General features: G+C 43.3%; 1 protein-coding gene and 1 long non-coding RNA gene across 6 annotated transcripts; one reads left to right on the top strand and one right to left on the bottom strand.

The window, feature by feature from the left end:
- Nucleotides 1–22,639: 22,639 nt before the first annotated feature.
- On the top strand, nt 22,640–58,432 carry lrrc3b (leucine rich repeat containing 3B). 5 transcript variants are annotated; one of them, XM_040002689.1, is made up of 3 exons: nt 22,640–22,849; nt 51,995–52,060; nt 53,133–58,432. In XM_040002689.1, the coding sequence occupies exon 3, from the start codon at nt 53,279–53,281 to the stop codon at nt 54,014–54,016; it is 738 nt and encodes a 245-aa protein (XP_039858623.1). In that variant the 5' UTR covers nt 22,640–22,849; nt 51,995–52,060; nt 53,133–53,278; the 3' UTR covers nt 54,017–58,432. The 5 variants fall into 5 exon arrangements, with proteins under 5 accessions (XP_039858623.1, XP_039858625.1, XP_039858622.1 ...); XM_040002691.1 differs by lacking the exon at nt 51,995–52,060 and adding an exon at nt 28,035–28,216; XM_040002688.1 differs by lacking the exon at nt 51,995–52,060.
- On the bottom strand, nt 48,822–53,977 carry LOC120715619. The gene is made up of 3 exons (XR_005691687.1): nt 53,966–53,977; nt 53,154–53,155; nt 48,822–48,972 (listed from the first exon to the last, which is right to left on the bottom strand). It is a non-coding gene; the product is annotated as an uncharacterized LOC120715619 (long non-coding RNA).
- Nucleotides 58,433–67,375: the final 8,943 nt, after the last annotated feature.

Below are 67,375 nucleotides of genomic sequence, written 5' to 3'. Positions count from 1 at the left end.
CAGTTCTCGGTTCTCATCTTTTACTCAAATGGACTCAGCAGCATCTAAAATTCCTGCACCTGATGAGGAGAGCACACCTCACCCCTCCCATCCTCACCACTTTCTACCGAGGCACCAGTGAGAGCGTGCTGAGCAGCTGTATCTCCGTCTGGTTTGGCAGCTCCAGGGCCTCGGAGAAGAAATCGCTGCAGAGTGGTGAGGACTGCAGAGAAGATCACAGGGACTTCTCTTCCATCCTTCCATGACGTTGTTCACAGACGCTGTCACGGCAGAGCCAGCATCATCATCACAGACTCCACCCACCTCCACCATGCGCTGTTCTCCTGCTGCCAGGTCCAGGATTGCCAGGTTCTGCAACAGTTTAGTTTCCCATCCAATTAGACTCTTGTATATTAATAAAACAGCGTCTTCTCCAAACTGCAGCCCCCAACTCCATAAATATGCACACGGCACATTATGACTGTATATGTAGGGCAGTGAAGTTTCATACATGGACTGGTGATTGTGCACTTTTCTTCTGCTGCTATTTCTGCTGTGCAGCATATTTAGATTTCCTAAAATTCTGTGGACAAATTTCCCTCATAATCTTACGGGTACACATCCTTTTTTATTCAGATTTACATTTATTTAATTGTACAGTCCAACGATGAGTAAATGCACTAAAATTTCGTTCTGTTTTTCCGAATGACAAAAAGTAGTTATTCTGTTTTACGTATCAGAAAGTTATGTGGTAACATTTGCACTGGTGTGTTTACAGACAGCAGTTTAATCTTGATTTTCATGGGTGTAGGGTGCAGTCATTGTTATAACACTGTGTGTAAATGTAAAAGGACCCATTTACAGTCTGAGGTGCTTCAAGCTTTATTTCTGAAGAGCACATTAGCATATTAAAAACAGTAGCTAGCTAGTACTGCTGGGAAGCTAAGATGATCTTCAAAGAGCGGGGCTACATGCACTGACCAGTGACTGACACACGTTACCTAACAGGTGGTCAGGCTGTAAACAGGTGGTCAGGCTGTAAACAGGTGCACACCCAGAGTGTAAATACTGAGGCTGAAAGCCCTTTGGACGAGCACACACACTTCTTAGTGGTTGGGATGGAGAAGAGCTTTTCTTTTAGACTCTGGAGACAATGGAATCTACCATTAGCTCCTGGTTAAATCCAGCATAGGGAAAAAACAAGCAGTGCCTAACTGGTCCAGGACAGCCTGGGATAAGTGTCAAATTGTGGGTCCTTGTTCACCTTGCGGTAGTCAACACAGAACAGTATAGACCCATCCTTCTTCACCACAAGAACTACGGGGCTACACCACGCACTGTGTGACTCTATTACACCTATCTTCAGCATTTCCATCAGTTCCCATTAAATAATTTGTCTTTGTGTTCAGGTAGCCGATAGGGCTGTGAGTGCACCATCACACCTGGGCATGTTTTGAACTAGAGCTCTTTGAGAGTGGTATGATTGGGCAGAGGAGAGAACACATCTGCAAATCCTCGACCAGTGTTTGTAGCTTTGCCCTCAGCTCCAGAATGTATTGAATTTGATTCTTAGCCGGACTTTCCTCCCAGTTTTCTTTAATCAGGTTCAACACCCCTGTTGCTTCGGGCCAAACAGTAATTCAAAGGAGAAAATGGCCGTAGAGGCCGGGGTCACTTCCCACACTGCAAACAACAGAGGATCTGATCCCAATTGCGTCCTTCCACCTAAACTTTCAAGTCTTATTCACTTGGATCGAAGGGTGGTAAAACAGATTTAGTAATTCATCACCAAGGGCGTAGATTTGGCATGGACGACAGGGACACGTCCCCACCAATATCCAGCGATTATTGAATTGTCCCCACCAATAATTTGATCTCTTCGAGTAAAGAAAAACAAACCCGATAGAAAGAAAAAAACGATCTGTCAACGACTCCAGAAAGAGTTAAATTACGTTCTCTACTGGAGTCCTACGTCATGTGACAAATATGGCCAATGTGATTGGCTGAGCCTTTCAGGGAGCTCTGTTTAGTTTTAGCAGCAGCAAACCTGTGCTGCGAGGAGGAGAGGAGGACGGCAGCAAAAAGAAGAACCTGGATATAAGAAAGTATTTTTCAAAGAAACCTGTAAGTCACTTAAAGCCAAGTTCACTCATAAAATGTGTCCGTCACAATAACGTTACAGGCTATGCTAGAGGAGCAGGCATGTGTTTGGCTGCTTCACATAGTGGAAATTGAGTTGAAACTGAGACATTTTAATGTTTTATGAAAAACATTAGCTGCATTTGGATTTGAATACTTTGTGCAGCTTTGTAACTTTGAGAGAGCGGGAAGAAAACCTTGATACCGACTTATTTTATACAGTTACAAAAATATCAGATTGCAGAAAAGCTAACTATTAATATTATTATTGGATTAATGCTGTGCCTGGCCTGTGGTAGCTAGTATAGGCTCAAGCCCTCTAACAGAAGAGGCTGGATGGAGATTTCATGCTATGAGATCTAAATAGTCACAACTGAATGTCTGTTACAGGCCAATATTCATCTGCAGTACATCAATCAGCATTAAACTGCTGTTTAGTCCTCCTGCATTCTGTCATCACAGCTACATCACTTCCTCTTTTATTATTATTTGCAGTTTTTTAGTTTTAAATTTTTTTAATGATCATTTTCCTTCCAGCTTCCTCCCACAGTCCAAACACATGCACTTTGTGGGGATGGGTTAATTGAAAAATCTAAATTGCCCACAGGTGTGAATGTGAGTGTGAATGGTTGTCTGTCCCTGTGTGTTGGCCCTGCGACAGACTGGCGACCTGTGCAGGGTGGACCCCGCCTCTCGCCCTATGACAGCTGGGATAGGCTCCAGCAACACCCGCGACCCTGAAAAGGATAAGCAGATGTGAATGGATGGATGGATTTTCCTTCCATAGTTTTTTTGTGCACTATATTTGTCACCATTTGTGTCATTTCATGCAAACAATTCTCTGTATTGTCTCTAAATGTCCTCTAGTTTATCCTCAGTGAACATGGAACATAATATTTTTACATTAACGTCTATCTATCATCTTTGTGTTACATTTTGAATAAGCAGATGTGCATATCTTTAAAATGAACAATAAAATGTAAATAGGGGAAATTACACAAGATGAACTCGCATCACAGACAGCCACAGTTTCCTTTACAGTGACTGTTGAAAAGAAGAAGTCAGTATTATTGTTGCTACAACAGAAATAAACACTGTCTACATATACAGTACATGTTACCAGGTTTTAGGATTGTAGTGCGTTCTTGGTTTCACATGGACGTGTTAACCTGAGAGCTTTTATTGTCTTCAGAGCGATAGGCACAGAACAATCCCTTGTTGCCATGGTTACTCACTGTGACGCATGCCTGTGCGCACAGTTTGAGAGGAGAAAGGCCGACACTGTGCATACCTCCAACAAATAATTCAAGACATGAGCACCTGGCAGCCGAGAGGAGACAGTCACACTGAAATCTCAGTGGATAAAAACGATAATATAGCTGAGCGGGTGAGACCAACGCGAGCTTAAGGACAAATCATTTGATATGAGAAAAATAAACCAGAGACGAGTTGTGTTAGTGGAATTCAGCGACCTCCAAATCTGTCCGTGTACTATTTAAACCACCTGATGGAATAGGTTCAGAGTACACTGACTTAGACTGTCCCACAGCTGGAAACTGAGACGTTCATCTGCAAGATCCCTTTGTTTGCATTACATTGTGAAATTGCCTTTGGCAGCCTTACCTGGACTAACCTACCTCTCCTCTTTCTCAATGAGCTCGAGCAAGTTTTTTTTCTTAATGGATTGGATTTATATAGCACTTTTCAAGGCACCCAAAGCGCTTTACAATGCCACTATTCATTCACTCTCACATTCACACACTGGTGGAGGCAAACCACAGTTGTAGCCACAGCTGCCCTGGGGCAGACTGACAGAAGCGAGGCTGCCATATCGCGCCATCGGCCCCTCTGGCCAACACCAGTAGGCGGTAGGTGAAGTGTCTTGCCCAAGGACACAACGACCAGGACACAGAGCCCAGGGATCGAACCAGCGACCTTCCGGTTACAGATACGCTTCCCAACCCCCTGAGCCACGGTCTTGTGTTTAAAGAAAAAAATGTGAAACTACCTCAAAAACTACCGCTTTTGTTTCAGAGTCAGAACTAAGAATAAATGTTCAAGACGATTCACGCCATTAATTAGAGACTATCCTTCCTCCACAGGAGGAAAAATGCCTCTACGCAGGAACCTGGATGAACAATCAAGAGGGAGATTCCTGCAGAGAGCTGATTCTGTGTGTCTGTGTTTGAGCTTTGGGTCTTTTTCCTTAACCTTTCCCTTGACTTTTTTGTAAATAAACATATTAACTTTTCTTATCTGCACCACCAATTATGACAGAAAAATCAGGCCAAAGATCAGTGACTTGCTGACTTTATTGCCACATTCACGCAGCTGTTCCCAAAGAAGATGTATGTTGGAGAAAAAGTGTGATGCAAATGAAGATAAGCCATTGGAACAGCTAAGCATGTCCATCTCCACTAGAGAGATGCCAAAGAATTTCTGTGGGTGAGTGTTTATACTGTGGACAGAAGGGAAAATTGAAACCTGCCCAAAGCTGCCAAGAAACGATGCCCAACAGTATAGGTTGGGATACTGGCAGGCAAAGTAAATAATACAGTAATTCCCTACCAAGATTTTTGCTTCCACCCAAGACAACATGTCTATCTGTAACCCATTCTCTCCGAACTCTTGACTCGGATCACAGCCTGGCTGTAAAACTGGACATCCCAGAGTTACCCAAACCTTTGCAGGTGTCAGCTTTGGATGGGAGTCATCCTCCGGACATCACCCACAGAAGCCAGCCTGCCACTCTCTCCCTATATGGTAACCACCCACTCTGAGCAAATTCAGTTGTACCTGTTGAAACTCCTGGGTCATCCCTGTAAGCACAATCACCGTATGTGGACTGATAACATTATTTCTCATTGGAGTTGTTGTCATCAGCACTGTCTAAGATCTGTTTCAGTCTCTTCCCCTGTGCCATCAGATGCACTTAATTTGTTATAAATGGCCTTCAGTGTCCACTTAGAATATTTGGTTATTTTTATGTCCTCCATGATTACTTGAACCATTTGGTTTTTGTGTTCTTTGATGATAGTCTAATTTTTTCCAGGAACTTATCTGAACACCAGACCCACAGCCACAATGTGCTGCACCACCTGTGAAAAAACAAACTCTATGTCAAAGGTGAGAAATGTGAATTTCATGTTGACGCAGTGTCGTTCCAGGGAGCTTTATCACACAGAAAGGCTGAAGCAGCAAGAGTCCAGGTAGTATTGGATTAGTCCAAACAAACAACCCTGAAGCACCTCCAGCATTTCCTTGGCTGTGGTGCAGCGGGTTCAGAGGGCAGTGCTAGGAGTGTCTGGATGGCACAGCTGACAGCGAGTAAACTAATCAGATCTCTTCTGTCGTTGATGCACTGGGACAGGGAGTCAGTGGAGAGACAGCAATCAGTGCTACAGCCTTGTAATTAACCGCTCTCACTTCTCCAAAGCTTCAGAACCCAAATTCAACCTGATCCATCACAACGGTTTATTGTTGTGCCTTGCGGCGACTGTCATTTTGATTTGGCACTATATAAATACTTTTTTTGAATTGTGGGAGTCACAGCAAAGAGAAGGTAAAATACATCCTTGTGCCGCCTTCTCCCATCTCTCGGGTACAACTGACACCTCAGACAGCGGTTAAGGTCAAAGGTTGCACAACTTCAGTTCATGCCAGCCATTGCAAGACGATTCCAGAACCACAATAATAATCCAAAGGGTTAAACAGATTTCCACACTGAAGCTGAGGAAGACAACAAGTGTACAGTGTGCCCGTTCAGCATGTTGTTTTGTAGTTACAGTAGCTATTGGTGTGATAAACACTCACATGATTTAGAGAGGTTTTAAAGGAAAACAGCGATCCATAGTGTTCTCATCATGGTCACAGAAACAGGAAGTGATAACGGTTTTAAAAATAAAACTTCACTATTCTCCCTTATGAAGGGCTTCTTTGTAGCTTTGGTCCTCCTAACACTGTGTGGATGCTGTGTTATCCTCTCTGTTAGACGCCTCATTGTTATAACATTTGATAAATCTAGCTCACAGGAAACGACGACTGAACAATAACTTCTGATGAAAAAAAACAACCTGATTTCAATTAGTTAAAAATAATAACAATGTTTTATAAACCTTTAAATCTCTTTATAATTTGTAACCACTGACATGTTCTACTGATCAGCGATGGCTACTTCATGAGTTACTTAAACATCAGATGTGTAAAACACTGTTTTTTAATTACTACTACGTTTTAGATTCAAATGTGATGTTATGAGTGATTACATATAATTAAAAGGATTGTAGTGGAGAATTTGTATTTCACATCATTTAAATGTTCTGTGCTTTTGGTGTGTGACTGATTTTTGATTGCTGTATTGCTCCCTTTGCAAACCAAAAAACCCAAAACAAACAAACAAAAATCCTCAATAGTGACAAGTGCTATTCTACCATTTCAAACACCGTGGTTTTTAATTAATTAATTAAGTTCTTGCCTTTTCCTTCAGGAACCATGTGTCCCCGTTCTACCTCTCTATATCAGCAGTGTGTCAGCAGGGCAGACTGTGATGATGATGACTTTAGCTCCTCATATGTCTTCTATTTCTTTACCATCCATGCTCTCTTAATTAGAAGACATCCAATTGTGGTTGCCATGGAAACAGTTAGCATGCATTCCTTTTGATATCACCGTGTCTAACGGGGAGCACAGCTCATCACTAGTTTCTAAAATTAGAAGTCTCTCACTCTGTGGCACATGCTGGATGTTCACCATTTCTCTACCACGAGCATTTTTTGTCTGACTGTAAAATGACTGAATTTTAACAATTTCTGATTTGGTAAAGTTGCCAGAGTTGGAAGCTCACATTTTGGAAGTTTTAACTCTCAAACGACTGATGCTGATGTGCTGGTCTGTTAATATGCTTTTTGACTCTTTAAAAATTAATAATAATCATAATTTTGATTTTGGTCATTTATTGTTAGATTTGGTTTTGTTTGTTTGTTTGTTTGTTTGTTTTCAGAAAAAAAACAACAGAAAGCAAACAATACACAAAAAATAGTAATTGAAAGACAGCAAATAATTAATTGAGAAAAAAAACAAAACCAAATCACTGACCAAAAAGTGAAGACTGAAGCTTTTGGTTAATTATTTATACTCTTCACACAGCACCTTCAGTCACATTCTGTAAATTTTACCAAAACAAAGACCAAAGAAATTTGGAATTTAAAAAAATAGTGACGTACACACTATTAAATTGCTCTACACTTATGTGGTACATTTTTGACTTTTGCTGCCATGATGCTAGGTGTCTCTTGGAAATGAGATTTATTTTTAATCTCAAGGAGATTTTTTCCTGGATAAATAAAGGACTAATAATTAAATTTACCTCTGTCACAGATCTGTGACTTAAAAAAAGTCTGAGCCTTTAACTGCATAAGTGATGGTTAAGGGTAATCTGGTTCAGCTATAAATTAAATAAATCGTCAAATCAAAACAATAGCTGCCTCGAGGTGTCTTAATATTGTAGTTTAAAAATAACAACAACAATAAGAGAAACCTCTGGCAAAACCAGGCTCAGGGATGGGCGGCCCTCTGTCGCGAATGGTGGGAGTGGGGAGAAGAGGACAAAGACACACTGTGGAACACAGCCAGAGATTAACAATAACTAAGTGAGTTACAAAACAAAAAAAGGTAAGTTAGGTAGAAACACTCACACGGTGAATCACTGGGAGCCCCCAGCAGCCTAGGCAGGAAGGATTCAGGGTCACCTGATCCAGCCCTCACCATAATCTTTTTCAACATCATTCCAACTGGTTTGCTCAACCCTGACACAAAGTTTGAAAGGTGTACTGGTAATGTACAACAAAAGCAAGCTAAAGCCACTGGGAAAATGTTAAATAAAGCTAAGAAACCCAGGAAACTACAGACTGTACCAACTGGAGCTCCAGGTGGTAGACAAGGAGGGTGTTGTGCCGATAATGGGCAAACAAGCCAGTGAGACTGTGAAACTGATAAAGGTGCACTACGAAAACATTCTGGCAATAGGCTGTTTTACTACCTCAGAAAATCCCACAAATGGACAGTGGACACTGGAACAAATAAAAGCAGAATGTGCACTGGTGATGGATGTCCTGAGGAGGGGAATACAAGACAGAGGTAGACAATACAGTGAAGCATGTTCAGCTGCCAAAAAGACGTGTTCCAGTGAAGCTGCTGAAGGAGGAATTATAGGACCTCCAGCACAGACGAATCATCACTCCGGTTGAATGCAGGACAGATTGAATCAGTGGTTTTGGTGATGAAATAGAATGGCAGACCAAAGGTTAGCATTGCAGCACAGTACCTGTAATACCTACAGCATGTTCTAATCGCTCTAATAGGATATTATGGTCGACAGTATCGAATGCTGCACTGAGGTCTAGCAGGACAAGCACAGAGATGAGTCCACTGTCAGAGGCCATAAGAAGATCATTTGTAACCTTCACTAAAGCTGTTTCTGTGCTGTGATGAGCTCTGAAACCTGACTGAAACTCTTCAAATAAACCTCTGCAGATGATCTGTTAGCTGTTTGACAACTACTCTTTCAAGGATGTTTGATATGAAAGGAAGGTTGGAGATTGGCCTACAATTAGCTAAGACTGCTGGGTCTAGAGATGCTTCTTGAGTAAAGGTTTAACTACAGCCAGCTTGAAGGCCTGTGGTACATAGCTGATTATTAGAGACAGGTTGATCATATTGAAGATTGAAGCATTAATTAATGGCAGGACTTCTTTGAGCAGTTTTGTAGGAATGGGGTCTAAAAGACACGTTGATGGTTTGGAGGAAGTAATTATTGACGTTAACTCAGAAAGATCAATTGGAGAAAAAGAGTCTAATGTCTGAGAACAGAATCACCAATTACCAGAGTTTGACCCCCGGCAGGTGTGTCGCCAAGTGGGGAAAAACGGTTAGACACATGAACAGTTTGGTAGTGTACCTGGGGCTTCTGTTTAAGACAATGCTTCCTCCTCACCGTCACCCAGCCGCCCTCTTTCCCCAGCTGCTTGGGGTCTGCCGGGGAACAGCTAGCGGGGCCTACGCTATCTTCGGCTGCACCAGCTACAGGGGCCTGGCTAGCTACGGGTGAATGAAGGGTGCAAAGCCAAGTCCCCAGTTCAGTAATCCTGGCATCCAGAGCTGCAAATATACTACATTTATTATAAGTATCATTACTGCTAAAGGAAGTCGAGGAGTAGCTAAACATCTGACACACTGAGCAGGAAAGTGCAGGAGGAACAAGTAAAGAGGCCATGCTACTAGTGAGTCAGCTACAAACTAAGCTAAGCTAGCAAAACAGTAAAGACACAGTGAGTGAATACTTTGGCTATAAATTAGGGAGTGAGTACACAGAAAGTGTGCTTCAGATGAAGCACGTGAAGATTATGCTATGAAGAAAGAAGGTATCTAAAACTTTTTAAATAAATCGCTAAGCAGATAAGCTACTCAAAAACACCCCTGTGTTTGAGCAGGAACAGGAAGTAATACTCTACTGCAGAGAGAGCGAACACCAACTGACAGCGCCACTCTAAAAGGCAGTCACTTCCTATGACCAACCAAACTAACACAAGAATTATTTCAGATGATGTGTTGATTAGGGGACGAGGAGACACACGAGGAAGCGAAAAGAACATCAAACTAAATGCAGACAGGTTTAATCTGAGGCAAAAGAAGGCTGCGTACACAGGACACCTCCTAACAGCAGATGGACTAAAAATAGAATCTGAAACAGTGTGTGCCATAAGAAAGACGCCGAAACTAACAGATGTGAAAGCGGTTCAGAGGCTGTTGGGTATGAAAATTACCTAACATTTTGCCCACACCTCTCTGATCACTGTGAGGCACTGAGGCAATTAACACAAGAAGACTGTGAATGAAATGGACATCACAAGATTAGGATGCATTCCTCAAACTAAAGGAGACTACTGCAAATGCTCCAGTTCTGAAATATTACAACCCAGAGGTGGAAGTGACAGTGCAGTGTGATGCCTCAGACACAGGCTTGGCTGCAGCACTTCTGCAGGAGGTAGACCCATTGCTTTTGCAAGCAGAGGACTCACACAAATGCTCAAAGTAGAAAAAGAGTTCTTGGCTATTCAGCATGGATATGTTCCACAAGTACACATATGGCTGCAAAGTGACCACGAGCCACTGGAGACCATAGTGAGAAAACCACTGTTGACTTCTCCTAAGCGACTTCAGAGAATAATGTTATGCATTCAAAAGTATGATCTGGATGTGGCGTATGTGCATGGAAGGGAGCTTACAGACACTCTAAGCAGATCAGAACTTCTTGAATGTCCATCTTTCAGCTCTGTCGAAGCTGATATTGACTCTAACACACCTGCTAATCTCCAAGAACAGGCTCTGTGCAATACACCCTGCTACAAAACAGGATAACACCCTGCAGATCCTCATTTGAATCATGCAGGCTGATGAGTTAAGGTATCAAGATGGAATAGTATTCATGGGAGAACGTGCTGTCATCCCTGATAATCTGAGGAGCGAGATCACTCATTACACTTTCCACATCTTGGTGTAGAAGGATGCTTTCAGAGGGCTGATGATGTGTCTACTGGTATGGCAGGAATGTCCAGATCAAGACACACAGCCAAGGGTGACATCTGCAGGGCAGTAGACAACAAAAATCTTATTACTGGAGACTATTACTCAAACCTTTGGGGCCATTGCCTATTGTGTGCCAAAGTTTAATAAACGATTCTCCTGTTTGAATAAGAATCGCCAGTGCTGTATTTATTTTGTCTAGAAGAGGACGAAATACAACAATCTAGATTCACTTACCCCAGCATTGGCTGTCAGGATAAATGGTTACACGCTGGTTATCAACTGGCTAAGGTAACCTCGGGTGTCCCCTGCCTGTGCCCTTTTCCATTACAACCAGGTACTACCTAATGTGCGTGGTTGTCGTCATAGCAACACAACCGAGCATTCCGCGACATAATTAATAAGTGACATGAACGCTAAAAAAGGTGGACATCGAGGCGACGATATACCTGCTCCTCGGTCTGTGGCTTTTCGGCAGACTCTGGGATCACAGCGTTGTCTTTTGTAACCATTTCCCTGAGCAAGACATCGCCAGGCAGGAATGGCGGTTTTAATTTTCATGATCGAGACATGCTCATGACTCACTGAGTGACGCTACTGACCAGCCAATTGGTGGCATGCAGTCTGACAACCTCACATTGCAGTACCTGCTTGGATCGCTTGGAGCCCCGGGCGAGCAGGTACTAAAAAACTACCTGGTACCAGGTACTGTGACCTAATGGAAAACCCTGGAAACTGTGGCGAACCGTGCCGAGTTGATCCCAGTAGGTACTAATGGAAAAGGGGCAACTGTGTCTTTGTACTTTTCCTCCTGTCACCCCCAACCAGCGCTGGCAGATGGCAGACCCTCCTTGAGCCTGTTTCTGCCAGAGGTTTCATCCTGTTAAAAAAGAGCTTCATCTAACCTCTGTGCACTATTGATATGTAACTATAACTTTCTTAAACAAAGAATGAGTTTGAAGATTTAAAAACAGCTAATTGTAAACTGTGTTTAAGGTCATGACACATTCTATGCGTCTTCACTATCACCCCAGGGCCTACATGAATTTGGGAATTGACCTCTCAACAGCTGAATAGAGGAAGATTGTGTTCACATTCCGAGGGAGACTGGGGACATTGAGTCAGAATGGACCATGTTCAGCGTCTCCATTGCCGAAGCTGCTGCATTGAGCTGCGGCCGCAAGGTGGTTGGTGCCTGCCGTGGTGGTAATCCCCGAACCAAATGGTGGACACCAGAGGTGAAGGGAGCCACCAGGCTGAAGAAGGAGTCCTATCGGGCTTGGTTAGCCTCTGGGACTCCGGAGGCAGCCGACAGGTATCGACAGGCCAAGCGGAATGCGGCTCGGGCAGTGGCTGAAGCAAAAACTCGGGTGTGGGAGGAGTTCGGAGAGGCCATGGAAAAAGACTTTCGGACTGCCTCGAAGAGATTCTGGCAAACCGTCAGGGGTCTCAGGAGGGGAAAGCGGTGCTCTACCTGCACTGTGTATAGTGCTGGCGGTGGAAGGAATACTTCGAGGACCTCCTTAATCCCACTGACACGTCTTCTGAGGAGGAAGCAGAGTCTGGGGATGAGGGGAATGACCCGCCAATTTCCGGGGGCGAGGTCACCGAGGCAGTTAAACAACTCCTTGGTGGCAGAGCCCCTGGTGTTGATGAGGTCCGCCCCGAGTTCAAATTCAAATTCAAATTTTTATTTGTCACACACACACACAACCATACACAGTATGACATGGGGGTGAAATGCTTGTAGCTGTACAATGCCCGACCATTAAATGACAGAAGAAAAGTTTTACAATATTTACAATTTACTACAAAAATTTGCAAATTAACTTAGGAATTTACAGTAAAGAATGTGCAAATAGCAGAAGAGATTATAAAGATAAGGATTATAAATTATAGGAATTATAGGATTATAGGAAATGTGTGGTGGTGCGTGTGGTGACGTGTGTGAGAGTCCAGTCTTATAGTGACGTGTTTGGGAGAGTCCAGTCCTACACCTGGTTCAGGCCCCGAATAGCCTGGGGGAAGAAGCTCCTCTTCATTCTCTCTGTTTTGGCCTTAAGGGAGCGGAAGCGCTTCCCAGACCTCAACAGTGAGAAGAGTCCATTGTTGGGATGGGAGAGGTCCATCATAATTGGTGTAGATGGACAGCAGGTCAGGGAGCTCTGATTGAATGATGCGTTCTGCCAAGCGCACCACCCTTTGCAGATCTCGTCTGTCCTGCTTGGTGCTGTTCCCAAACCAGGTGCAGATGTTTGCCGTCAGGACGCTCTCTATGGTGCAGGAGTAGAAGTTCTTGAGCACCTTCAGTGGCAGATGGAAGTCTCTAAGTCTTCTGAGGAAGAAGAGACGCTGACGGGCTTTCTTAACCAGGGTGTTGATGTGACAGGACCATGACAGGTCCTGAGTGATGTGGACACCCAGGTATCGGAAACTGTCCACTCTCTCCACTGGCGTGCCACTGATGATGAGGGGTTTGTAATTCCTCGCCTGCTTTGTAGTGAAGTCCACGATCAGCTCCTTAGTCTTGCTGATGTTTAGGAGGAGGTTATTCTCCTGGCACCAGGTCTCCAGGTTCCTAATCTCCTCCAGGTAGGCTGTCTCGATGTTGTCGGAGATCAGGCCCACAACAGCAGTGTCGTCAGCAAACTTGACAATGGAGGTGGTGTCTGATGTGGCTACACAGTCATAAGTGTACAGTGAGTACAGCAGGGGGCTTAAAACACAGCCCTGAGGCACCCCAGTGCTGAGTGAGATGGAGGGGGAGACTTGTTTTCCTACCCTCACTGATTGGGGTCTGTCTGTGAGGAAGTTGAGGATCCACTGACACAGTGATGAGCTGAGTCCTAGATCCGTCAACTTGGTGAAAAGCTTAGAGGGAATTATTGTGTTGAATGCTGAACTGTAGTCCACGAACAGCATCCTAACATAATTCCCTCTGCCAGTGTCCAGGTGACTCAGGGATGTGTGGAGCAGGTGAGATATGGCATCGTCTGTGGAACGATTAGTCCAGTAAGCAAACTGAAGTGAGTCGATGGTGGGAGGAAGTGAAGAAGTGATGTGATCTCTCATCAGTCTTTCAAAACACTTCATCACAATTGAAGTCAGTGCTACTGGACGGTAGTCATTGTGGCAAGCGGGCTGTTGTTTCTTTGGAACAGGGACAATAATGGACTGTTTGAAGCACGTGGGAACCACAGCTTGGGCCAGGGAGAGGTTGAAGATCTCCATGAACACCGGTGCTAGTTGATCAGCGCAGGCTCTAAGGACCCGGCCAGGGATTGCATCTGGTCCTGCTGCCTTCCTGGTGTTCACCCTCCTGAAGGTGTTCCTCACGGCATGCTCTGTGATGACGAATGCATTTTCTTCACTGGTGCACTCCGAGCACGCGCAGCCGTTTGTTGTTTTAATTGCTGCGGCGTCGAAGCGAGCATAAAACGTGTTCAGCTCATCAGCCAGTGAAGCATCTGCATTCATCATTGAAGAAGCTGGTCGTTTATAGGCCGTTATAGTCCGCAGTCCTTTCCACAGGCTCCTAGAGTCGCACTGTCGTAGCTGTGACTCTAGTTTTTCCCTGTAGCTCCGCTTTGCCTTTCGGACCGCGCTGCGCACGTTGTAGGACGCAGCCTTGTATAGGTCCATATTACCGGAGACAAGCCCTTCATTGTAGGCAGCGGTGCGTGATCTCAGAGCATCGCGGATGTTTTTATCCACCCACGGCTTCTGGTTGGGAAACGTTCGGATGATAGTTCTTTCTGCTGTGTCGTCCGCTAGTTTCCCGATAAATCCCACAACCGCTTCCGTAAACATGTTGATGTCATCAGAGCTGCGCCGAAACATGTCCCAGTCTGCGTCATCCAGTGCGTCCTGCAGCGCGGCCACCGATTGATCCGTCCAGCGAGCGACCTCCTTCCTGATTGGTGGTTGCTGCTTTAGCCTTTGTTTGTAAGCAGGTATGAGGAAGATGGCGGAATGGTCCGATTTTCCAAATGCCGGCAGGGGCTGAGCCTTGTAACAGTTCTTGAACGGGGTGTAGCAGTGGTCTAATGTCCTCGTGCCCCGGGTGGGGCAGTTGATGTGCTGGTGAAGGTTGTGAAATGTCCGTTTGAGATTCACTCTGTTAAAATCTCCCATAACAATGAGTGCGGCATCTTGGTGAAGTGTTTGTTGATGTGTGAGAGCCTCATGTAGCTCACATAAGGCAGTGTCCGAGTCCGCGTGAGGCGGAATGTAAACATTGCAGGCAATGACCGCAGTGAATTCCCGAGGGAGATACAAAGGGCGACACTTAACGATCAAAAGCTCCAGATTGGGCGAGCAAGAGCGTGTGAGTGGGGAGATGTTTGTGCTGTCGCACCATCTGTTGTTCACCATCAAACATACTCCACCACCTCTTTTCTTCCCCGACTCCTTTGTCCTGTCCATGCGGTAAACCGAAAAGAACCCCGTCGGCTGCACGGCGTGGTCTGGTATCGCTGGGTTCAGCCAAGTCTCGGTGAAGCAGAGGAGGTTGCAGTCCCGAATGTCTCTCTGGAACTTGATTCTGGCTCTTAGGTCATCAAGCTTGTTCTCGATGGATTGAACATTGGCTAGCAGGATACTGGGCATGGGTGCGCGGTGTGCGCGAGCCCGTAGCCTGTTCCTGATGCCGGCTCTTTTACCTCGAGGCCGTCACTTAGGGTCGCGTCCTTTGTTCTCTCTCAGGATCTCCTTTGGCCAGGTTGGGTCCGGAGTTAAACATGGTGAAATGTTCGTGTATTGCAGACCAATAGAAACCAAAGTGTCTCTACTGTAGCGGATTTGTGTGTTTTGCATGATGCCCATGCAAGATTATCGCAGATATAGCAAAAAGTGACGAAAAACTGCAAAAAGTGGAGAAGTTAGGGCAGAGCATCCAGCACGGCAGCCGACCTCACCGGCGCCATTTTAGTTTAGGAGTTCCTGAAGGCTCTGGACGTTGTAGGGCTGTCCTGGTTGACACGCCTCTGCAGTGTTGCGTGGAGATCAGGGGCAGTACCTGTGGACTGGCAGACCGGGGTGGTGGTCCCCATCTTTAAGAAGGGGGACCGGAGGGTGTGTTCCAACTACAGGGGGATCACACTTCTCAGCCTCCCTGGGAAAGTCTATACCAGGGTGCTGGAAAGGAGAGTTCGTCTGCTAGTCGAACCTCGGATACAGGAGGAACAATGCGGTTTTCGTCCTGGTCGCGGAACACTGGACCAGCTCTTTATCCTCTCGAGGATACTTGAGGGTGCATGGGAGTTTGCCCAACCAGTCTACATGTGTTTTGTGGACTTGGAGAAGGCATTCGACCGTGTCCCTCGGGGTGTCCTGTGGGAGGTGTTGCGGGAGTATGGGGTGTCTGGCCCATTGCTACGGGCCATTCGATCCCTATACAACTGTTGCAAGAGGTTGGTTTGCATTGCCGGCAATAAGTCGGACTCGTTCCCGGTGGGTGATGGGCTCCGCCAGGGCTGCCCTTTGTCTCCGGTTCTGTTCATAATTTTTATGGACAGGATTTCTAGGCGCAGCCAAGTGGCGGAGGGCTTTCGCTTTGGTGGCCTCAGAATCTCATCTCTGATTTTTGCGGATGATGTGGTTCTGTTGGCTTCATCGGGTGAGGGCCTCCAGCTCGCACTGGAACGGTTCGCAGCCGAGTGTGAAGCAGTGGGAATGAGGATCAGCACCTCCAAATCTGAGGCCATGGTTCTCAGCCGGAAAAGGGTGGAGTGCCCACTCCGGGTCGGGGATGAGTTCCTGCCCCAAGTGGAGGAGTTCAAGTATCTCGGGGTCTTGTTCGCGAGTGATGGGAGAAGGGAGCTGGAGATCGACAGACGGATTGGGGCTGCAGCTGCAGTAATGCGGACGCTGCACCGGTCCGTCGTGGTGAAGAGGGAGCTGAGTGTAAAAGCGAAGCTCTCACTTTACCGGTCGATCTACGTCCCTACCCTCACCTATGGCCACGAGCTGTGGGTAGTGACCGAAAGAACGAGATCGCGGATACAAGCGGCAGAAATGAGCTTCCTCCGAAGGGTGGCTGGCCTCTCCCTTAGAGATAGGGTGAGAAGTTCGGCCATCCGGTAGGGGCTCAGAGTAGAGCAGCTGCTGCTCCACATCGAAAGGAGCCAGCTGAGGTGGTTCGGGCATCTGACAAGGATGCCCCCTGGGCACCTCCTGGGTGAGGTGTTCCAGGCATGTCCCACCGGGAGGAAGCCCCGGCGCAGACCCAGGACACGCTGGAGAGATTATATCTCTTGGCTGGCCTGGGAACGCCTTGGTATTCCCCCGGATAAGCTGGAGGAGGTGGCTGGGGAGAGAGAGGTCTGGGCCTCTTTGCTTAGGCTGCTGCCCCCGCGACCCGGTCTCGGATAAAGCGGATGAAGATGGATGGATGGATGGATGTGTTCACACAATGGGTATAAAGGAACTGTTATTATTTTGCCTATTAGTCAGTGCTGGTACAAATCCTTTATTCATGGGACATGCCCGAATTACCTCACCCAGGAGGCGCCCAGGAGGCATCCTTGTCAGGTGCCCGAACTACCTTAACTGGCTCCTTTCGATGTGGAAGAGCAGCAGCTCTACTCTGAGCCCCTCCCGGATGGCTGAACCTCTCTTTCATGGTCTGGGTGGGTGCCAGTGTTTCTCCTTCCGAGCCGGCATCTCCACCCGTGGGAGGAGCCACTGTGTTCTGCTTATTACTCGCACCTGTGGGTAATTAAGCCGGGGTCTCATAAGGCCAGCGCACTCGACCTCTCTTCGCCAGATTCTCAGCAAACCCTAGTTAGTGCAGGCCACCGCTGTGATTTTGAACACGAGTTGCAAACTACCTTGTCTCATCCTGTATCTCTCTTCCATAGCCACGCACCAAGTTGCCAGAATCTCCGCTGTAGAACACCCATCCGGACGCTGGACCTCCTGACAGTCTCATGGGTTTCTCGCCCCATGCACCTGCCTGCCTCCCTGCCTCAACGCCAGGGATTTCGGACCACTCACCCGGACCACTCACCCCTCCACGCCACTACTGACCACCCGCGGCAAGTAAGCAGTGCAAAGGAAAATTCAGAACAGACAGCTTGCCCGTATTCCTCCCGAACCATACCTGAACGTCTGTACTCTGATTTCAGTGACTCTGACCCTTTCCCTGGACCCAGCCAACCAGTGTGACTCTCCCTTCAGCCCAATCCACAGAACTGCAGTTTCCACTGACGAGCGATCAGATTGTTTACTTAGCTCAGGCTGCATCGACCCCTTAGGTTTAGGTGTTGTTTCTAGTACTTGTTAAACTCACGTTTCAGTTTTCTAATTGTGTGCACTTGCTGAGAATATAAACGTTGTCACTGAAACTTTCTATGTGCTGTTCTGCGCCCAGCATTTGAGTCCTTTCTCTTTTGAGGCGGCCTCGGCCGTGACACTCTCACCTTATCTCTGAGGGAGAGTCCAGCCACCCTTTGGAGGAAGTTCATTTCCTCTGCTTGTATCTGTGATCTTGTTCTTCAGTCTCTACCCACAGCTCGTGACCATAGGTGAGGGTAGGGACGTAGATCGACCGGTAAATTGAAAGCTTCACTTTTACACTCAGTTGTCTCTCAGTGTAAAAACGTCCTGCAGCCGCAGCACCAATCCATCTGTCAATCTCCCGCTCCCTTCTCCTGTCACTCGTGAACAAGACCCTGACATACAAACTCCTCCACTTGGGTAAGGAACTTGTCCCTGACCCGAAGTGGGCACTCCACCCTTTTCCGGCTGAGGACCATGGCCTTAGATTTGGAGGTGCAGATCCTCGTTCCCACCGCTTCACACTCGACCTCGAACCATTCCAGTGTGCGCTGGAGGCCATCACCCGATGAAGCCCACAGAACCACTGCGAAAAGCAGAGATGAGATTCTGAGACCACCCAAGTGAAAGCCTTCAGTCACTTGGCTGCGCCTAGAAATTCTGTCCATAAAAATTATGACCAGAATCCTGTTCATGCTATATTGATTTTAACTTTCCTTCAATAAATCTCATAAAATCACTTTGCTTTCGATGCACAATTTGTTTTTCAACAATAAATTAAAAACAAACAAACAACAAAAAGCAGAGCATCAAGTATTCTTGGGCAATACACTGTACCCTCATCCTCATCATAGTGCAATTGTGTGTGAATGTCAGATAAATGTGTGGTGTTGAAGTACATGCACAAAAGGCTACCTTTGTGCTTACATGGTGCTGCTGGAGAGAGAATAATGCTGCTGTAACTGCAAAAGACTTAGACGAGAATCCTCCTTATTGGCCAGATGTTCCTGACAGATCTGACAGATCTGGATAAGTTAATACATTTTGTGTGGTCCACTCTGGTCTGCCATGAAATGTTCTTACCTTCTTCTTTCTAGAAAATTTGACTAACAGATTATAGTGAGTAGCAGGACTGATAAGAAGCTGGCCTCATGAGATCCTGTTTGCTATATGTCAGCTGTCTTATTCATTTTGTTCCCACGAGATTTCTATTTTCTCAGGAAGGTTTTTATCACAATAGCAAAAGTAAACTAATTAGGATGGAAACAGGCTTTTTAAAGTGTTGATATTTATAAGGCTGTGTTCTTTTGGAACAGCACCATTGTGGTGTTTTCACAGCCTCTACAAGCTGTGAGAAATTCGACAGACGCTTCTCACATAGCACAGATGGAAATATTTCTCAAAGCACAGTGCCACAAGCCAGAATCCCCAACACATGTGCAGTGTATTTAAAGCAGACCTTGTTTGCTCTCAATACGCAGCACTGTCTCTGTGTTTCATTAGTATCTGATCTCAGTTACCATCATTATCTTACAGATTAGTATATCAGTGATTCAAAACTGATAAATCTAAAATGTTTGGAAGTCATTGCAGTCATGAATAATTCAGGCTTCAGGCTTTGTTCAAACTGCATCAGATTTGCTTTTAAGAAGTGATTATATTTGAGTCTGTGAACTAATGGACCATCATCTGATAAATGCCAACAAGAGTGTGGAGCAGGCGCTGTTTTAAGTCATCTCTCGAGTCAGTATCCCAAAGAGAGACTTACTGACCAGGCACCTCGTTCACACACACTAAAAGAACTGTACAAATGGATATGAAGTCATGAACTTTAGGACCTGACAGCAAACCTACACATGCTGGGGAGGTTGTCACGAGAGAATTTATTCCAGGCCCAAGAACGTCAGTGATGCCTTTACAACAGCAGGGCTAAACTCAGACAATTTACACAAGGATAAGGCATTTACATTGCTTCCTCTGTCCATCTCAGACCTCCTGACCAAATTACAAGAACCCTTTGTGGTTACACGGTGAGTGGGAGGGGTACCGCTAGACAGGTGTGGAGCCACACAGATACACCTCAACCTCCTAAAAAATGGAGAAAAGCAGAATCCGTTTGTCTGGTGAGTGTGGTGAAGGTTAGAGATGAACTGGGGCTGCAGGTACCTCTCATTGGGATAACCATGTCACACCAGCCCAGTGAGCGGATGTTGCTGCATTCCAACATGTGTTTTGCACACGTGTTCTCTCCCCTGCTTGGTCACTACATACTTGAAGATCACCATGTTGAAATGCACCCAGGCATCACAGTGAGTTCCTATAGATAACCTGAACATAAAAGGCAAACAGTTCAGAAGGAACTGGTTGCTAGAGATGCCTTTGGGGGCTGGCTGGTTACTGCTGGAGGTTTGTACTGGGCTTTGTATAACAGGGCGATAGATCTTGTACAATGGACAGAGTACTACCAGGCGACTGCCCAGTCGTGTGCCTCAACAGGAAGCTATTAGAGTGTAAGACCCGCTACAACACTCAGGAAAACGTGTGGTGGGTGGTTGACTCTCTTCATTATTACCTCCTGAGATGCCCATTCACCTTCTGACAATGGCTGAACTCATTGTGCAAATGTCCTGTTTATAAGATGGGGGAAACCTGCAGTCAGCTGAGATTGAAGGAGTCACTTGGATGAGTGATGAAATGTTTCTCCCACTGAAAACGTCCAGATGAACAGAATCAACCTTTCTGGGATTTACTTACCTGGATGATCAAACATGCACCAAGGTCATTTGGTTCTCCCCACTATATTTGCAGTATCAGATTTTTTTTAAATCTCAAGATAATCAAGCAAACTAGGAAAGGCACAAAAGATGCAACAAATTAACATAATCAGTGGAACTTTAGTTCTGTAAGTTGTAACAGTTGCTATCGTAATGCAGTGTATCACCACATGGCGGCGCCTCCTGTCTCACGACTGGTGTCACCCCCTTTTTTGTTCTTCTTTGCACTCCTCCTGTAATGGATGCTCCCGTGTGTACGCGGACTAGTGTGCTCTTTAGTAATGTGTGGTAGAGGTAGCACTTTTATTTTTGATATTGTAAATAAATGAGTACTTTTTGGAAAGTCAGAAGCTGTTGCTCATTCGCTATCCACCTGCACACCTCCGCGGCTGGCTTCACCTCCACTGCACGTTACAAAGTCACCATCTTGATTTTAAAAGAATGCAGTCAAATGGACAGAAAATGTGCAGATGTGCTCCAGTCTGTGTGCCAAATGATCCTTGGCCGAGATACCTCAAGTTGTTCCTGATGTGTTCATTGGAATGTGAATGTTAGAAAGCACTTGCATGTAAACATGTGTGCATGAATGACGTGTTAAAGCGAGTGCTCCAGAAGAACAGTGCTACATACCATATTCCATAAATCAAAACGAAATTTGTACCTGGTGTTGATACAGACTATGGTTTAACTGCATAGATGCAGATATAGAAAAAATATCTGTAGTCTGTGCAAGATCCTTTACCTGTCTGCAAAATCACGACTTTCTATTCATTTCATTTGGCCTTTACATGGTGAACATTTCAGCTGCATCAAGTTGCTGCTGTTAACCATATCAGTGCCAGGAAAGCAGCTACGTCTGCCATCAAAATAATAGCTCATCATCAGACATCAAACACACGTGAGCCCAAACCTCTCAGGTTTAAGGAAACCTTTCTGTCTTCATGCTTTCCCCTCAATCAGTTGGAATGCTTTTGTCACTTTTTTTCAAGTCAAATGTGAAAGTCAAAGTGAATACAATTCTTTCCTCCTCACTCTCATCTCTCTATATTTATTGGAAATGGTGTGAACTGACTGAAATTGTAGGACGACGGCTGCGATGGTTCAATGTTATAATACTTAGGTTAGCTTAGCTGTTGCAATGCTTAAAGTGTTTGACAAAGGCAGCTGATAAGCACTTATCTCCTGGGAACCTTTAATGCCTGGAGAAGTCCTGGCAGTCAGTTTAATAGTCATTAAAGTGTCTGGATCAAGAGGTGGACCTCTAGACTGACAATATTCACTTCAGAGAAAAACCCAACAATGTAATAACCCCCAATGAGCAAGCACTTTGGCGACAGTGGGAAGGAAAAACCAGGAAAAAGCAGGAACACAAGCTTTCACTAATCACAGGGTTGTTTTCCTGCTGAGTTTCTGACTTTCAGACTCGCACCCATTTCCCCTTCACCCGACAGAGCCTGTCCATCTTTTATATACAGTTTTTTTCTGACTTCCTCATGGTGCCATTGTTTCACTGTTACTGTGAAGACGTGACAGAAAAATCATGGCATAGTACCTGGGATTACTGTACTTGTGAAATACTTTCTGGAACTGAAGCTACTGATAAAAGTGCAACTGGAACATCAAAATGAAAAACAAACACAATAACAAATAGGACATAATCTCCAAATGTGACACAGTCCAAACAATAGTAATCTTGAATATAGCAGCCTGCTCAAATAAATGAATTTTGTAAAGACAAAACATTTAAGAATGTAAAAATATGGCAATGAAAACATTCAATGGGTTACAGACAAAGTGATTTTAATATATGGTTCATCTGTCTCCTGTAGTGCCTGGTCATCAACATTTTATACTGAAAGGTGAGACCGGTAGTGGGACCGCCTTTGTCACCCTGTAGCTTCACACAGCAGCCCCTCCCTTTACCCCATTCATTCCTGTGCAGTGTTTTATACTGAAAGGTATAAGATGCTAATTCACACAGCGATTTGTACACGCGTGAGCGGGCAGCAGAGCAGAGACTGCGCTCTCAGCCTGTAATCAGCTTCATGCGATCCGGACTTTCCGCTCCAGCAGTTTCTACAGCCGATGACTGACTGCAGGTGAGCAGACTTGTGTCGCCTGTTGCTCCTGTGTCCATCTCCGCTGTGTTACGTGCGGACTACCCGTCCTCAGTCAAGGCCGCTGCTTTCATCAATGTTTGCATGGAAAAGAAATGTTTCTTTTTTTAATGTATGATTACTGATGTGATGTTATATAAAACCGCCTGTGTGCTTGTAGTCTTATCTTACAATTCGATTATGAAAGCTTTGAATTGGTGTAGGCAGTTCAGGTAGGGTGATGCGTGATATTTTCACAAGGAACGTCGTGCCAGACGCCATTAAAAAAAATAGACTTTAATGTTTATTCTTGTAATTATCTGGGCAGCTTTGCGCATTAAAGTTCATTCGCACGCCGTTCAACAGCAGCGACACCACACATTCATTCGGCTTTCGAGAAAATAGCGAGAAGCTGTTTATTTTTTTGCATAATTTCAACTTTATTCCGGCTAAACCCGCAATTTGCTGCGATCTTTTCTGGGTACACGCACCTCGGATGGCGGTAGCTGTCGTCTATCAGTATTAAAGTTCAAATAATTAGTAAATAACCGCTGCTGAGTCTGGTGTGCGTCGACTTATGCTAATATCTCGCTGATGGATCTATTGCACGGTTATTCGGTTGCAAAAACCAGGCAGCGTAAAGTTGGGTAAAGATGGGTTTGGAATATTCAGTTAAATCAAACGGGAGAAACGACAAGCTGAGAGCTTTCAATGTATGCAGCAGTTCAAGCGTTTTTAAGCGCATGGCAACAGCTGGATCTTACTGGGATTGTGTATCTCAGACTGCAGGTATATATATTAAATATATATATATATGTGTGTGTGTGTGTGTGTGTGTGTGTGTGTGTGTGTGTATTACTCATATCTGGGTAGTCCCCTAATCATTAATAGAGACACAATCTCATATCATAATGTCAGCTGCAAGCTTTAGACATGTGACATGAGTAACTTTAAAGTAGTCACTTTTGCATTGCCTCTGTGGGGTGTGCCCCCTCTGTGGGGTGCACTGGGTTGGTTATCACGTGGGTTGTTAATGAATCATTACAGTGCAGTGAGGAATTTTGTTGATATTAAACATCTGAGATGTTCGTTTAGCTTTGGTCAATATATGGAAATGTTAGTGCGGTGAAGGATGTCCCAAAATACGTACACAGAGAGGCAGGTGGAGTTGAACAGGGGAACCCTTTATTGGGCTGTATGACAGAGACAGTATGGCAATAACATCTCACTCTGACAACAGAAGGATATCACTTTAAAGGAAACGCCTGGCAACAAAATGAGACACAGATGAACAGAATGTAACTGATGAGACAGGTGTAAGCAAACCTAACACAGCTGAACCAAATGAAAATCCGAAAATTGAGAGTAAGACCCACAGGCTTGATAAAAACCTCTACGCTAGACAGAGACTAGAGGAAAGAAACACAGAGACAGGGAGAAAGCTGACACAAAATTTAATTCAGACCTGAGAACTAGAAGCAAAGTTAGTTACACTGAAGGACTAGAAATTAATTTGCTTTGCAAACCCAAAATCAAACAGGAACCTACAAAAACTCAGAACCAACAGTCAACGCCCATTAAGGTCCATGGGCTGTTGAGGGGAGGAGGTAATTTATGATGTTCATGTGTCAGAATAATTTTCCATATTGTTGTTTTAGTATTAAAAGCTCAGCCAGTCTTAGTAATTAAAAACAACTTTAGAAAACTGAAGGTAATAGTTTTGATTTGAATCAGTTTTTCATTAGCAAGCTAAAGCCATGTGGTGGCTAGGTTAGGTTTTTCAAGAGGTCATCTGGGGATCTCCGGATGTTTCTGAACAATAAAAAAGGAAGAAACTGAGATTCTGGGTCAGATTCTCTGTGTTGCTAGATCAACACTAGCAACCTGTAAATGTAAAGAAGGTTTCTTCACCTGCACGATCGAGTAAGCATCGAGATGAAGAGCAGTTCAGAGTCAACTTTGATATTAATGCAATTTATTAATTCATTTTTGTTCTCACGTGTTTTCCTTGACTTGCTCACTATTGTTATATCTGTTGGAAAATCTTGCACAAAAAGACTTGTGTTTTAGAATATATAGGCTTTTTAATCGTATCAATGATAAATCAGTTCAAATTACTGTCACTGAGTTAAATATGTCCTTTATAAGGGCTACGTTAAAAAGCACTGCAGATTCCTTTATTTCACTGCTCATACATAGAATAATTCACCATAATCATCATTGGTTCAAATTCATGGTTTAAATACAACAGTTTAGTTTAGAGCTGGTGCCTAAACTAATATCTGTATCTGAACTAAAGAAGTTATACATGAAGATGTGAAAAAAGTAACAATTTTTACTGAAATCCAGCTGACAACTACAGGGACATATAGGGTAGTCCCAAACTGTCACAAGGTAGTTGATGGTTGATTACTTTTTTGTTACAGTTAATTGCAAAAATGAATATGATACCAATATTTAATCAGCACCTGAAGCTTCAATTGAATGAATTAGTGGTTATTAAAAGATGTTTCAATGACAAGCGTTTCATGCAAGAGTAAAAAGTAGGGGTGCAACGATACACAAAATTCACAGTTCGGTTTGATACTTTGGTGTCACGGTTCGATATTTTTTCGATACAAAAAAAATGTTCATGCCTTTTTAATTTTTCATTTATTAAAACTATAAATATATATTTTAACTCAAAAGTACAGTTTTTAAATTTAATGTTGCTGAAACAAAAAAGTAATAAAAAAAAAACTATCTGATGGAGAAATCACTCATCTTTGGAAAAGAGAGTTTATTACAGAGAAATGTCTCTTTCCAAAATAAAAGCTATACTATACGCTTCTTCTGGGCTATATTCTCAGCAGCATATTAAACATATCAGGTCCCCATAAGGAGAATCATGTGCTAACAGCTGTCTAAATGACTCGGGTAAAGTTTGTAGCATGCCTGCTTGTTGTTTTTGTCTGCTTCCACTTGTCTTTGCACTAGGATGCTGTCGGAATAAATGTGCAGTCATATTCGTTGTGTTCCCACTAGTGCTGTCAGCGTTAATCTCGTTGAAATGACGTTAACGCCACAACACGGCAAATCTCCGTTAACGAGCTACCGCAGATCGTCCCGTGCGTGGGGCTGGACGGCCAACACGTTAACGAGCTAACTGCGCTAACGCACTAGCTCCCACCCATGTAATTGAGCATTGCATGGCACATCCAACATACTGTTTTACTTTAGTCCATGACGCGCTTACCTTCAGGGTCATACGTCACATGAAGACCAAAATAGTTCCAAAGGCCAGATCTGAATGAGGGTGGGGGAGGTTCAATTTGTCGAACGCAGATCCACTGAGCGCTCAACACAGACAGCATTGTCAGAAGGAAAGTTGATAAAATAAATTAAAAATTTTGTATTGTTCGATACATATGCGTACCGAACTGAAAGCACTGTATCGAACGGTTCAATATCGATACCAGTATCGTTGCACCCCTAGTAAAAAGTGTGACAGCAAACCCCAGTCTATCCTAGTTCATAATTACAATAATGTATTTATTGCATTTTGCTGATTAATTTGCACTGGCTAAGAATATTTGGCAAATTTTTAAAAGGTTTTAAGAAAAGACTTCCTTAAATGTAAAAATACATTTGAAAAATCTCAAATACATGTGAAGTCAAATAAAACAAGGTAAACTTGCATAAAATAAAAATAATTTGCACACTGTCTTTTTTGGGTGGAGGTTTGTATTAAAAGTAAGAGGCAAAAAGAGTTCTGACAATATTATATCTCCAAGCTGAGGCAATGTGTGCCTAGTGTGAAGTCAAACTAGTGAATGAGTGAATTAGTACGTGTAAGTATTCAAAAGAGCAAGTGGAGGCTGCACTGACACAGAACATAGAACAACAGAACAGTTTGTCCTGTGATTTGATGCAGTTTTGTGCTCCTGAAAACAGACATGATGGTGATGTTGTAGATGTTAATAATTAAAGGTAGTAATAATTCAGTGTGAAACCCAACAGCCCCAGGTCTTTAGCTCAGTTTTACTGGCCTGTGGACTTTTTTTTTTGTTTCACTTTAAATCTGAAAAATGATGTTACATATGCTAGTCAAGGACACCCCACCCCCCCTTTAGATGAACCCCTGCTTGTTGCAGGTATTATGTGATAGAACAGTGAACCAGCTGTCCTCAGGAAGCAGCCTAATTTAAACATGGTATGTCAACAGTTGGTCATTAATAATGTAGTCTTAGTCTTACTGTAGATACTGTGGATGGAGCAGCTCCAAAGTTCTCTTTTCGTCGTGTCGCAGTTTGTTAAACAGATGGTTTGATGAAGGACTCAAAACACCTTTTTGCCACTAAAGGTTCGAATGGTGATGACATGAACAGGCGTTTGTTAGGGCAGGGAAATATGGCCAAAAATATTTATCACGATATATATTTGAAAATTTGTGCTCCTGCCTACGATAGCCGTAACGCTCCGACAATCCATCAAGCGGTGCGGCTTCGTAGCTTAGCAAAGTCGTACTGAAACATTTGACAGATTTTCGAGTGCCGTGTACATAAAATCGTTTCGAGGTCAGTAAACACAACCAGAGTTCATACATAAGGCACACGGGATTATAAGGGGCTCTGTCGACTTTCAGAAAAATCAAAGTTCGCCTTATTTTTCCAAAAACACGGTAATAACGACGGCCCGCTAGCATGCTCTACCAAAAATTGTGCTTTGTTGTGTATCTGACGAACGAAAGCTAAACCAGTTCCACACCACTGAAGCTGCAGCATTTTTACAAACCAGTTCAGGTTCATCGGTTTCATTCAACGATCCGCTTTCGCCCTTCTCATTTCCGTCGCCGCCATGGTTTTTCCGCCATGTTCGTATGAAAACAAGGGCTCTGCACATGCGCGTTTTACCCATATTGTATCGCCATATTTCATTTTCATTTCTTGGTAACGGCTCCGCTTCTCTGCTCTTCGTGGATGTTGTGTAGACAGACAACATCATCGTCAATGCTCCTGTTGTGTTATCAGTTTTTTACAAACTGGGTTTGATGTTTTTAATCATTTTGTAGATGAGGCCTAACGAGCGTAGTACAGGTTTAGACTGCCAAGCTGGCACATGTGGTGATTTAAACCCATTTCGACAGGCTGTGCACACATTTACTCACTGACATTCAAACTCTAAAGTCTGTGATTCTTAAATTTTGCAGATTTTGTAGAAATCTCTTCTTTTCTATGTTAAGCCCAACATCAGTTCCATGAGAAAGCAGACTTCCCTGTGTAAAAGCCCCTCACGTATACAGGCACACCGCTCTTCCTCCTCCCTGCTCTGCTTCATCACGCGACTAACCGGCAAGACCAGAAGGCATTGTGCAGACACATACAGACTGCAGTAAGTGGCACACAGAGAAAAGAGCGTGAACTTATTTTTACTGCTTTAATTTAAAAGGTTGCAAACTGTGATGTGTGTAAAGAGTATCTGCTACCGTGGCAACCGATTTTTTCACAGATACAAAACACATACGTCTATGGGAGCCATGACTGACGTGTAAAATCCATCATCAGCTAATGTTCATTTTAAAAGTGCAGTTGGACTGATTACCTATACACTCTATTCAGACATTAAAATAATATATACAGCTGAAAATTGTTTAATGAATTATTTTATTGGAAATAAAAACATATCCCAAACCTGAAATAAAAATAGATAATTGTAATAACTTTGTGTTAGCTGTGAAAGCAGCACTAGAATAAAATTCAACTTAGTTTCATGTATATAGTGCTAAATTACAGCAACAGTTGCCTCACAGTGGATTATAAGGTAAAGACTACAATAACACAGAAAACCCCAACAGTCGGACACCCCCGTGAGCATTGGCGACAGAAAGAAACCTCTGGTGGAATCAGGCTGGGTAAGGGCCTGCCATCTGTCACGACAGGTTGGGGATGATAAGAGGGCAACGCTGTGGAAGAGGGAGAGGAATAATAACTAGAAAAATTTGCATTTCCTGCGAAAATGCTGTGTGGAGGCCTTAACGCTGAAGATGTCTGCTGAAAAAAGCTGAAAAAGCAGAATTATCTGCTGAAAAGAGGTGTAGAAGCACAAGTGCTTGCTGAAGATGGCTGTATGTGTAATGATACACTGGAGAGTGTCTAGAAAGCAGAGCACATGCAAGCAGGGAACATGTGTAGCAACTGTCACAGGTAGGATTCGAACCTCTGCCACCGGGTCTCATGGCAGCTGCTCAACCCTCTGAGCCAAATGAGTTCTGGTCACAAACAAAGATATGATGAGAGGGAAAATGTGCACTGTGGAGAAGAAGCTCAAATTAGCAGAAAAGAGGTGAAGAGGAAGAACTTTGTTGTGAAATGAGGTAAAGAAACTGAAATTTGTGCTTAAAACAAGTGAAAAAGCTGAACTCTGAAATCCTGCTAAAACAGCAGAAGAGGCTGATATTTTTCAGCTACTCATTGAACCAAACTGGTTCTCATGTAACTGAAAAAAGGTGAAAAAGCTTAAAATTCTAATGAAAACAGCAGAAGAGGCTGAGATTTGTGCTGATAAGAGGTGAAAATGCTGAACCAATCAGAGGTACTGCTTCTGTCTGCTTCATCAGGCTGTGTACTTGTATGTATTTCTGCCATGGACTGTTAACAAGAATCTGAGGTCCATATTAGAAAAGCTGGTAAAATCATAAAACTTTGCAGAATTGTAATAAATTATCAATATGAATTACTGCTCTGTGATAGTGTATTAATTTGTAGTGAAAAAAACATGTGGACAAGGTGGAATGAAACCCACGACCTTTGGGCTTCAGACCCGTGTCATTACCAACTGTGCCACTGGGCATGGAGAGTGTGGGCACCTGGAAAAAAGGGTGATGAGCAGTCAGAATTAGATCGCGGTGAGAGGCGAAAAACGCCGTTTTTTGGAGTTACAAAACGTCGTGTAACTCAAAAACTAGGTGGGATAGAAGCATAATTCTTGCACTGGGTGAATCAGCGGACTTCGGTGTACTTTGACTGTGATTTACAAAGCTCTTTGTACCTCCGTCGCGGAGATATGACGAGAGAAGAAACGGCTTCATTTTTGGAGTTTGAAAACTGAGAGGAGGACAGATTTCCTACCCTCAAACAAGTCTAACTCATCTCAGAACGGTAATAGGTGAGAAAATAATTCTTGAATTGTGAGCGTCAGGAGTGTCTGAAGATATACGGGGACAAGCCTCGTGTCTTAACTTCGCTTCGTTAAGGAGATATGACGATTTGAAAATGCCTTCAGTTTCAGTATTTCAGCTCTGAGTTTCACAACCTCCCCATAGACTTTGAATGGGGAGTTTTTAGACCTTGTGTCACTTCGAGGCAAATTGTGAAAAAAACGTAACTCGCACGATAATTATAGTGACACTGTCTTAAAGCCAGCAAAAATACCTACGTTTTGATGTATAATTTGTGGAAGTTGAGTGGAAATTGAGCAAGTAGCAAGAAGTTGTTCAGACATGAAGAGAAAATTCAGAACGCACCAGTGCTCACTCTGAGTTAATTGCATAGCAACCATAGCAACGCATGTGTTTTCTGAAAAATCACAATTTTGCAACTGAAAACTTAAAGAGGGATAAGATTAAAACGGTAGAAGATCTGAAAAAGCTGAATCATACAGGAACAGTCCAATAAGTTGAGAACATTTTAAAGTTTGAATGGAGTTTCTAGGTGAAAGTATGAGGAAGTAGTTAAGTTTAAAAAACAAGCAAGTTTTAGCAGAATTGTGGAAGTTTTCCATTCATTTCAATGGGACAAAAAAAAGGGAAAAAGTGTAATATTTTAAAAAGTATAATAGTAATAAACACCAAAAGATATAGCTGGAATTAGCAGAAATAGCAGAACAGTTTAGAGTTTGAACGGAGAAAATTGGCTGAAAACTGAGGGAGTAGTTAAGTGCCAAAAAACGCGGAGCAACTTGAAGAATAAAGTTTAAAGAGAAACAGGAACTCAATAGTGTAGTGTGGATGCCCTTTGAGGGCATCCACACAACTAATGATTCAATGCCAAGTTGTGTACGAATATATGGAGAGTGAAAAGAGCAGAGTAAAGAAGAAACACTCACTGGCCCTTGGAAGCCCACAGAAGGCCGGGTTCAGGGTCACCTGCTTCATCAAACAGAAAGTTCAACTCATAATCTTAAAAGTAGAGAGCAGACAGGTGGCCTGTCTCCTGCATCTGGCACAGAAAATGAACTGCTGTTCAGAGAAGAAGCCAGTTCCAAGAAATCAAGAAATTCATTAGTGACAGTAATCATATTTCTGCTTTTCTACATATTTGGCAAGAAACCTGGTAAATAAATACTAGAATCAGTCCTGGTTTTTAACATAAAAATAATCAGCTAATTATCCAGTCTTTTAATAGTCATGAAAATATGTTCAGATCTAGCGTACTGATGATGCATTCACCTCATAAATCACGACTCACTGCTCTCCCAAACATGACCGTGCATAGGCTTCCCTTATGTTAAAAGTATCTTTATCTCTGATACTGTCCTTGTATTTACTTGCTACCAGATTGATACCAAATTTTGAAGTATCGCACTCCATTAACAGAGAATCAGAGTTCAACCACTGTGGTTGCAAATGTGACCTCATTTCTCGATGGTGCGACTAAAAAGATTCTAAGTGGCACCGGTGTGACCAGCTGTTTGAGTGAAGAAAGTCTCCGTGTGGTCAACAACAGACAAACACACATTATGCCCATATCGTGGTCTAAACCAATCAGAGATAGTCAGGGGTGGGACCTCTGATTGGCCGTGGTCCAGATATTCCTGTCAGCCTACATGTATGTATGTTTGAAAGCGGATAGACAGGTGAGTAGTAGGGGTGGGTTTCAAGAATCGATTTTCCGATTAGAATTGATTTTAGCTTGAATAATGCGACATTGATTCATTAAATCCTGAATCGATTGTCCATCCATCCATCCATCTTCATCCGCTTTATCCGAGGCCGGGTCGCAGGGACAGCAGCCTAAGCAAAGAGGCCCAGACCTCCCTCTCCCCAGCCACCTCCTCCAGCTTATCCGGGGGAACACCAAGGCGTTCCCAGGCCAGCCGAGAGATATAATCTCTCCAGCGTGTCCTGGGTCTGCCCCGGGGCCTCCTCCCGGTGGGACATGCCCAGAACACCTCACCCAGGAGGCGCCCAGGGGGCATCCTTGTCAGATGCCCGAACCACCTCAGCTGGCTCCTTTTGATGTGGAGCAGCAGCGGCTCTACTCTGAGCCCCTCCCGGATGGCCGAACTTCTCACCCTACCTCTAAGGGAGAGGCCAGCCACCCTTCGGAGGAAGCTCAATCGATTGTATTAAATGTATTTTGCCAGAAACGCCAGAAGCTCACAAAACTATTTAAACAACCACCAAACAGCTAAAACAGTAAATGAGAGCACCACACAAAGACATGAACACAAAGTGTGGACGTCGGGGCTGAAAGCCGACAGCTCAAACCAGAATGTACTTCAAGAACAGTTTCTCACCTCAAATCTGTGTTTTCTGCATTATTCGTTTGCTTGTCGCGCACCGGTCTGTTGTTGTGTACAGAGCTGACGGCCGCTGTTTGTTTTTCTTTTCCACAAAAATGACCTCCAACAAGAAAGCCTCATTTCTGCTGTTCAATACTGAAGAAATTTAAACTTTTTAAAATGATGCCAAATTGCAAAACGCTTAGCCGTGTCTCTAATCAAACCTCTGTAACACTAACTTCACTTCAGCAGCATTCACATGTTGATTCATGGTTTTGTTCAGTTTCTGTTCTACTGCAGAATATTTTTAAGGTTATCTGCTACAAAAAACCTGGCCAGGAAAATCTGCTTCATGTTTTTCTGTTTTATCCTCAGTTACTTTGACACAAAGGCCTCTGCTGTGATGTTTACATCTCTGATGAAGTCTCACAAGTGTCAGTACTGATAAATGATCAGAATTATATTTCTGAATGTCTGAGTCAAAATTGAATCGAATCAGGACCTTGTGAACCGGAATCAAATGGATTATAGAAAGATACCCAGCCCTATGAGCAGCCTAGGCCTGACAGAAGTGGATGTAGCTGTGGGTAAAGAGAAAAGATGAAAAGAACGATCGGTAACTTTTGTTAAGTTAAGGCCTGATCCATCTAAAATTCAAAGTCAGTGCTCTGACATGGAGCCATCGACCTCTCTGGTCCAGAGACGGCATCACATAATGAGCCACACACGATCGACTCCGAGCCAGAGCCCAGCACCAGCGTCTGAGGTGAAGAAATGATGAAGTCTCTGACCAGTAGAGAATACCAAACCAAAATGAGGGGGGGGGCAAACAAAGCAAGAGATAAACAAAAAGATGAAAAAAACCCAACAACAAAAAAACAAACAAACAAAAAAGAAACAAAAACAGCCAGCCTTTGACTATGTGGGTCTTACTGCATGCCACACTCTGACATCCCTGAGAGTGCTTTGTCAGAATTCCAATGTCTATCCCACTCTAAGTTCTAGGCTGTTCGTTTTATTCTGGACAGATATGGATCCCACTTCAGATGGAAACTCTCCACTTTATTCAGGAGCCTGTATGAGAGTTGTTCTAGTGCAGCGAATCTCCCTAGTTGAATATGCCATACAGAGACAGGTGGGGTGGAAGGGGCCTTCCACTGGGAGATAATGAGTTTACGCCCTAGAATCAATGTAGTCTGTACCCACTCAGCAGCCTTGGGCGGAGCATATTTAAGGAGTGATGGGTCCCCCAAAACAAATAGTCTTGGTGAAAAAGGAATATCCCATCGTATGGTTGATTTGATAAAGTCATGTATCTCAGTCCAAAAGATTTGGGTTTTAGGACAGCTCCAAATCATATGGGTCAATGTGCCTACCCCAGTCTGACATCTCCAGCATTCAGGGGACTGTATGAGGTTCGCCCTATACAGTCTGTGTGGCGACCAGTAAATTTGGTGTAGTAATTTGAATTGGATTAGTCTCGTTCTAACTTCCCTGGACACCTTTTTACTATTCTGCAAAATTGTAGTCCATTCCTGATCTGTAAAAGCCACGCCAAGGTCAGATTCCCAAGCTAACCGGATGGCGGGTAGCCCTTTACTCGTGCCCTTAACAAGCATTGAGTAATATTTAGAGACTTCACGACCCCCCCCCCCCCCCAAAGATTTTTTTGATGTAGCTGAGATATTCAATAGTTGGAGGTGGTGTGGAGGAGGAACCAAAGGTTTTGAGCAATAAGTGCCGGAGCTGCAAGTACCTCCAAAACTGACTTTGTGGCAACTGAAACTGTGCTTTAAGGTCGTTGAAGGACTTGAGAATTCTCCCCTGATACAGGTCTCCGAGAACAAGTATCCCTCTCTGGACCCACAGTCTCCAGAAAAACGGCGACTTATTAATGCAGTTTGGGATTGAGCCATATGGAGGCCTCAGTATGAAGGTGGGAGTTAAAATTTAGTAGCAAGGCCACCTTCTTCCAGACCGTCTGCAGAAAAGAAAGAATGGGGTGGGTTTGTATATCTGGTGGGAGCTTGGTGGTTAAAATGTGCATCGGAGGGAGTGGTGAGCACAAAGTACTCTCCAGACTAAGCCATGGGGGGGGGGGGGGGCTCGTTCTGGAGGGAGAACCCAGTGAATCATGTGTCTCAGACTGAAAGCATAATGGTAAAATAGTAGATTTGGGACCCCCAGGCCACCCGACTCCACTGGTTGCTGTAGCTTTTTAAGCTTTATTCTAGGGCGTCTGTTATTCCATATGAATTGGTTGCATAATCTGTCAAATTGATGAATATTTTGATGGGATTTTTAGCGGGAGTGTTTGTAGTAGGTAATTAAATTTTGGAGCACAATTCATTTTGATGATGTTAACTTTACCCCAAAGGGTGAGAAACAAAGGAGACCATCTAATTATGTTGGTTCTGAACTTGTCCAATAGAGGTTCAAAATTAGCCTGAACTATGTTGTATAACAAACGGGGGAATGTAATGCCCAAGTATTTAATACCAGTCTGAGGCCAGTTGAAATCCCCCGGCTGGAAAAGGGTTTTGGGGCAGAAGGCTGTCAGAGGGAGCGCTTCAGACTTTGACCAATTTACTCTATATCCTGATATATTAGAGAACCTGTTAATAATTCTTAAGAGAGCAGGTAGAGAGCGTTCTGGCTGCAATATTAGGACCAGGGCGTCATCAGCATAGAGCATCAATTTGTGATTATTATTGTGGACCTGGATACCTGGAAAATCAGGGTCTCTACGTATTGTCGCTGCCAGAGGCTCTAAAGCTAAAGCAAAAAGCAGAGGACTCAGTGGGCAGCCCTGTCTTGTACCTCTGTGGAGGTCGAAGGACTGTGATATAATACGGTTCGTTAGTATTGATGCTCTTGGATTGTTGTAGAGAAGTTTGACCCACCTTATGAATTTTGGGCCAAAGCCAAATGCTTCCATTACACAAAATAGAAAACGCCACTCTACCCTGTCGAATGCTTTCTCTGCATCTAGGGAGAGGGCTATAGCTGGAGAAAAGTCCACCGTAGGGGATTTATTCTGGGTTGCCCACATAATATCAATTAGGCGTCTAATATTATCGGCAGAGCAGCGAGTCTGAATAAAACCAACTTGGTCGGGGTGTATTAAGTAAGTCATGACCTTATCTAATCTGGTTGCTAGTACCTTGGCTAAAATTTTGCAATCGCAATTGATCAAGCTTATTGGCCTGTAACTCTTACAGTCAAGCGGGTCTTTGTTTTTCTTTAAGACAAGGGAAATAAGTGCCTCTGACAGTGTTGGTGGCAGGCTGCCCTTATCCAGGGCCTCCTCAAACATTTGCAGGAGTAAAGGGGAAAGCTCCTCTGCAAAGTTCCTGTAAAACTCTGCTGTAAACCCATCCAACCCAGGGGCCTTGTCAATTGGGAGATTTTTGATTACCCTTAAGATTTCTTCCTTTGAAATTGGGGCGTCCAGGGAGTCCACCTGTGTCTTAGAGAGAGTTGGGAGGTTGAGGGGGGAGAGAAAACTGTTAATTTCCTGAGAGTTTGCTTGTATTTCTGAGGAGTAGAGTTGCATATAGAAATCTCTAAAGGCTTCATTCACTTCAGAGGGTTTTGACACCATAGTGCCATCCTGTGCTCTAATTGCTGCTATGATAGTCTGAGCTTCTTTTTGTTTAATATATCTTGCGAGCAGTTTGCCAGGTTTATCTCCATCTTCGAAGTATTTCTGCCTAGCCCGAAATAGAGAAAACTCCATTTTCTGAGTCAAAATTGAGTTAAACTCATATTTAAGTCTAGTTAGGTGGGTCAGATTTGCTGAGCTCATGTCTGCCTTAAAAGCAGCTTCAGCTATGGCAATCTTCCTCTCCAGGTCTATCTGCTTGGTCAGAGCAGTTCTTTTCTTATATGAGGCATGCTGGATGATGAACCCTCTAATAAAAGCTTTCAAAGCTTCCCATGCTACACCCGCACTGGGAGCTGTAGAGAGGTTAATTTCTATATAAGAATTGATCTGCTCTCTCAAGGAGTGAAAAAAGTTGGGATCATGTAAAAGGCTTGAGTTTAGCCTCCATCTGGGAGACTTGGGGGGGCTACCAAATGAGCTCAGATGCAGGAGCACCGAGGCGTGGTCAGAAACGTGTATACTACCAATAGAGCAAGACATTGCTGAGGGCATGATAGAATTTGACACAAGAAAATAATCTATTCTTGACAGAGTGTTGTGGGGGGCAGAATAAAAGGTGTAATCTCTTGTGGATGGGTTGAATACTCTCCATACGTCCACCAAACCCAAGGTCCTACACATTTTTATAGCGACCGAAGCTGATCTAGAATGTCGCTGTGAGGGAGTGCTTCGATCCAGTATATCATCCATGACCAAATTGAAGTCCCCTGCTATCAGGATTGGGTAGTCGCCCATATCACTAATTTTGCATTCCAAGTTTCCAAAAAAGGTGGGGTTGTCGATGTTTGGTGCATAGATATTGCTTAAAATCATCCTATGGCCTTGAATCTCAGCCAAGAGTAGCAATGTCCGCCCATCTTCATCCTTAACCATCCGGGAGCATTTAAACTGTAACTGCTTATGAATTAAAATTGCGACACCCCTACTCTGACTGCTGCCACACGAAAAAAATACCTGACCCACCCAATCACGCCAAAGTTTATCTGACTCTTGGGGAGACAAGTGAGTCTCTTGAAGAAAGACAACGTCAACTTTTTTTGATTTGATAAATGTCATGATCTTCTTTTTTTTGATTGGATGGTTAAGGCCCTTTACATTCCAGGTCATCAAAGTAAGGGCCCTTTGTTGCTTATTCGCCATCATGCAATACGTATCAGACGTATAGCAGTGGGGTAACTTATTATTAGAACCAGGAGTTCAATACCGAGTGGACAATAAACATTTAAACAGATATGTCTGGGGCAACCGAGAACACTAGTCACCCTCAGGTGGGCTATGAGCCCCAGAAAGCAAAACATAAACTTTATGGTCCGTGACTCTAACCAGTCGAACAGTCATAAACAGGACCCGTCGCCAGCAGCAGCAGCATATTAAGTTGTTGTAATATGAGGAAAACAGTCATTCTGGGACTTAGCTAACTGAACAGACCTCTATGCAGGTTGGTTAGAACTGTCCCCTGACAAACTGAAAAGGGCTTCATGACAACTGAATTACTAAAAGAGGAATTTAATAGTCTCAGTGAGCTTCTCTACCAAGCAGATTGTGTTGTATTCTCAAAAGTAGCACAACTGAATAAATCAAATAAAACTGCGAAGCCCTATAATATTTAAACGAAACAGTTAAGAGGTGCAAAGTATAGCGTGTATAGCGTGTTAATTAACGCTAGGGCGAAAAGAAAAAAAAAGGGTAGTGTTTAAATCCAAGCCCTGACTGTAAATAACTCAAGGTAAAGACAGAATGTAGTCCTGGGCTTTTTTGGGGTCAGTAAACTCACGTCTGCCCTCCGTCATTTTCAGCACCAGCACCGCTGGGAACAGTAGGGAGAACTTTATCTTCCTTTCGTGCAGCAGCCGTTTACAGGGATTAAATGCCGCTCGTTTGTCCGTGACAAGTTTGGAGTAGTCAGGGAAGATCATAATGCGGTGGCCGTTCCAGTTCAGCTGTCCCAGCATCCGCGCAGCTTCCATGATCCGTTCCCTGTTCTGAAACCGCAGAAATCGGGCGATGATGACCCTCGGGGGATGAACGTCAGGTTTGCGTCTCACCAGGCTGCGGTGTGCGCGGTCAATCTCCAGCCCGCCCGGGAAGTTGACCTTCAGGAGCCCTCTGGAAAGCCGGCGAAGCGCAGGTTGTTTCTCCGTCCTCTGTTTTCGAGGTCGTCTAATTTCTGTCGTAGAGCGTTCACTTCGTCACTAGTAGCAGGAGGATTTCCTTTAGCGCTCTGCTAGCATCCTCAAGGAAATCTAGACGAGACTCAGCGTTGCTTATTCGAGTAGCCATATCCGCTAGCTTAGCCTCCACTGCCCTCGTAGCAGTTTGGATAGCATTCAGCTTGCTCTCTTGTGTCTTGGAGGTTTCCTTAAGTAGCACGTAAATACTTGCAATGTCTTTGGCCATTTGTTCAGTTGTAGCAGTCTGAATAGTATCCGACATTGGAGGTGAGGGCGGGTGCACATCATTAGCTTTCGCCGAGGTTTCCTTGCTAGCGCCTTCTTGCCGTCGAAGCGTAAGTTTTTGTTGGTGACTCGGCATTTCTGAGCTTTCACAAAGAGTCTTCAAGCTTCTCACTGTCCTGAGGTTATATTTTGTAAGTGTTGTGTAGCGTAATGCTCTAAGTCTAATGCAAATTAGCTGCCGCTGCGACGGAGCTTCCCCATTCAAGCTGCCATCTTGACCGCCTACGTCACCGGACTCCAGATGGCCACTGATTTAAGAACACAGTTGTGTGAAAGAAGCAAAAACGTTATTGCATACTCGGCTGTGGATGAAAGTATAGACATGATGGACATTGCACAGCTGGCCATCTTCATCCGTGGAGAGGAAATATTGAACATTAAATCGATGCACGGGACAACAACAGGAAAAGACATTTTTTAAAACGTATGTCAAAGTGACATGACAAACTTGTTGGACTTATAACAGATGGAGCGCCGGTGTTGTGCGGTGAAAAAAGCGGACTAGTCAGCAGGATGCGTGTAAAGATGCAGGAGGATAACTGTACCGGTGAGTTAACAGCATATCACTGCATCATACACCAGGAAAGGCTGTGTGGTAAAGTCCTAAAAATGGAGCATGTAATGATCACCGTGACGCAAACTGTAAATTTGATCCGAACTAAAGGTTTAAATCACCGTCAATTTCAGTCTTTTATGTGGGAAATAGATCATACAGAGGTCCGTTGGCTGAGTTGTGGGAAAGGTCTCAATCGAGTTTTTGAGCTCAGCAAGGAAACCTGTCAGTTCATGGACATGTATGATGTGGTGAAGGCATTTCAAGTGAAGCTGTCACAAATGCACCAGTGCAACCTGCCTCACTTTCCCTGTTGCCAAGTAATGTTGAACCAAGTCAGCGGACTTTGCAGAGCCAATGCAGGGGGGCGCAGTATGAAAAAAAAAAAAAAAGAACGCTGCTAGCATAATGGACAGGTTTTTTGACGGGGCGCCCACACAAACACAAAGCAGGAGATGAAGCATCGCCAAATATGTTTCCAAACCAACTTCATTCTAAGCCAAAGACTAGAAAATATGGTGAAGCAAATCTTCCCTTTGGCTTCACCTGCACAAGTGCAGAGGTAGGTCTCCCTGCAGAATTAGTTTCCCTTTGTCGGGAGCAGCGCTGGGCTGTTTAAATCACGGACAAACAGTATCCCACATTCTTGATTTTTAGTTTACAAACACTTCTTGTAATGACTAACTACTCCTGACATGTTAGAGATATTAGCTCTTTATACAGTAAAGTTACAGTGGGATACGAATAACATCAGGCTGATCCTGCCACGATTTGTCCCCCGGTTCAAATCACAGACAAACAGGATCCCACAGCTGTTTATGTTTTTAAACCCATTTTGCACAGAGAGGCATTTTTTGAAAAAGGTATTGACAGCAATGTTGAATATTATTACACAGGGAAAAAAAACTACATGTAAAACAATTACACCGTGACGCCTCTGCCTTTGTAAATGGAGGGACAGTAACTACGTGTTTATATGTAAGCGTGTAAAACCTGCAGACAGTCAGATTAACAGTATTTCATCTCTATCTGCCATTCTGCAATTCATCTCATGTACAGGGAGTGCAGAATTATAAGGCAAATGAGTATTTTGTCCACATCATCCTCTTCATGCATGTTGTCCTACTCCAAGCTGTATAGGCTCGAAAGCCTACTACCAATTAAGCATATTAGGTGATGTGCATCTCTGTAGTGAGAAGGGGTGTGGTCTTTTTTTTTTTTTTTTTTTTTTTTTTTTTTTTGCCTGTCCCGTTTGGCTCTTTTGCCATTAGAATTATTGTCTAAAGGCAAAGAAAGATGCCCAACGGATTTACTTTACCAAGTTGACCATCCCAGCCTTGCCATAATGGTCCATTTGATTCACCTTTTATTGTTTATTTTATTTTCACTTGCTGAATACGGGACAGACTTGACTGGGGGAAAGAAGGGGAGAAAGAAAGAGGGAAAGAGAAACAGCTGAGAAGAGGGACGGGGGAGAAGGGCAAAAGACAAAAACCAACAGAATGAGCAGAAAAAAAAAAAAGAAAAAAAACCACATCAATCGATCACCTGGATCACCTGTTGAGAAAGAAAAAAGAAAACAAGCAGAAGAAAACAAGAGTAATAGAATAAACAACATCACAATGATATATGGGAATATGACAGTAAATACTAAATGTTAAACATTATTGTGCAGCACATAAGATCGACAGAACACAGTGTGCTTTGAGGTAGGAGCCAAAAAGGGTGTAGTTTGTGGGTGTGATCACCCGTGTGTACACCTGTGAGCATGGACGCGCTTGTTTTTAAAAGGTTCCTTCATGTAATGATCTGCTAGAGGGTGTGGGGGGGCCGCAGCCCCGTCCTCCAGGGCATGAAGCAGGTATGGAGGAGATCAAGACTCCAGACATCCAGAGGCCCCCAGAACACAAGATGTCCTTGTGGGACAGTGGCGCACACTGTCCCACAAGGAGTTGAGGAGAGTCCCAGATGAGGGCTCACTCAGCAGCCACCGAGCAGAAGCCAGGGGGGTTGCAGTGACGCGCCCGCGAGCTCCGCCGGCAGCCAGCTGTGCCTGAGTGACCGAGCCCCAGGCCGAGAGGTCGGGGGCACCCCACCTCCGAAGTGGCCCGAGCGAGCCCCAGGCTCCAGGCCCCGATAAGCGGTCGCCAAGGAGTGAGCCGGTGTGTACCTGGACGCCCATCCCCAGACACAAAGAACCACCAACGCACCGATGTCTGAGGGAGTCCGCCACTGGCAGGGGAAGTGGTGGTGGGGGGAGATAGGCCTCCAAACCTTGGAGGGCCTGAGATGTCCCCAGAGAGGTGGCGTCTGATACCCAACCTGACATATAGACACAGACATACAGGCACACACAGACACAAACATCCATTCCCACCCTCATGCTCTCATATGCACTTACTCCACACTCAACTAACGTGGAGACAAACATAAAGAGACGCTGTACACACGATCACACTCCCCAAGCGTACTCTACGAGCCGGGTCTAGGTACCCTTGCCCCTGGAGGGGGGAACTGCACCCAGACCCAGGTGGTGTTACCCTTTTCCCTGCGGTGGGGAGAGGCAGACCGCCCCGACTCCGCAGCAGCAGGGAGGCCCGACACTCCAGACCGCAGTCGGACGGCCAACTCCTCCTTCTAGCCCCCCCGCTCCAGCAGGCCGCAGAGAACGGGGGTGAGAGAAGACTCCAAACCTCCCTCCACCCGCTCATTGTAGTGTTGATGCATGTGTGTTCTAAGGTGCAATTAAAACCCAGGAGGGCATGGAACTACCTGCCAGAGAGCAGCAGGTAAGCGCATAGTCCCCCCTGCTAGCCCTCAATGTCTACGTGTATTTAAAATTGAGAGGTGGGCAACGACGCCAGGGGTGGGGTGTACACCCTGATGGTCTTTTGGAATCCGTGTAGCGTGCCCACCCCCAAGAAGGGGTGTGGTCTAATGACATCAACACCCTATATCAGGTGTGCATAATTATTAGGCAACGTCCTTTCCTTTGGCAAAATGGGTCAAAAGAAGGACTTGACAGGCTCAGAAAAGTCAAAAATAGTGAGATATCTTGCAGAGGGATGCAGCAGTCTCAAAATTGCAAAGCTTCTGAAGCGTGATCATCGAACAATCAAGCGTTTCATTCAAAATAGTCAACAGGGTCGCAAGAAGCGTGTGGAAAAACCAAGGCGCAAAATAACTGCCCATGAACTGAGAAAAGTCAAGCGTGCAGCTGCCAAGATGCCACTTGCCACCAGTTTGGCCATATTTCAGAGCTGCAACATCACTGGAGTGCCCAAAAGCACAAGCTGTGCAATACTCAGAGACATGGCCAAGGTAAGAAAGGCTGAAAGACGACCACCACTCAACAAGACACACAAGCTGAAACGTCAAGACTGGGCCAAGAAATATCTCAAGACTGGTTTTTCTAAGGTTTTATGGACTGATGAAATGAGAGTGAGTCTTGATGGGCCAGATGGATGGGCCCGTGGCTGGATTGGTAAAGGGCAGAGAGCTCCAGTCCCACTCAGACGCCAGCAAGGTGGAGGTGGAGTACTGGTTTGGGCTGGTATCATCAAAGATCATCAAGGACTCCAGTCACCCCAGCCATAAACTGTTCAGACTGCTTCCATCAGGAAGGAGGTTCTGCAGCATCCGGTCCCGTACCAGCAGACTGAGAGACAGCTTTTTCCATCAGGCCATCAGACTGCTGAACACGTTATAGACACCTCAGCTTCACTACTGGAACTTCAACATTATGCACTCCACACTGTATATAAATGCCACTTGTTTTGCACATATTCAACTCTGTATATTTTATATTTTATATTATTATTATTATTATTTATTTTATTTTTTTTACTATTTAATTTGTAAAAATGTGTATACACACACACACACACACACACACACACACACACACACACACACATACACACACGTAGGAAAATATTTAGTATACACATCCAGAAATGCATACACTATTATATTGTACATATATTATTAGTTTCAGGTTGGCCATTCTTGTATTTTGCTCGTTTGTTGTTGTGTTTGCACATCTCTGTTGCTTGTGGGGCTCGCACACAAGAATTTCACTCGCATGTGCTGTGCCAATGTGCCTGCACATGTGATGTGACAATAAAAGTGATTTGATTTGATTTGATTTGATTTGAAGATGAGCTTGTGGGGCCTTTTCGGGTTGAGGATGGAGTCAAGCTCAACTCCCAGTCCTACTGCCAGTTTCTGGAAGACACCTTCTTCAAGCAGTGGTACAGGAAGAAGTCTGCATCCTTCAAGAAAAACATGATTTTCATGCAGGACAATGCTCCATCACACGCGTCCAAGTACTCCACAGCGTGGCTGGCAAGAAAGGGTATAAAAGAAGAAAAACTAATGACATGGCCTCCTTGTTCACCTGATCTGAACCCCATTGAGAACCTGTGGTCCATCATCAAATGTGAGATTTACAAGGAGGGAAAACAGTACACCTCTCTGAACAGTGTCTGGGAGGCTGTGGTTGCTGCTGCACGCAATGTTGATGGTGAACCGATCAAAACACTGACAGAATCCATGGATGGCAGGCTTTTGAGTGTCCTTGCAAAGAAAGGTGGCTATATTGGTCGCTGATTTGTTTTTGTTTTGTTTTTGAATGTCAGAAATGTATATTTGTGAATGTGGAGATGTTATATTGGTTTCACTGGTAAAAATAAATAATTGAAATGGGTATATATTTGTTTTTTGTTAAGTTGCCTAATAATTATGCACAGTAATAGTCACCTGCACACACAGATATCCCCCTAAAATAGCTAAAACTAAAAACAAACTAAAAACTACTTCCAAAAACATTCAGCTTTGATATTAATGAGTTTTTTGTGTTCATTGGTTGTTGTTCAATAATAAAATTATTCCTCAAAAATACAACTTGCCTAATAATTCTGCACTCCCTGTAAACAATAACGTGGCGCACAGCGTGACGTGAAAAAAGGCACATACCTTTGACGTTGTGTGACGAACTCTGTATTCCTCGTCCACACGTAAACGCAAAAACAGAGATTTAAAAAGTCTCAGTTTTCGGTGATTCGAAACGCCGTTTAGGTGGACGAAAGGCCCAAATGCACAGAAACAGCTCCGTGTGTGGACGTAGCGTAAAAGAGTTAGTAGCTTATTTTATTACTACCTGTAATTTATTGCAATTTACTTGTATTTGCTTAATTGTTTACTAAATGTTTGAGGTGTGAAATAAACCGTGCGAAAACAAAATATGGGTGTGTGTTGTTGGAGGATGTGTTTGTGCGCGGGGGGGGATTTTTCTTGTAAAACAAAGGGGCGCCTAGCAAAAAAGGTTTGGGAACCACTGGCTGATGACGGTCTTGGAGACAGTGACATCCTCAATGCTGATTTGCTGATGGAGCTGGTCGCTGAGGTTATGTACTTCACCAGGTCCACGGTGTCTGTGTATGTAGGAGCTTCTCTAAACGTATCCCAGTCTGCACATTCAAAGCAATCTTGCAGAACTGGTATGGCCCCCTCTGGCCATGTTCTCACCCCTCTGTTTGTTGATGGGTCTGTAGACTGGGGTGAGAAGTATGGAGATGTGGTCTGATTGTCCAATGTAGGGGAGGGGTGAAGCCTTGTATGCATGCTGGATGTTTGGGTAAACAAGGTCTAACATGTTGTCCCCTCTTGTTGCAAAGTCAATGTTCTGATGAAATTTGGGTAGAACTGATTTAAGTGTGGCATTGTTTAAATCCCCGGCGACGATGAAGAAGCTGTCAGGGTGGGCTGTTTGCAGATCACTGATAATCTTGTAGAGTTCACTGAGTGTTCCATTAGCTTTAGCATTAGTGCTAGCACTGGGTGGGATGTAAACAGCAACGATGATCACCACAGTAAACTCTCTTGGGATATAAAACAGCCTGCATCTGACTGCTAAGACCTCCACGAGTTCTGAACAGTGCACAGACACAATTGGGAAACATAACTGTAATTTTACAGTTATGTTTCCATTTTGGCATACTGATCTAAAATCAGAAAAAAAAAACATTAAATCAAAACAGCAAAGTTATTTGCAGCCATTTACCTTTTACCCTTTTTTATAACCATTTCAAACTATTTACAGAACAATCAGCTGTTCTGCATTAAATAAGATGCCACACAAATTATTTGTGCCACTCCAAAAAATAATTTCTGTCCACTATAAAGGAGAACATCACAGCCTGATACCTGCAGGTCTGACAGCAGCAGGTGTATCACTCCTGTTTCTACCTGGAGACAGTGTTTACACTGTAATCTGCCTTTGGTGGCTTTTTGGTAACATCTGTAACATTCAGCAGTCGCCTCATTGTTCTGACACACAACACAAAACTATCCACAACACCACTAACTAACTACACAAGACAACACATTAACTACACACTCCAAACACGCTAAATGTCACAAATCTCCCACATCTCAAAACTCTCTCTCTCTCTCTCTCTCTCTCTCTCTCTCTCTCTCTCTCTCTCTCTCAAATCAAATCAAATCAAATCAAATCACTTTTATTGTCACATCACATGTGCAGGCACACTGGCACAGCACATGCGAGTGAAATTCTTGTGTGCGAGCCCCACAAGCAACAGAGATGTGCAAACACAACAACACAAACGAGCAAAATACAAGAATGGCCAACCTGAAACTAATAAATATATGTACAATATATAATAGTGTATGCATTTCTGGATGTGTATACTAAATATTTTCCTACGTGTGTGTGTGTGTGTGTGTGTGTGTGTGTGTATACACATTTTTACAAATTAAATAGTAAAAAAAAAATAAAATAAAAAAAAATAATAATAATAATAATAATAATAAAATATATAAAAATATACAGAGTTGAATATGTGCAAAACAAGTGGCATTTATATACAGTGTGGAGTGCATAATGTTGAAGTTCCAGTAGTGAAGCTGAGGTGTCTATGACGTGTTCAGCAGTCTGATGGCCTGGTGGAAGAAGCTGTCTCTCAGTCTGCTGGTTTGGGACCGGATGCTGCAGAACCTCCTTCCTGATGGAAGCAGTCTGAACAGTTTATGGCTGGGGTGACTGGAGTCCTTGATGATCCTCCCCGCTTTCCTCAGGCACCGCTTCCTGTAGATGTCTTGGAGGGAGGGAAGCTCACCTCCAATTATCCGTTCAGAGCACCGCACTACTCGCTGGAGAGCTTTGCAGTTGTAGGCGGTGCTGTTGCCGTACCAGGTGGTGATGCATCCAGTGAGGATGCTCTCAATGGCACAGTGATAGAAGGTCCTGAGGATGCGGGGGCTCATGCCGAATCTTTTCAGTCTCCTGAGAAAGAAGAGGCGCTGCTGCGCCTTCTTCACTGTTTTGTTTGTGTGTACTGACCACGTAAGATCCTCAGCCAGATGTACGCCAAGGAACCGGAAGCTGCTCACTCTCTCCACAGCAGCGCCGCTGATGGTGATGGGGGTGTGTACTTCTCTGCACCTCCGGAAGTCCACTATCAACTCCTTTGTCTTTGCGACGTTGAGGGTGAGATGGTTGTCTTGACACCAGTGGGTCAGGGCGCTGACCTCCTCCCTGTAAGCCGTCTCATCACCGTTGGTGATAAGACCCACCACTGTAGTGTCGTCCGCAAACTTCACAATGATGTTGGAGCTGTTAGTGGCTGTGCAGTCGTAGGTGTAGAGTGAGTACAGGAGAGGGCTCAGTACACACCCCTGTGGAGCACCAGTGTTCAGGGTGATGGGGGATGAGGGTGATGCTGCCCAGTCTGACCACCTGGCGTCTGTCAGACAGGAAGCTAAGGATCCAGCTGCAGAGGGAGCTGCTCAGTCCTAGATCCTGCAGTTTCCTGTCCAGCTTCGAGGGAACGATGGTATTGAATGCTGAGCTGTAATCTACAAACAGCATCCTCACATACGTGTCTCTCTTCTCCAGGTGTGACAGGGCAGTGTGTAGTGTCAGGGCTATGGCATCATCAGTGGACCTGTTGTGGCGGTATGCGAACTGTAGAGGGTCCAGTGAGTCGGGTAGTGCAGAGCAGATGAAGTCCCTGACCAGCTTCTCGAAGCATTTGCTTACGATGGGGGTCAGGGCTACAGGTCGCCAGTCGTTCAATGAGGAGATGGTGGAGGATTTGGGTACAGGGACGATGGTGGCCATTTTGAAGCAGGCTGGGACTACAGACAGAGAGAGGGAAAGGTTGAAGATGTGCGTGAACACTCCAGCCAGCTGAGCCGAGCATGACTTGAGGACGCGGCCGGGAATCCCGTCCGGACCAGTAGCTTTGCGTGCGTTCACCTTCCTGAAGCACTTCCGCACATCCTCCTCAGACACAGTGTACGCACTGACGTCATCCGCGGTGCGCACACTGTCCGGTCTCATGGTGTTCGCTGCGTCGAATCTAGCGTAGAATACGTTTAGATCCTCACACAGAGAGGCCGTGGTCTGCGGTGTGCTGGTTTTCCCTCTAAAGTCTGTGATCGTGTTTAGTCCCTGCCACATACTCCTAGGGTTGTCAAACTGTTGCTCCACCCTGTCCCTGTACTCACGTTTGGCTGCTTTGATCGTCTTCCGGAGTTGGTAATGTGCATGTTTGTAGTCCGATGTGTTCGCGGAGGCAAAGGCGGTGTTCCGTGCCGCGCGAACATCTCCGTTAATCCAGGGTTTTTGATTTGGGAAGGATTTAACTGTTCTGGATGGGACGACATCTTCCACGCATTTCCTGATAAATCCACAGACTGAGTCTGTGTATTCATCAATGTCTCTGGCGGCCACGTGAAACATTTCCCAGTCCGCGTGATCAAAACAGTCCCGCAGCGCAGACTCCGATTGGTCCGTCCAACAGTGCACCGCCCTCCGGGTTGGAGCTTCCTGTTTCAGCTTCTGCTTCTGTAGGCGGGCAGGAGCAGGATGGAGCAGTGATCTGATTGGCCGAATGGGGCGCGGGGGAGGGCTTTGTACGCATCCCGGAAAGAGGTGTAACAGTGGTCGAGTAGCCGGTTTCCACGTGTGTTAAAATGGATGTGTTGGTGGAGTTTTGGTGAAACTTTCTTCAGGTTTCCTTTGTTAAAGTCCCCGGTCGTGATAAACGCCGCCTCTGGGTGTGCGGTTTCCTCACTGCTGATCGCGCTGTACAGTTCCCTGAGTGCACGGTCAGTGTCGGCTTGTGGGGGAATGTAAACAGCCGTAATAATCACTGCTGTAAATTCCCTCGGTAGCCAGAATGGCCGGCACTTAATCATCAGGTACTCCAGGTCTCTCTCTCTCTCTCTCTCTCTCTCTCTCTCTCTCTCTCTCTCTCTCTCTCTCTCTCTCTCTCCTAAAACTTCCCCGTCTTCCTGAACAACCCAATGTTATGTTGCCATATCATTCTTTGATTGGTCGACATGGTGCATTTTTCCACCAGCACAGACAGCACAGTTTTTTATTTTTTGGTGATAAGCAGAGAGTGCTCGCTGCGCTGTCCTTAGGCAGTAAACATGATGAAACTATTGAGGAAAAACAGGCATATATATTGTTTATCATGACTCTGGTTTTACGTGGCCTATCAACACAAATTTAAAAAATGGTATATATCACCTTGTTGCTTTGTCTTTAAGTCGTCATGTGATTGGCTTAGCACGACTACTTTATTCTTCTTCAGTCAAACAGCAGCACTCATGCGACTGTTTTGCCCCCTGAGCTTCAGGTGTTGTGCCAAAAAGTGATCGTCGGGCAGACAGTGATTGCCGCCCACGGGAGCGCGCAGCTGCTTAAAGCTGCAGCGCCCGGATTACTTACAGCTACTTCCTGCAGCTGATATAAGATGCTGTAAGCTGAACACAGCTTCAACCGTCTGTTTGTTGAAAAATAGTAACGCGACCGCATTTTCTTGTTAGTAACGGTAACAGCATTGTAACGATAGAAATAGTAATTAGTTAGATTACTCGTTACAAAGTAACGCTGTTAGTAACGCTGTTACTTTTAATGCCGTTATTCCCATCACTGCTGATGGCAGTTTTAAGAATGCAGCTATGCACAGCTTCAATAAAATAAAAGGGCACATTCTGACTTGTCCATCATGTAGAAATCACCTTTGCATAATTTTAAAGTTACATATTATTATAAATTCCACATGGTCTCACAAAATTTGTAGATGTCTTAACTTCAGTTTTGGTAACATACTCTGAACTGCATAAAAATGGGAAAATACATTTAGTACAAAGCACATCAGTGGCGTTCAGTAAGACAGTTTTACAGACGAGCAGAGATGGGAGGAGAAGGCTCATATTTCAACATCATTAAGAGGCAACAATAGTTTCAGTGCAGTAGAAACGATGCACTGCAGCTGAATAACAGCAAAGCGTTTATTGTGAGGATGCCAGTTTCTGCAGTTTCCCATAAACTTTGTGTGCTTTATTCCCTACATTCAGGTTGAGGGGTCAGATAATGATGATGGTGTTTTTAATTGGACAGTCCCAAGAAAAGATATAGGAAAATATTACAAAATAGATATGAGTTGTTAATAACTTCTTAAGTACACAGACTACAACGTAGTCTGTGGAGGCAGCAAGCGCTGTTTGTATAGTCCTCATTAAGACTGGGTTGAATGCTAATGACTAATAATAATCTCCTACCTGTTTTGGTGATAAGTGGGCCAGAATAAAGCAGGGAGACCACCAGAGAACTGCAAAACAACTTCAGTGATCAAAAAATAAAGCATGAAAAGCACAGACAGTGGCTGCAGTGACACTTTTCACTGTGTTTAACACTCGCTGTCTTTGCTCTTCTTCGCAGCTCACAGACCAACAACAACACGAGTGACAGAGGCCCACACACCAGTCGTAGCACATACTTCATCTGACAGCAGAGCTCACTGCAGGCAGACGGACTGGCTCTGCAGTAGTGCAGACGTTGAACACGCTCGCTCTGTTCGAGCATAAATTCTGCAAGACTGTGATCATTGTGACTGTTAATTTATTTGGAAAGAGTAAATGTGAGGATTACTAATAGTGTCGTAAAGCAACAATGCACCACATATTTCCAGCAGAAATACACATTCACATGTGTGTAGCTCAGGTCAAAATACTGACTTGCAGAACATAGTTCAGGCAGAAATATATGGTTAAATCCCTGCATGTCAACTATCCTTGGACAGGATGCTAAGCCCAAGTTGCTCTATGAATATGCATAATCGGTAGATAGAAAGAAGAAAGTGTTTGTGTGAATGAGGCATGTTGTATAAAGCGCCTTAAGGGCTTCGGGAGAGCAGAAAAGCTCTAAATAAGAATCAGTCCATGTGTCATTTACATAGATATGGTTGTTGAGTGCTTTCTGCCTGCCTATTTGTATTGCAGTAATTACTGGATTTTGCAGGAAACAACACTTAATTAATGTATAAATTGAGATTTTGCATTTTATAACAGAACATTAGCAGTGCGGTAAGTAATTGTTTCATGCTTTGATTTCCAAAACATAAGTAATCAATTATGACACAATGGATCACTTAGATCACTTTCTGTCTTCTGTCTTGCCTGTTCGATGAGCAAAATCTCTATTCTGTGTGCTGCAAGCAAATATCAGTATTTTATAGAAAGGCTAAACATTATGATACCATATATCATATCACCCATTAGAGCACTTCGCTCTCGCTCTGCAGGCCTACTTGTTGTTCCTAGAGTATTTAAAAGTAGAATGGGAGGCAGAGCCTTCAGTTTTCAGGCCCCTCTTCTGTGGAACCAGCTTCCAGTTTGGATTCAGGAGACAGACACTATCTCTACTTTCAAGATTAGGCTTCAAACTTTCCTTTTTGCTAAAGCATATAGTTAGGGCTGGACCAGGTGACCCTGAATCCTCCCTTAGTTATGCTGCAATAGACGTAGGCTGCCGGGGGATTCCCATGATGCACTGGGTGTTTCTTCTTCACTCACCTTTTTCACTTACAGTGTTTGTAGACCACTCTGCCTGTAATTATTAGTTGTTATTAATATCTGGCTCTCTTCTACAGCATGTCCTTGTTCTGTTTTGCTCCACTCACCCCAATCACAGCAGATGGCCCCGCCCCTCCCTGAGCCTGGTTCTGCTGGAGGTTTCTTCCTGTTAAAAGGGAGTTTTTCCTTCCCACTGTCGCCAAAGTGCTTGCTCATAGGGGGTCATATGATTGTTGGGTTTTCTTTGTTTTCTTTGTATTATTGTAGGGGTTTTACTTTAAAATAATCGCCTTTAGGTAACTGTTGTTGTGATTTGGTGCTGTATAAATAAAATTGAATTGAACTGATTTGAATGGAATTGATTGGAACACCTGATGAGTGAGTAAGTACTTTTGGCAATGTAGTGAATGTGATCCGGACCAAACCTTTTCTATCTTCATCATCTTTGTAGCTTTCTTTATTTCCTGCTTTTAGTGATGTGTTTCCTGATTCACTACCATTCCTCTCTCTAATATTCTTTATGCAGCAGCTCCTCAAAGTACTGCATCAGTCTTTCAATTCAGTTCAATTCAGTTCAGTTTTATTTATACAGCCCCAAATCACAACAACAGCCGCCTCAAGGCGCTTTATATTGTAAGGTCGACCCTACAATACTACATACAGAGAAAAACCCAACAATCATATGACCCCCTATGAGCAAGCACTTTGGCGACAGTGGGAAGGAAAAACTCCCTTTTAACAGGAAGAAACCTCCAGCAGAACCAGGCTCAGGGAGGGGCGGGGCCATCTGCTGTGATTGGTTGGGGGGAGAGAAGGAAGACAGTCTTCATTTGTTAACACATTTCACCAATCTCCTTACTCACACCAACCTGTTGCACATCTTTTCACAGCTCAGTCTTGCCGTCTTTCTCTCTGCTAATTGATACAAATGCTTTTCTTCTTCTTTATTGTCCAGCCTCAGATATAACTCGCTTTGAGCCTTTTGCTTTGCCAGCTCTCTCTTTGTGTTATGCATAGTTTCCCATAAAGTTTGCTGGTGTTTTCTTCGTCTCCCTGGCTATCAAATGTGTTCATTACTAAACTCTTTGAATATTTTCCAGTGGATACACCAAACACCTTCTTGGCAGTCTCCCTCACTACTGCAGCTGTATTTTCACAGTCACCTGGTAATTCGTCTCTACCACACAGAACCTGTCTCAACTCCAGCTTTCACCATTTCATCGTTGCTTCCGCCTTCACTTGCTTCCACATTTTGATTTCCAGAGTCATCCTACAATCTACAATCCTTTCTACATTTTATAATCTCCTGTCCTTTTCAGATTGCACCTTCTGCATTAGATATGGTCTACCTTCTTCTACTCTTATACCTCACTCTATGTTGCTTCTTCTTGAAGTAGGCTACATGGTCACCACGGCCGTTTCTGTCCTTTTGGCAAAATCCACCATCTGTCCTTCTGCATGCCTCTCCTTAATACATATATACTTGTCACCTCTGTTCACTCGACCTACATGTCCACTGAAGTCACCTCCGGTTACCAGCCTCTCCGCCCTGGAGACACTCTCCATCCTGACATCCAACCCGTGCACACCGACAGTCTGATCTTGTCTGACATTCACCTTCACGCCCTGTGGCTTCCATTGTCTCATCTTCTGAGACTGAAATTGTGTGGAGCATCACTAAAGTAAAACATTGCCCATATGCACACCCACTTTTGCGTATCCTGTTTGGGTATCCAGCATTGTGTTATACTTAACAGATGGTATGATAAGCCTCAGAATTATTCAGCATTCATCTTTTTATCTCTACTTGTGTTAAATTTTGATTCTATTGACAAGAGTAAGATAATGCTTGCACTATTATTTCATCATATTACTATTAAACCGATCAATCATACATTTTATGATTATGCACTAATCCAGTATAAAAGGTTTTACTCTTAGTCTTTCAGAAACACTTTTATTCTGATGATGCTGTTGGTAAAGTCAGGCTCTGGATATTCATTCTCTTTAGCAGAATGAATATCCAATGAATCCAATGAATGAATATCTTTCACTGGTAGAAAACTTATTTGGATTCATTGTATAATTTTGATTATTGATTATATTTGATCATCTATCATGAATTCTACTTTCATGAAATTTTACCTGCCACATTTAAGATCATTTAAATGATGAACCTTTGACTATACTATATTTTTAGCTGATATGTTTGACTGACTCTGTCTTATCTCATTTCAGGCCACAACGCAGTATGATAACATCTGTTCACGCTTCCATATCTTCAGTGGGTAAATTGCGAAAGCCAGTCGCTACTATGCAATGTGTGTAAGCGACCAGTGGTGGTGCTGTGGCCCGAGGCGGGATGCTGCTGACAGTCGGTCAGCATGACTCTGCTGGACTTGTGGCTGTCGCGCTCCATCCCCATGTGCCTGCTCCTTCAGAGCCTTGTCCTAATGGCCTTGTGCTTTCCCTCGGCCAGCATGTGTCCAAAGGGCTGCATATGCCAACGCGATTCCCACCTCCATGGCTTCAATGTTACCTGCAGTCAGTCCCGCCTCAAAGAGATTCCTCCCAGTCTACCAGTTGACACTGTCTTGCTGAGGCTGGACCACAACCAGATCGGCAGCGTTCCCGATCTCGCCTTCCATGGACTTAGGTTTTTGAGGGAGCTAAACCTTTCTTACAATGCAGTGGAGACTTTAGGGGAAGGTGCCTTCACTGGCATAGAGGCAACTTTACAGGTGCTGGACCTTTCCCACAATCGCATCACTAGCGTACACAAGGATGCCTTTGCTCGACTGAAGGCCCGGATTATTGTGAACGATAACCCCTGGCATTGTGACTGCGCCCTTCAGCAGGCTATTGGAGGAATGGCCCATAACCATGAGGCTGCTGCCCGGGTTCTCTGCAGAAGCTCGGAGCTCCACGACCAGGAGGGACAGCCGTTCTTGGCGGTAGACATAGATCTCTGTAACTTGGCAAAAAGGACCACAGATTATGCTATGCTCGTAACCATGTTCGGTTGGTTTGCTATGGTCATTTCATATGTGGTGTATTATGTACGTCAGAACCAGGAGGACGCGCGACGCCATCTGGAGTACCTCAAGTCTCTTCCCCAGTAAGCCGAAAAAAGCAGACGAGACTGATGACATAAGCACTGTTGTCTGACAGCAGTGGCCCCATGACTGTGTTCAGCAGAAACCTGGTGAACACCAAAATGTTTATTTACATTTTTAGCATTTACTATACCAAACGTTTATGTAATATGAGCATCAAAATGTATTTTGACTGTCTGTCTTTGATAGGGTTTGCTCATGACTAAGATGACAGGAGGAAGGCCGCACCAACATTTTGGTTTTTACAGTACAAAGAAAGTCTTGAAAAATTAGAATCTCAGGTTTAAATATTTAAATGGTAATGACTTTTGTAGAGGCAGTGGAACATCTGAAAAAAGCAAAATTATTTGTAAAACATGACACACTGTTTTTCCCATTTGTCTGTTTCATTTGCCGTCTATCTGTTGATTGATCTATCTGTCTAGATTGCTGACAATCTTAAATTTTAGGTTTTTGTAGCTACAATACAACAAGGTCTTTTCAAATGTAGGGTTATAATTGGGATATAGCATTAAATGTAGCCAATAATGTGGCTTTTTAATTTTATTTACAAGTTTATTATGAAAAGCTTACTAACCATTTTTAAAACTACCCCCTTTGTGTAGAAAAAGTAATTGCACAAATAATACGTTTTTATGACATAAAAGTATCTTGTTATAACAAGCTATTTTATTATGGTTTTAGCGACGTGCTGCCATGATAAACTGCACAGGTCAGGCATTGAGGCATTACATTAAAAGCCTGTAAAGTCATATGTGGTACCATAACAACATAGCTAAAAAGAAAAGCTAAAAAAGCTAAAAACAAATAGCTAAAAAAAAACAAGGCGTTTAAAAGCCAGAAAGTGCTATTAAAATACACCATATTGCTAAAATTACTGGTTCACTTTCACAAGCACATGAACTTGAGTGACATCCCGTTTTTAATCCATAGAGTTTAATGTGATGTCGGCCCAAATGTTGCAGCTATAACAGCGTCAGCTCTTCTGGGAAGGCTTTCCACGAGGTTTAGGAGTGTGTTTATGGGAACTTTTGAAAGATTTTTCAAAAAGTGCTTTGGTTAGCTCATGCAGTGATGCAGGACGAGAGGGCCCAGCTCACAGTCTCTGTTCTGTTTCATCCCAAAGGTGTTCTGTTGAGTTGAGGTCAGGATCCTGTGCAGACCAGTCAAGTTCTTCCACACCAAATGCTCTCATCCATGTTTTTAGGGAGCTTGCTTTGTGCATTGATGCACAGTCATGTTGGAAAATGTAGGGAACATCCCCAAACTGTTCCCACAAAGTGAGCAAGAATCTATCCTAAACATCTTGTTATGCAGAAACATTAAGAGTTCGTTTCACTGGGGCTAAGGGGCAGAGCCCAGCTCCTGAAAAACAATAGCACACCATAGTCCCCCCTCCACTAAACTTTACACTTGGCACAATGCAGTCAGACAAGCACCGTTCTCCTGGCAACCAGTTCAGTTCAGTTTTCCTTATATTGCACCAAACCACAATAACAGTTGCCGCAATGCGCTTTATATTGTAAGGTAAAGACCTTACAATAATAAAACCCACCAAACACTGACTTGTCCAACATATAGTCAGACACCATGCTTAATACCACTAAATCTGATGTTTTGCATTTGCAGTGTGCTTGTTGATTTAGGCATTATCTGGTTGCAGATAATAATGGGAAGGTCCATTGGTTTGTTTGGTTAGCTATCATAGAAACGTCAAAGTCCACAGTAAGATCATTTGGAATATGAATATGATCCATTTTTGCAAATATGTCCAAAGTCTGGAATTTACTTTTTTTTCCAAATGTGTTTGCGTTGGATCGAATGTGTTCGTGTCAGTCTACTATCACTGCAGCAATTACATATTCCATGGTGTTTCTGTGTATTGCAACATTAAAAACTTCACTTCTTTTATCAAACATTTTAAATCACTAAACTAAACTAAGTCACTTCAGCTTAAAATGCACAAACTAAGCTCCTGTACAGGATGGAGCTATCTGTGGTATGTCCGTGTGTGTGTGTGTGTGTGTGTGTGTGTGTGTGTGTGTGTGTGTGTGTGTGTGTGTTTTCACAAATTGCAAATTTATTGATTAAAGAGTAAAACCGCTGAAAACTTCAAATATGTAAATAATCAATCTACAATGATGTCAGTGTTTCATTTAAATATTTTGAATATTTAAAGTGGAATAGTCTGCTTCATCAAGGTCTGATTAGATTTGAGTGATCAAACATCCCAGCAAACGTCATTGGGTTCTTACACTGTTAAATCACAACTGACATTTTTCTTAGCTTGAAACCTTTTAAGTAAGTGGTTGTTTGAAGTAAAAGCATTTTCAGGGGCTTTGAAAGCTGCAGAGTGTGGTTGTATCCAGACATTAATTGAACTTCCCAAAGTTGAAACTTGACCATCACATCCACATCACGCTATGCTTGGCAGAAACATATGTATGTTTGAATGTCTTCCTACAGAGGCTGTCTGAAAATGTGAAATGTGTGAAATTTAAATGTGTCCTGACATCATATTGCAACTTTCAAAGAGCTTTCTTGTTTTTTATACAATCTGGAGGACACAATCAGTGGGCTCTAAGTCTTGTTAAGAACAGGATTCATAATAATCTCTCTGTTTTGGAGTTGTTCATTATGAATTTATACACAAATGTTTCAAGACGTTTGATTCATATTTTAGCATATTAATGGTTAGAAGAGGATCTTAAAATATCAACAAACTTGGCATAGTTGGCTGGAAGTAATAACATCCAGTGTAGTATTTGGTTTTGAATATGAACTCTTGCCTTCAGTGCCACCACAGCAGGAAACGTAATGTGCTTGGTAATGCAGTTTAATTGAAAACCCTTAATGTTGAGGGGTAGGATATGATGAGTAACACCAACATATGAGGGACTTTGGTCATGGACCCTGTAGAAGTTTCTTTTATTCATGGAAGTACTCAATCGTGAGACAAAGTCTGAGTCATAGAGTCAGAAGTCAGCCACATTAACAGCTTAGGATTTCTTCCAGTACATCCTGATGGAACAATCCCCTCATTTTATCCAGGAACTGTAAGGGACTCGGAAGGAATTTGTACCAAACTAAGATCTCTACACAAAAACAGATGTGGAAGATCTACGTTTGCTTGCATTCAGCTTCAGTATAGAAAGCAGCTGGGTTAGCAGAAGGTTATCTGACTAGTGTAGTAACTGACTCCACTCTTCACTCCTATCCCAAGCCCTCTATAAATCATTATTTCTGTTTTTTATTACTCTAATCATGAACATAAACTCTGGCTTTGGCCTTTCTAGAGGATACGGGCCTTCAAGTTTTTACATTTTCCAGATTATAATCATGCCAAAGGTGCCATGAAGAGATCAGACAAGACTTCCAGGTTTCCCTCCAGAATATTACTGATAGTATGTTGATCACATGATGACAACTCAAAAACATGCTACAACTACAGGTTGCTATATTGTACTGTGCATTTGTTCCTTCAGTTTGTGGCATCTTTGTTTATTGCTATTGCTGTTGTCAATCAGAGTAAATCTTTGTATGTCTGTACTGAGCAAAGGGAGCACAATACTAAATGTCAGTTGCAGCTGACTCTAATTGTTGGTGGTGTTTCCTTCAGTCTCAGAATTATCTCTTCATTGCATTCCTTTGTAACAGGCCACACTGTTCTGATGATTCTGTTTTTGTTTTATAACTTTGTGCTAATTGAAACACATTAGCATTGAAGGCTAATAGAAACCAGATGGAAAACCAGTACTGATAAAAAAAGATACATATGGAAAAGTACAAGAAATTATATTCTCTCCACAAAACAATAATTTTAAGTTGTCCTGCAAACAAGTGATGTATTTTCTCTGAATCTGAATGTTCAATTCATGTTGTACAGTAGCGGTTATAAAATTGACTAAGGGAATACGTCGTGAGAATATGTAGCTATTGAGTGCTAGGATCACATGTAAATAGCAATGTGGATGTTTTGTGAAATACCTGGATGTTTTGTGAAATACCTGAAAACCCTTTAATTTGTTGGTCTTGTCTTCAAAAGACAATATCCTACTCCACAAGATGGGATCAGGATCAGTCTGTGAAATACATGTACAATGTCATGAAGCAAAGTGTAGCCAAGGATTTGAGAGTTTTTCTAAGTGCCTGAATATTTCTCTTACAGTTCTTTTCTTTTTATGTCTTCTTTTTCCATCTCTTTGCTTGGACTTTCAGAGTTTAGGATTATTACTGTTTAGTGGATTTGTGCTAGCTAGAAAAAGCAGAATCAACCATACGATATATGAACTATAGTATACCATATTGCAGATCTTGCACAACAAGAGCAGTGTGTAATAGACTAACACACCATGTTAGCATTGACTTTCATAGTTGTGGCATGAAATACAGAAAATAAAATAAAGAAGGTATGTAATGGTTCATGGTATTTTCTTTTCGCAGCATTTGCCAGTGAGTGATGGATTACCTTTGGCTAAACAGATAACTCTTGTCTGTTAAGCCAACATTTCAAAGTTAGTGGGGTAGTAAACTGTAGGTGTACAATAATGATTATCATTATGTCAAAGAGACAGTTTTTCTCAAATGGTAATCTGCAGCAAATATATAACATTCTAAGAAAGATTTAGAGAGAATTTAGCTTGTTTCAGTGAAAATAGCAGACCGTTCTCACTCTTGAGGTGTAATATACTGACGGTTTGTCACGTCCCAAGGTGTTCCATAGGAACGCGAAAGATGACTTTCAGTGTTCCTATACTACGCGCCGGGTTATGGATGAAATCCAGTAGAACGACGGTACCCTCACCCTAACCTCCTATTGTCATGAACCGCAGTTCATGCACACAAGCAGGATCCAAAAGCAGACTCAATACGCTTAATGTGAGCATGTGCAGATTTTATTGTTTTACCAAAAGGTGACCCGGAACAACCAAGGAAGCAAAATCGCAGAACTGAAGGAAACCGGGAAGACAAATTACACAGGGAAGCCATAATCAGGACCGTGGGAGGCTGCAACGGAAAGGGGAGAAAATTACTAGTGAGCAGTTGGATTGAGGGACATTACTAAACAGGGCTATAGTAATTTGGCTTACGATCAGAGCCGGACCGTGGGGCTCAGAAGAGGGGGAGCGAGTCTGTGGGAAGCGAATCCGTGGAGGCAGGGATGAGGACAGATGGTGCACTTAGAGATCTGAGCAGGCAGGAGGACAGGCAGGTGGCAGACACAAACCCCGGATAGTAACCTGGGCACACGGAGGTAGAATTAACACAGTTCATAAAGCGTCTTGATGCATTCTCAATCATCCTGGAAAGTAAATCTCCAAAATGTCTGTGAAGGTTCTCAGTCATCCAGGTCATCGTAGTCAAAGGAGCTTGCAAAGAAAAGCGTCTGGACTTCTTTAAGTTGCTTGAAGACGTTTCACCTCTCATCCGAGAAGCTTCTTCAGTTCTAAGGTCAAATGGTGGAGAGTCCCAGATTTAAACCTAGTGGGAGAATATCCCCCCGCTACAATAGGTGACACGGGGGAGCCCATTGGCACAGCCATGTTTTTGTCTGTAGAAGCCTTTGTTGTATTTGAAGTATGTTGTGGTGAGGCAGAGGTCTAACAGTGTGCAAATCTGATCGGGGTGAAATTGGTCCTGTCCTCCAAGGAGCTGTCTTCTTGTAGTCGTTTTCTGACAGTCTCCACGGCCTCCATGGTGGGTATGCAAGTGAAGAGAGAGACTACATCAAAGGACACCATGGTTTCATCTGGATCCAGGGGAAGTTTCTGGACCTTGTCGGTGAAGTCGGTGGAGTTCTTGATGTGGTGTGGGGTGTTCCCCACGAGAGGAGCAAGGATGGTAGCAAGGTGTTTGGAAAGTGGCTGAGTTTATGCTACTGACTATGGGTCTGAGTGGGACAGCTTCCTTGTGGATTTTAGGAAGTTCGTAAATGCAGGGTATGGCATCCCCTGGGTAAAGGCGGTGATATGTAAGGCGGTCAATGACTTTGTCCTTTTCAAAGTCTTGAAGGCAAGCTATAACTTTCTTTTTGTAGCTGCTTGTGGGGTCTCGCTTCAAGGCTTCGTAGGTATTGTTGTCACTGAGGAGAGTAGTGATCTTTGTGTGGTAATCTGTAGTGTTTAGGACCACGGTGCATCTTCCCTTATCAGCTGGTAAAACAGTGATGTTGTGGTCTTTGCTCAGGGAAGCGACGGCCTTCTTTTCTTGTATTGTGAGGTTGGACGGAGGGACTTTGGCACTGGAGAGGGTGGCTGAGACTTTCATCCTGATTTGCTCTGCTTCTGTCTGTGATAATTTATTAATCCGTATGGCGGTTTCTGTGGCTGTGATGAGGTCCACTATGGGCAACTGTTGTGGAGAAATGGCAAAATTGAGTCCTTTGGCTAATACTCTCTTTTCAGGTTCAGTGAGATTCCGGTCTGAAAAGTTCTTAACCCATTTCTCCTGACTGTCTTCAGGTGTGTTTTCTTCTCTGGGTTGTGTAGGTTCAGAATGAGGAGTGTGTGTTTTTGAAAGCAAGGTGTGAAATTTCCTGCGTTGTCTTTCTTTTCCTTTAGAGTGTTGGGCCCGCTGAGCCTTGTCCACAAACTTGTAAACCTCTTCTAAGATTGGAGAGGGTAGAAGGGTTTCCAGTTCCTGCAGAGTCTGGCTGAGCTTGATCTGGAGGGCATCTATAGTGAAATGGACCTGTCTTATCCTTTCACTTAAAAGGTGATTTTGTGCTCTCTGTAGAATCAAGTCTGCTCTGTATCCCCTGACAGTGGATCCAAGGCGCAGGCTCTTAGGAACAACTCTGCTTTGTCTGCATCTTAGATTGAAACGGAGATGGTTCCTATAATCCGCTAGTTTCCTTGATTCCCTTTCATAGTCCCGCACCAGTTGAAGGGTGTTCCTCCCAAAATGTACGGCAATATGATCATTGACCACCTTACATATCACCGCCTTTACCCAGGGGATGCCATACCCTGCATTTACGGACTTCCTAAAATCCACAAGGAAGCTGTCCCACTCAGACCCATAGTCAGTAGCATAAACTCAGCCACTTATAACATTGCAAAACACCTTGCTACCATCCTTGCTCCTCTCGTGGGGAACACCGCACACCACATCAAGAACTCCACCGACTTCACCGACAAGGTCCAGAAACTTACCCTGGATCCAGATGAAACCATGGTGTCCTTTGATGTAGTCTCTCTCTTCACTTGCATACTCACCACGGAGGCCGTGGAGACTGTCAGAAAACGACTACAAGAAGACAGCTCCTTGGAGGACAGGACCAACTTCACACCCGATCAGACCTGCACACTGTTAGACCTCTGCCTCACCACCACATACTTCAAATACAACGAAGGCTTCTACAGACAAAAACATGGCTGTGCCATGGGCTCCCCCGTGTCACCTATTGTAGCCAACCTTTACATGGAGGAAGTGGAAAGGAAGGCTCTTGGCTCTTTCAAAGGAAGAGTACCCAGCCACTGGTACAGATATGTAGACGACACCTGGGTCAAAATCAAGACACAAGAAGTGGAATCCTTCACTGCGCACATTAACGCTGTGGATAAAAACATCAAGTTCACCGGGGAAGACACAAAGGACGACTGTTTGCCTTTCCTGGACTGCGCTGTGCACATTGAAGAGAACAGCAACCTCAACATCGAAGTTTACTGGAAGCCCACACACACGGACCAGTACCTCCTCTTTGACTCCCATCACCCTCTGGAACACAAACTTGGAGTAATCAGGACCCTACACCACCGGGCAGAACATGTTCCCTCTAAGCCTGAAGGGAAAAAGAAGGAACACACACGTAAAGGAAGCACTCAAAACGTGCAGCTATCCTAAATGGGCGTTCATAAAGTCAGCAAAGAGGCACAGAAAAGAAGATCAGACACCAGCGAGGGAGGATAAGAAGGACAGACGCAACAACATTGTCATCCCCTATGTAGCCGGTGTATCAGAAAAACTCAGGAGAGTTTTCTTCAAGCATGACATCCCGGTGCATTTCAGACCCAGCAACACGCTCAGACAAAAACTGGTTCACCCGAAAGACAAAACTCCAAAACACAGACTTAACAATGTGGTGTTTGCTGTACAGTGCAGCGAGGAATGCCCAGACCTCTACATTTGAGAGACCAAACAGCCACTTCACAAGCGCATGGCACAACATAGAGGAGCCACCTCCACAGGACAAGACTCAGCAGTCCGTCTGCATCTTAAGGATAAAGGACACTCTTTCGAGGATGACAATGTTCACATTTTGTAAATATCAAATATATGTGACAGGCAAAAACTAGCAAACACTTTTAGCAGTTAGAACAACTTGAATGCAGAATGTTACACCATCACTTATGGATATATTAGTTTTTCGCCTCCCACTGCTTAAGCCATTAATCTTTCTAGAATTGTTCTTTGAAACAGATGCGACCTCACAAAAGATGTTAACCATGCTCTCAGACCTGACCAGAGCAGTTAACGAACTCCTTGAGGAGATCAGAGCCATCCGCCATCCCTGCTGCAATGAATCGGTTGACGCTGGGGTACTGCCTCTGGATTTGCCCTTGCACAACATTGAGGAGCTAAACAATGCAGAGGCAGCTCTTCAATCACAAGAGGCAAATAAGGCAATGGTAAGTATATAAAGGTTATGTACACTTTGTAACTATAAAGTGTAATAGCTGTCAGATGTGATTTAAATACTTAACAACGGCATGTTGATTATACACACAAGCACTTGCATACACATTTAAGACATGAGACACGCTAATTCTCTAATCTCTTAAAATGTGTCTATAGGTGAGACGCTTTGCCTTGATTGGATCATATGGGTGGCACAGGACGCACATCATCCATCCCCATCCTGGAGTAAAAATTACAAACTTATGAAACATAGAAATGTAAATAGGAAACTGTCTTTTAATAAAGAATTTAGCAAACGAAACATGTCTATTGACCTGTTTTTTGTTTAGTTTTTTTTTCTCTGTTACATCACATGCAATCCTTTCTTATTTTAGGATATTAATACTGACATGATACATTGTGAGACTTTTTTTTTTTTTAGGGTGTCCAATTTGAGGAATAAGTACAATTATGTGTTTAGGTGGTTTAAGTATGACAAACATGCAGTAGTTTAGTATTGGTTAAAATACCTATAAAGAAAGGTAGATTTCCAGTCATGATTTAACTGTTGTTTGAATAAAAAGCAACTGTGCGAAAGAGGTGGAAAATCAGCACCATAGCTCAACAGTGTTTCAATATCAGAATCTGACATTGTTTCAATGTCAACAGTATTAGAAAATATAACGTCGAATCAATGTCAGGTTTCAACATTGATTCAATATCAAAACCTGACGTTGTTTCAATATTAAAAAAGGGTGCAAGAGTGACTTTAGGTCAACGTCACACTTCAACGTTGATTCAATGACATCGCCTGATATTGACTAAACATTGTTTCAATGTTTCCTTGCTATCTGGGTCTAGCCTGGATAGCAGCTGTGAGACGAGCTGATATCCAGTTCTCTTCCATCTTCAAATATCTGTTGGTGCTCCAGACATTTTCATTCCGGTAAGTTCTAAATATGTTCATATCACTCTTTATAGCCTATTAGTTTTATTTTCGATGCGCTCTGAGCTCATAGCAAATTAGAACAAACATCCTAATGAGTGATTTTGCAGAACTACCTTCTATTTATAGAGTTGCTAATTATTTGGCATTATTGCAGCAAACCAGCCTATGAAATGGATGAAACACATCGTGACTGGGTTCCAGCGCTACACAAGGGGCACTTCAAAATCCCTGCTTCAAACAAACCACCATGCCAATCAGATTACTTCTTCCATGTGAGGCTGAAGAGGTGACCCTCCTGGATAAGATGGCAAAGGTTTGCTGCATTTTGGTGAACATGTGCCCCAGTGTGGCAGTAAAACCAGGGAAAAAGGAAACTTGCTCTTGTTAAATACTCTTAAAAGTCTTGTGCTGTATATGTAGCAGTAATTTTTCAAAAGACACAGTAAATTAAGTAATGTTAGTAGTGGGTGATATTATGGAAACGCTGTCATGAGTTTGTGTAAACATTTTGTCATTTGTAAACTATAAATAACATGGATTCTACACTGTAACTGATGTGATTTTCTTTAAAGTGGTTTTAATTTTTAAAAAAAGGCAAAAATGTGTTTGTTTCTTTATTCAATTTTTGAACAGTGGTACTCAGTCAGTACATAGTCAGTACATGCAAATTATTTACATGGCAGTTCACTACAGGCATAAATCTAGACCCCTAGATTAAAAAAAATGATGGTTCATTCCCACAACCCACAGCTTTACTGTGTACCAGCAGTTTATCCAGTAACGGTGACACGGTGACAACTCCAGAGTAGCAGGAGGTATTTTTCTGCTTTGAGGACGGCTTCTTTTACCTGCCACTAAGGATGGTCTGTTTACGTTTTGATCAAGAGCCTTTTTTGGGCAGCTGAGGAGTCCATTTTATGGCCAACCTCTGGCTGTATCTTGGTCACATTACCCAGCAAAACCCAGTATGCAGGTTCATCTGTAACAGTCCTTGTGCCACGGATCAACACTGTTGCTTCTACTTTAAACAGAAGAGCAGCGACATGGCTGCAGGTCTCTCAGAGTCGGGCCTTACAGCTGCAGTGGGCGGCTCAACCTTCCCTGTGATGCTCACAGTGACCCATGGCTGCAATGCTGGTTCATTCAGTCTTTGAGAGTGCAGGACCTGAAACACACACAAAGTTCATTTAAAGACCAGAACTAATGAGCCAAGGCCGACACAAATGTGTTTTATCTACTTTATCATAAATGTAACAAAGTGTTTAGAAAGTTAGCACATACATGTAATTTTTCATTTCTTTATGTGTCCATCTATAGAACGCTGCATGTTATAGTGTAAATCTGCCTGTTCTCTGTCAGAAACCTGCCTGCAGAAAATGAACCTAAATTGTGTCATGCAAGGATGTCATCACTGTCAAGATGGAGAAAGCATAAAGTGACAATTATGAATCCCTTAATGTGATAAGGAGATTCTGTGGGTGATTAATCGATGTATAAAACCAAAATAAAATGTATTTTTAGTTACACAGGATACAAACATGGAAGCAAGGTGTATAATTAGGATTATTTATAATAAACATTAATAAATCATTGCAATTTCTTTAACCATAAAGAATAACTAAATCCTTCAGGACAATGTCACGTCAATGCACTGAACTCACTATGTTGTCCACCTAACAGCCTCCACATGTTCTCACTGTAATTTCCTCTCATGAATGAATTTATGCTGCACTAATTTGAATGTTCGGGAGGAAGTCGAATGCATTTTACTCGCAGTACTCGAGCTGACTTACCTTTGTTTGAATGACGACGTATTCATGACGTGGAGGCTTAAAAATAGCCAAATCTTTTACCCAACTATTGGTGAATTGGATGTGCACCTCCGGAGATTTATAATTGTGAAACTGGTTCACCTTGCATGCACTGACTCCACAGACAAGGTACGAAAATATATCAGGCTACGTCAATAGCGGTTGGTCTCCGGGGTTTCTACTCCACGGCCGTATTTCATACGGGTCCACATTTCCAATGCACGCTATTTTCTGCAAGTACCGTCTCTTTGCATCCGGATGCAATCTGTCTCTGTACCGTCCTTTTTCTTTTAAACTGCTTTTAAGTTTCTAGCAACCGTGCTTCCAACACAGTGTGTTTGTTTTGATTTGTGGCCCAGATATATGGCGCCGTGCTCCCACAATACATTGCGGCGTTACGTCAACTCCAAAGCCCTATAGTATAGTATTTTTCGGATTATAAGGCGCATTAAGCGAAAAAGTCAGATAAGTCAAACTTTACTCAACTCATTCTTCTTGCTTCCTCTACTTCCGTACCATTGATTTATTAATGTTGAATTCTAATGCGTAAAATGTTACACTTTGGGAGTGAGAACAAGTTGAAAATAGCCAGCATCGATGCCTGAAGAAGCTTAAATCAAGCGTTAGATAGCCAGCCCTTGAAAAATAAAACGGTAATGTTTGGAATTAGGAAAAATTTTTAGGCCAAAAACGAGGAAAAGGGGAGTGCTAAAGTTTTTCTTTTAAGAAAGTGGATTAAATATTAATATTTGAAATTCAACATTCCTAAAAGTGTATTTTAGGAATATTGGATGTAAAAGTGTTATTGGGCTCAGATTACTTTTTAATTGCAAAATGTGACAAAATATGTTAGTTTTGCAACATAATTAATCATTCATTTCACAACAAAACAAAAACCAGATCCAAAGGATTGCCACAATCAGAGTTGGCAAAAATACAGATATTATTGACTTAAGCAGAAGTACAGATTCTTATGTTTAAAAATATATTCTAGTAAGATTTGAAGTAGTAATTCAACTTCTTTGTTGAAGTAATTATTTTCTGTTGTCTGCTTTGAGAGAGAGTGCCTTCACACCTAAACAGCAAAATGAGTAGGGCCCGGGCCTAAAGTGAGAATGTTCATGTGTGGGAACCCCAAGAGAAAAGAATAAGAAGTCACAATAATTTCTAATATGAGCTTCAGTAGATTTTGTGTACAGGCTGTGATCAGCTGACATTCTGCTTTTTGTGGATCTACACAACTGAATTCAACAAATGTAACACTAACAATTTACTGTAGGGTTGTACAGAATATAGAATGAAGTATAAAGTTGCTTTAAAGGTGGAATTCAGTGAATTAATCTAAACCACAATGAGTACCACCTCATAATATATGGCTATATGGCTCTTGAAGTACCACCCTACTGTAGGTCTATTTAACACTATATACAGTTTACACAAGACAATTTTTATTTCTTAAGTGAATGCTATTTATTTTAACTGTCTTTAATCTACATGCTGCCAATGGAGAGATGCCAAACTGGGTTTCACTGTTCTTGTAACAGTGACAATAAAGATCTTTTTATCTAGAAACAGGATGTGACAAGAGATAATAATAACCGCTGTACTGTACTAATTCACAGCAGGTGGGATATCCGGTTGTTAGGTGATGATGTATGAATCCTGCTTCTTGGTCCAAACTACTCTGCGCTTAATAAGGTTGTTGTGTTTTTAACATGTTTTAATGTTTTGTATCTTGTTCTATTTAATCTCAACAAGCCCCTAAAAACAGTCAGTGATCACTGTCGGCCACTGTTCATTTTAAAGCTCTGTTTTTTAAATGGAAATCATTGGGAACCCTCACGTTAACATTTATCAAATGGGAAAAAGTGATAGCAGAGCTGAACATTTAGATTTTTCAGAAATCTCTCAGTCATCTATGTTTAGATGGAAACTAGTGAGCTAGCTTCCTGCTAACTTCTAACTCTGTTAAATGTAATAAATCCT

The sequence above is a fragment of the Simochromis diagramma genome, unplaced genomic scaffold, assembly GCF_900408965.1.
Source record: "Simochromis diagramma unplaced genomic scaffold, fSimDia1.1 OVJJ01000449.1, whole genome shotgun sequence".
Lineage (NCBI taxonomy): Eukaryota > Metazoa > Chordata > Actinopteri > Cichliformes > Cichlidae > Simochromis > Simochromis diagramma.
The sequence above is the reverse complement of the archived record's forward strand: the minus strand, read 5'-3'. Positions and strand labels throughout refer to the sequence as shown.

What these genes read in the sequence shown, in the direction of transcription:
- lrrc3b (XM_040002688.1), top strand. Translation starts at nt 53,279, where the DNA reads ATGACTCTGCTGGACTTGTGGCTGTCGCGCTCCATCCCCATGTGCCTG.